Source organism: Leuresthes tenuis, unplaced genomic scaffold, assembly GCF_036924035.1.
Source record: "Leuresthes tenuis unplaced genomic scaffold, fLeuTen1.0.hap1 SCAF_11, whole genome shotgun sequence".
In the NCBI taxonomy this organism is placed as follows: Eukaryota; Metazoa; Chordata; class Actinopteri; order Atheriniformes; family Atherinopsidae; genus Leuresthes; species Leuresthes tenuis.
This window is the reverse complement of record NW_027325365.1, coordinates 22,803,111-22,873,559: the sequence shown is the minus strand read 5'-3', so window position 1 is coordinate 22,873,559 and position 70,449 is coordinate 22,803,111. Positions and strand designations below refer to the sequence as shown.

General features: G+C 41.7%; 6 protein-coding genes across 8 annotated transcripts; 4 read left to right on the top strand and 2 right to left on the bottom strand.

Annotated features, from left to right (window-relative positions):
* Positions 1–7,243: 7,243 nt before the first annotated feature.
* Positions 7,244–10,151, bottom strand: cysltr1 (cysteinyl leukotriene receptor 1). Its single transcript, XM_072396486.1, has 2 exons — positions 9,951–10,151; positions 7,244–9,316 (listed from the first exon to the last, which is right to left on the bottom strand). Exon 2 carries the CDS (start codon positions 9,302–9,304, stop codon positions 8,264–8,266), a length of 1,041 nt encoding a protein of 346 aa, XP_072252587.1. The 5' UTR covers positions 9,305–9,316; positions 9,951–10,151; the 3' UTR covers positions 7,244–8,263.
* Positions 10,152–17,287: 7,136 nt separating this feature from the next.
* LOC140318679 (uncharacterized) lies at positions 17,288–18,697 on the top strand. The gene is made up of 2 exons (XM_072396485.1): positions 17,288–17,356; positions 17,966–18,697. The coding sequence occupies exons 1-2, from the start codon at positions 17,322–17,324 to the stop codon at positions 18,690–18,692; spliced, it is 762 nt and encodes a 253-aa protein (XP_072252586.1). The 5' UTR covers positions 17,288–17,321; the 3' UTR covers positions 18,693–18,697.
* A 13,991-nt stretch (positions 18,698–32,688) lies between these two features.
* Positions 32,689–39,239, top strand: lpar4 (lysophosphatidic acid receptor 4). The gene is made up of 3 exons (XM_072396127.1): positions 32,689–32,933; positions 37,270–38,053; positions 38,184–39,239. The coding sequence occupies exons 2-3, from the start codon at positions 37,478–37,480 to the stop codon at positions 38,670–38,672; spliced, it is 1,065 nt and encodes a 354-aa protein (XP_072252228.1). The 5' UTR covers positions 32,689–32,933; positions 37,270–37,477; the 3' UTR covers positions 38,673–39,239.
* Positions 39,240–39,439: 200 nt separating this feature from the next.
* Positions 39,440–45,883, top strand: p2ry10 (P2Y receptor family member 10). Of its 2 annotated transcripts, XM_072396126.1 has the most exons (5): positions 39,440–41,442; positions 41,531–41,909; positions 43,806–44,085; positions 44,169–44,349; positions 44,553–45,883. In XM_072396126.1, exons 3-5 carry the CDS (start codon positions 43,907–43,909, stop codon positions 45,459–45,461), a joined length of 1,269 nt encoding a protein of 422 aa, XP_072252227.1. In that variant the 5' UTR covers positions 39,440–41,442; positions 41,531–41,909; positions 43,806–43,906; the 3' UTR covers positions 45,462–45,883. The 2 variants fall into 2 exon arrangements, with proteins under 2 accessions (XP_072252227.1, XP_072252226.1); XM_072396125.1 differs by lacking the exon at positions 39,440–41,442 and having other exon boundaries at positions 41,514–41,909.
* Positions 45,884–46,462: 579 nt separating this feature from the next.
* gpr174 (G protein-coupled receptor 174) lies at positions 46,463–52,429 on the top strand. 2 transcript variants are annotated; one of them, XM_072396122.1, is made up of 4 exons: positions 46,463–46,743; positions 47,003–47,183; positions 50,196–50,654; positions 51,497–52,429. In XM_072396122.1, exons 3-4 carry the CDS (start codon positions 50,439–50,441, stop codon positions 52,295–52,297), a joined length of 1,017 nt encoding a protein of 338 aa, XP_072252223.1. In that variant the 5' UTR covers positions 46,463–46,743; positions 47,003–47,183; positions 50,196–50,438; the 3' UTR covers positions 52,298–52,429. The 2 variants fall into 2 exon arrangements, with proteins under 2 accessions (XP_072252223.1, XP_072252224.1); XM_072396123.1 differs by lacking the exon at positions 47,003–47,183.
* A 286-nt stretch (positions 52,430–52,715) lies between these two features.
* Positions 52,716–60,721, bottom strand: LOC140318340 (integral membrane protein 2A-like). The gene is made up of 6 exons (XM_072396124.1): positions 60,475–60,721; positions 59,959–60,096; positions 56,707–56,886; positions 56,501–56,611; positions 55,267–55,411; positions 52,716–54,002 (listed from the first exon to the last, which is right to left on the bottom strand). The coding sequence occupies exons 1-6, from the start codon at positions 60,544–60,546 to the stop codon at positions 53,908–53,910; spliced, it is 741 nt and encodes a 246-aa protein (XP_072252225.1). The 5' UTR covers positions 60,547–60,721; the 3' UTR covers positions 52,716–53,907.
* Between the last annotated feature and the right edge of the window lie 9,728 nt (positions 60,722–70,449).

Sequence of the window (70,449 nt, the reverse complement as noted above, 5' to 3'; positions counted from 1 at the left end):
TATGTCTTAATGACGTGTGATGAACATTTCATACTGATGAAGCCATTAGTGTCACGTATCTCATGAGGGGGATATCGTACTTGTGCTGCAATGCAGTCTTCTCCTTTCCCCAAAGACGTCACTTCTAATTTCTACCAAAATGTTCTACGTTTGTCTTATCTTTCCGGTAAACATTTTTCAAGGAGCTCCTGGCTTGTACATGCGATTTTTAGCAGTCGGGAGGTGGCTTACTTCTTGCAGCCTCGTCATGTACACTTCTGTTTTTTTTTTTTTATGGTGGACTTGTGAGCATTACCAGGTGCTTATACTTCCTTTGTGACCATAAAAACTTTAACATATGCTGCTCTTGGACAATTTTGTTTCTGGTCTAACACTCCTTTGCTGGGTAACACTGCTCTTTTTCCTTCAGTTGAACACAGTGTGTCTGATTTCAGAGTCCAAATTCTTAAGGAATTTTCATAACCTCCTCTTGTCTGATAAGCATCAGCTTCCTTGAAGATACCCAGAACTCTCATTTTTCCTACTGCCATACACTTTGATCTCTGTTGTTTTTCCTTCCCACTGACTTCCATCTCATTGATTAAAAACACCTGAATCATTTAGTCTTCAAAGTACCTTTTTATTGTAAAGGTAAATGTACTTTTTCCATTCATGCAAGTTTTTCACTTTTTGATGACAAAATTTCTTTAATCGGGTTCTCCGATCAAACTTTAGGACAGGTCTTTAGATCGTATTTATGCAAAAATATAGAACATTCTGAAGGGTTCCCATATTTCCAAGCCCCACTGAACAGAAGGCTGTAATCCCAGCTACAGTTTATTTATTGATGGTTGTTTTCAAACGAATTAGAGGATTTAATGGTATAGTATGTCATGGATAAAGAATCCACCAAAACCCTTTTAAAAAACATTTAATGTCATTTCAGGGTACGATGACTGAGTGCGCCTGTTTGTTTCCCATGAAAAACATGTTTAAAGTAAGTGGTTACACTGGGCGGTGATGACATGCTTGCATCATAAATATGACATCCTGAATCAGTCATAAACGTCTATATTCATAAGAACCAACACAGAATGTATTTTCTCATGGCTACTCTCTTTATTCTTTCTGCAGGTGGACATTTCAGAGCCAAATCTCAGTTTCCATCCTCCCAAGAGCCAATGTTTGTTTGCAGTGGTCTTTTTGGTCTTTATGAGCTGTGACAGCCTGCTGAAACCCTTTGCTAACCAAATCAGCATGGGACAAAGCAAGCCTTCAAACAACCCAACACATTTTATTGAATGCATTTAACAATCTAGAAGACAGCACCATCGACTAAGTCTAATGTCCATGTCTGTCACCACAATGACCCAGTTTCCCTGCATGCCACTTGTTACAATGTGTTAGTGGATGGTCTATTAGCACCGTCCCCTCTCAAATTTCAGTGCTCACAAATCCTCTTTTTTTCACCTCACTGGTTTACAAAGAAGTTTTCCTCCTTAGTGTCTCAACCTGAAAGCTTTGCAGCGATAATTTCTTTAAACCCTAAACACAGAGCTTTCTGTTTGAATCATTGTTCCCCAACTCAAGTTTTGACCAAACATGCAGCAGTTACAGTTTTGGCATTGAGCTCTTCTCCTTCTGTGACCGCTTAAGAATCTTAAGAGGTAAACACCACAGCTTTGGACTCGTACTAAGATTAGATTGAACATTACGTGTGCATGGATGGCCAGTAATGAAGGAACTGTGTGAAACTTGATGAAAGAAGCAAATCTTTTCCACTTGAGAAACATCTGTAAGTCAGTGATGAATTTGGTCTTTGAAAAGAACAGTTGTGCTGAAACAAGCTGAACAAGGTTCAGGCTTTTTAGAGTTTTTCAGCTTGAGTTTTTGTTGCAAATTCCTATGAAGTTTCTAGCGAACTTCTAGCAGGACGTTCGGGAAGAGGAATGACTCTATGGATTCCCGCTATGAGCTGCTGCACAGTAACCATAGAAGGATATGAATTACCTGCTTTAATTAATTTGAAATATTGAACTAGATTAAGACAAAAATCACAAGGGGACTGAAAACAGCAGGACAATACAGAGAAGAAATCTGACCAGCAGACATGTGTAATGTGGAAATCTTAATTTTTGTAACATTTTCTAGTTTATTCCCCTGCTGAAGTGAGTAGATCCAAACCGGAAAATACTCTGAATTTCATACTGAACGAGGCACCCGATTTTTCTTTGTTCAGAGAAAAATAAATACCACAAGGCTTTATATGATTTGAGGAAGTGATGTGGTGATAACGTTTAAAAAGTTAAGCAAACTGAAGGCCCTTTCTCTCCATGTGCGTCACAGCGTGGACAAAAATACACCGACAGCCCAAAATACTTTCAATAGGATACACACTGACTGTCGTGGACACTGTTGCTGTTCACAAGCTTCCTGTTAGAGCAAAAACAAACTATAAGCAGGGGCTGGTGTCTCATCTGTAGGGTGAGTAAGTTCAAGAGAAGTGGGGGAACTTACGTTTTGTAGCACATGATGGGCTGTCTGAGAAGCATTATTGTTGTTTTTTTTGACTGACGGATCCCTGATCCCTGAGCCTGACATAACTTGACTTCAACAAATCTTAAGGATTCAGACTGCTGTTACTCTTATTTGGGACATCTGAAAAAAACATCCCTAAATGTAATGAATAATATATTATCAAAGAAAAGCCAAACTGAACATCCTTGGGCTGTATGGGTGGGAGACCCCTGGAAGAGGGAAGATTTGAAATGCAATCTGCAGTGCAGTCTTACTCTCCCCATCACAAGACGATGAGCATTGAACGACTCCCCATTAAAACATTCTACCAAATCGAAAAAGCAATGTAAATGAAATTACAACAATGCTCTACTTATTCAAGTCATAGCAAGGTGGGGGATGGTGGGGGACTCCATTTGACTCATTAAGCTTCTGAGCTCTATCTCATAAAACTTCTCACAATGCTGTGAGTGCATCTTAAGAACAAATATTGTTCTTTCCATGATGGAAAAGATCAATGCACGTATGGGCTGGTTGCTTTCCCACTTCCTGTGTTTAAGGCCCACCGTTGACAGACATCCACCAGAGGACACTCGTAAACTCTCAGCTTGTCTTTTAACCCTGCTCCCTGGAAGTATAGAAAATGGTGTCTGCATGTGACCTTTGACGTGGTGGTCATGTTCAAAGTGTACATATTTCATGTACACGTGCGTGCACAAACCTACATAAATACACACTATTCGTGCACTCATTAGACGCAGCATTGCTTTGCTCATGTTGTTTCATCTTTGTTGCATTTCATTTTCTGTGTATGCTTCAGAGAAAAGGTAATTCAAGGCTGCTGGCTGCTGACCCAACTGACCTCTAACTGCCTTACGTCCAGAGCTACCACCACTAAAAGCACAACTGACATATGATATAGCATCAGTTCCTCCCCCTCTGCTATTCAGTTTGGATTTATACTGTTTGCATTTATTCTCAAAGCCTCAGGCCTTTCATGGTTGTCTGACTCACTGACTGCTTACCACATCCACTCCTGACTGTGGTTCCTCCTTACTGTGCTTCCCCGCAGCACTTTTAATCATTTTTTTTTTATCTTTCTGCTCATACTTGTTAAGGTTTCACAGCTTGTTACTTTTATATTTCATTTATTCTTATCACATTAGCATGATTTGAAGCAGCAGTAGGGAGACTAGAGAGTAGATGTAGTTTGCAACTTGCTGGGAAAAATGGGGCATGATAAGGGAGACAGATATTCCACTTGGACAGTGGTGGGGTTAGGAGAAAAAAGGTGAAAAACTACTCCAAAAATATTCTCCACATATTACTGTGAACCTCTGTGAACAGTCTCAGTGTGCCAACATTACATCAGATGATACCTCACTTCCTGTGTTCAAGGCCCAGAAGCTTTTCATCTTTTTTTTTTTTAGAAACATCCACAAGTAACTAAGAAGAAGTAACTAAGCTTCATAAGGCTTCATGTGATAATCTTTGATGAGACCAAGAAAATTAGATAAGGAGAGTGAATTTTGGTTTTCATTGGGTGACCAGATATATGAGTCTGGATAAAAAAAATAGTGTAGCTATACATCTGAAACAGGAACCACATCAACTCGATAATTTGGTAATATGCTAGTGTTATATTTCGTGCTGCACCCAATGGCTTAACACCATGCCAGCCCATGCATATTGATGGTTTTAGCGAACCAATCTATAGTCTCCTCTCGTTTACTGAAACTTTGGCTGTTGAGGTGCCTTTTAAATCATATTATTATGATATCATTAAGAAATGATAGACTTTCAGCAAGAAGCTTTGGCTGCAGACTTTTGCTCTTTGTAAGGCATGACCGAACCTGCCAATTCATGTATGATTCAAAATGCTTACCATGGATCTCCTTGAAGAGACACAAGCCTTACAGTCTTTTTTTTTCAACCTGGTGTGTAGTGGAATAGTAAATTATTATATGAAGTTTTCCAAGGTCTAACGACACAGTTTTAATACCATAACCCAACAAACTGATTTAAATGATGAATGGACGCTTTTCTCGTCTAGCTAGCTTAAAGAGTGAAAGTTAAACTAAACACAACATGTACTCAGTCTAACCAAATGGAATGATTCACATCCTGGAATACAGGTTTTTGTTTTTGTCAGCTGTTCTGTTGATTTAGGTAGGCAAGTCAACTACAATTGAGTTGATCTCCTGTCAGATTCAGAACTTCTTGGACTTTGTTAAGTCTTAAGCTGTATTTTTGCATTTTACTCGCAAACAAGTTGCTTAGGCTAAGACATAAAAGCTACTTGCTTTGGGTTTGGAACACAGATTATTTCATTACACTTACTGAAATCTAAAATTCATACTGGATTAAAGTTCTCTCTCCCAAACTCCCACCCCATGTGCAAATTGCACTTATGATCATAATAACTCGATTTAGAAGAAGAACAGGATTTACTAATTTACCACAGAAGATGGAAACCAAGGGCTCTGCAGGAACAGGTCTAAGACATATGGAAAGAGGTGGGGCCAAGGACAAGAAGCAGGGAGTGAGGATAAAATAACAGGCAGTATTTATCCACTGAGGCAAAAAACAACACGCGTGGTAACATGTAGAGAGACCAGGTATGAAGCAAGAACAGAGGGTAAAGCCAGCGAAGGTGCACTAACTAAGACAAAACTATTTCACAAAGAGCATTTTCTTTACAGAAACACGTGTTTTCTGACTGTAACGTATGATATTGAAGCTCTGAAACTGACACTAACACCTAACAAACAAAAAGGAACTGAAAGACAGCCGGCAGCTCACTTTTAGGGTCCAGCTGAATAGTGTTTATTGCTTTGAAAAGTTCATAACTGAGAAAAACGACCCGAAAATATCAGAGTAGCAGCCATGATAAGGGCTGTTTGAGTTCGTCTTAGCACAGAAAGATGTGGACCATTCTTTACGCATGAAAGGAATGTATTAATGTATTATATTCAATACTTTCTATGCTAAAATGACGCATTAGTTATATCCCCCTCTGTGTAACAGCATGGTAAGATTGCATTGGATGAAGAATATAAAAGCACTTTTTGTGGAACGTTTATTGAAAACTTGTAGTTTCAATGTTGCAGAGCCACAGCTTAGACTGAGTGTGGTTGACTTCTCATTGCAGAGCTGTTGCCTTTTCCTAAGTCCTTATGAATTTCGCCTTCCACCTTTCGTCAAACCAATTATGTTTTCCAACCAGGTCAAGGAGAAAGGTCGAGGAAAAAAACAACAGGAGGCAACAGTTCTTTTTTTCTTATTATTCGACTGAACTCTCAGTACCGCTGCTGTGGGACACAAATTATAGTCTACAATTCCAGTTCCAACCAAATGGGACAATGGACAGTGTAAAATGTAAATAAAAACTGAAGCAACGATTTGCAAATCTCATAAACTGGTTTTTCATTAAGAATAGTGAGACATTTTACTGAATCATGAAATCTTGAATTTGATGGCAGCTAAAAAAAAAAGTATTCCTTCTTTTAACAGTCTTAAACAGTCTGCAAACATCTGGGTCCTGAGGAGACCAGTTACTGGACCTTTTGGGAGAAGAATGTTGTGCCATTCTTGTCTCATACAGTATCCTACCCTAACCCCATCAAATGTTCTCAACTAGGGAAATGTCTGGACTTCAGGCAGATATAGCCTCTACTATGAAGCCATGTTGGTGTAAGAGATGCAGTATGGCCAGTATGTGTCCATATCCACAAATAAATTTTTTTTAATCTCATGATTATTTCACAATTGACCAAAAAAATGAAAATAAATAAATAGATAAATAAAAAGCAGTCATGGGCTGGATAAATAGACAGAAGGACAAACTGCACTGATCCAAAATATTACAGAAAGGCTACATGCCTGCAGTAAAAGCAGGTCCCCCGGAGAGCTCCTCTGTTTCTGATCTCACATGGCGAGCATCAACACATGTTGCAAAACTGATTCCATTGCCCCCGAAGGGAAACAAGTTTTATTCTTAACCTTTCTCAGAAACTAATCAGTGCTTAGGCTAAATCACTTAAGGGGTCATAAATCGAGAGGACAGATTTCCTTTAGTGAAAAGGGGTGCGCTGTCGTCCACCCTCTTTAGAAATAGCAGCAGTTTAGCAGGGACTTTCCTTTTTTCCTGTATGGAGCATCTTTGCGAGGTACATTAATAATGCACGCAGAAGAATCCCTTCTCTCACAGAGTCCGGCTTTGCAGACTGAAACAAATATCTTTTTGTGCAAATGGAGGAGGGAGTTGATCATGTGCTTGATATTATCTGTTTATGAAGCGGTAATACAGTGGCCTTCTATGTTCCACTCAGCAGTGTGGTTCCTCAGTGTTGTTTTGCATTTCTAATTGACCTGGAGGCCGAGTGTACAGTATGCCTTGATACGGTGGCTTTATGGAAAGATGAGCACATGTCCTCCACTTTTCCCACTGCTTATTGCATTTGCTAATATGTTAAAAGACCATTCAAACTGTCTTATAACTTATACGTTTGGTACAAATCCAATTTGTAGAAATGCTCTGGAGACTGTAGAAATGAGCGAATGGTTTGTCCATGTTTAAAACATGATGATAATCACTATTAACTAAGAGAGGGCGATCAATTTGTGTGCTGGTGTGACCCCCAGTGTTCGAACTGTGCAATTCCTCATGCAGTTAGAGTGAATTGCAATGGATCTCCGATGAGAGCTGCAAAGGATCACAGTGAACTAACTCTTATTGGAGCTTTTTTTAATTGCAGTTTTCACATGTGCATAAAACAGTTTGCTAAAAGGAACACAGCAGCACATTTCAAGGTGTTCAAATGAGCAGTTGAGCATTTTGGGAGAACTGATCCTTGTCCTTAACATGAGGATGGATCAGAAATCATTGCTTAGTTCTTTCTAAGAAAGAAAAGAAAACCAGGGCTGAAAAAATACAAACTATAAGGATTAAACAAACAAGATACACCAAACTGACTACTGTTCTTGTTCAAGATACTTGCTACGTTTGACAAAGTCACACCAGTTGTGCCCTTGTTTTCCCAGCCATGCAAAGTTAAAGCTGATCCACTTCTTTAAAATTGACTGTGCAAACACGAAAGCTGTGTCAATAATTTGACCTGAGTCTCGGCATAAGCACAATTTGGCCAAAATGTCACACTGTTTATTTAAAGGTGCAACTTTTAAATTCCAATATTTGTCCCCAGTGCAAATTGTACAAATAAGGATGCAAAAATGCAAGAAAATGTAAAAAAAAAAAAAAGAGCACAAAACACATTCAAACAAATTCAAATATGTAAAAAAAAAACTGCGGTTGAAGAATAAGTAAATGAACAATAAATATACACAGCATTTGTAATTTTATACATATTTTACAGTAGTTCCCACAAGTCAAAGAAATGAAACAACACACAACAGTCATTAGTCAGACATAACAGATAACGAGATTCATCATAACGGTCTTCAAAATGCATCTATGCATTGATATGATGTACATATTTGTAATTACATCACAACTCGTGGACCATAATGATAAACTATTACGTTATACTAGTACTGCAGAACAACGTCACAGAAATATTGAAGAAGGATGCCATCTTTGGATAGATAAATATTGAATAAATGAAGAACATCCTCATAAAACGTTCCGAATGTTTAAATATCAATTACAAAGCGTGCTACTTCAGTTAAACTTGCTTATTTTTGCCTGATGATCAGTGAGAACCCGAGCTATCCTGAACTCGTTTGCCTGTTTTTTTGGGGTTTTTTTTTAGCTGGTCCCCAGCTGGTCTTTTTCCCCAACGTCTGAGGCTGTCATGGGCTTTGGCTTGACTTGTTGCAACCTGCTGCCCCTAACTGTATGGCGCAGGGAGGACATGCGGCTGCGGAAACCTTCTCCAGAGAAGAAATAAAGCAGCGGATCAAAGCAGGAATTGGCTGCTGCCAGGCACAGTGTAACCACGACAGATTTTTGCATTGAAACTCGCTCTGCACAGGTTGTGTCTTCCCGTGACAGGAAATCCAGGTGGAGGGTGCGCTGCACGTGGTACGGCATGAAGCTGATGAGGAAGGTTAGGAGCACGATGACGATCATTCGGATGGCTCTGGCAGCTGAGTTCTGCTGCCGGTGGCTAGCTTGGGTACGGGAAAGCAGGGTACGGACTATGCCGGCGTAGCAGATCAGGATGACCAGGAATGGCAGAATGAACCCTAACACCAGAGCCACATAGTTCAGCGCCTGTAGTTTTGGCAGACGCTGACCTGAATGTTTTGGCGGTTCAAGGCATTTAGTTTTGTTTGTTGACGCGTCAAAAAACTGTCCAGACATCAAGAAAGGAGAGGATGACAGACTGCTGAAAATCCATATGCCCACACACACAGCACGCGCACGGTTCACTGTCACCAGCTGCAGGTTCCTCACTGGGTAGACAATGGCCAAGAAACGTGTGATGGACATGGCAGTCATAAAGTAAATGCTGCAGTAGAGGTTTACATAGAGAAAGTAGGAGCTGATGCGACAGAGGAAGTCCCCTTGCTCCCAGCGGCCCTTTCTGACGTAGTAGAGAACTCGCAGTGGCAGCGTCATGACACACAGCAGATCAGACAGAGCCAGGTTCATCATGTAGACATGGAAGGGGGAGCTCTGGCGGTACGTTCTGATCAGCACTGCCAGGGCGAATATGTTCCCCACAAAACCCAGCACGGTTATTAGGGAGTAGGACGTGGAGTAAACCTGGTTACGGAAGTCGTCGATGGAGGGACAGTCGGTAGAGTTGCTCTCCATCCCTCCTGTCAAATTCATTTGGTCCATTTGTAGTTGAAGCTGACAAAAAAAACCCACAGCATGATGAAATGTGCTTAAGTAAACAGAAGTGCTACATAATGGCTGTAATGACTGTGGAAGATTGTTCCAATGATAGCTTGTTTTCTGCAGCTGAGAAGACTTTAGATCAAACACATAGAGCAGATAAACACACGTCAAAGATTTTCGCAGTGTAGATGAATAAGTAAAAGTAAAAAGTAAAGTAAGTAAAAGTATAAGTAAATATGTAGATGATGAATTAAGTTTTGATAAGGAAGCTGGAGGATATGGCAATACATGTTCAGTACAAATACAAAGGCAATTCAAGTAGATAAAATCCATTCAGAAAAAAATCTTCTTCTACTTTTCAGTAAACACGTTTATCTTGGCAGCGTTGATGCACTTTCTATTGAACCCTCACACATTCATTCTTGCATATTTCTCTGCCATTCAGTTTTTTATTTTTAAACTGACTCAAAGTTAGAGATGCAAATGCATGTTTGCTCTCCTAAAAGACTGAACTATCAGACGTATACAGTAGTTTCATACTTAAATGAAACTTTAAATTAAATATCTTCTTTCAGGTCTTAACCCGCAACAGAAGTAGAAACCCCCACAACTTTCTCTTTGAGAAAATATGACATGCTTTGCTTACCGTTGAATTCCTGTCAGAAGAAGGCAGTTATTTTATTGTACTTCTCTTCGGGCTGATACACTGAGCTGCAGCGGTGTTTCAGAGTGCGTATCCTCCTGTGTGGCTCTGTTTCATCTGCCAGATGTCACAACAGCAGTGAAATGACACTTCCTCTTCAGACCCGCAGCTGTTTGCAGGCTACGCTGAGTAGGGCTGGTTTTGAGTCTTAATGAGCACAGAACTTGGTGACATCACAGACAGCGCCAGCAACAGAAAAGAAAGGTAAATAAAAGAGGGTTAAGTGCATAAGATACAGTTGCACCAGCGATGAAAGTTGTTCTTTTGTATTTGGTAAGTTTACATTTCCACATTTCCACAAAGTCACCCTTGTGTGTCTCTGCTTCTCAGGAGCCATTTCGACTTTATAGCCCATGTTCTAATGTAATTCCCGTTTAATTGATTTTGCTTCCAAAGAAAAACTTTGCGGGACAAACTTCATCTCCGCCTTATGAACCATCTGATATTTTGTGTTTGTTTTTCTATTCTTGTCAAACCTGTTGGGCTCTAACTCTGTGTCTTCTTAATAATATGTGGTTTACTGCTGTTTACTACAGTTCTACGCTGCACCTTTTGCCAAGGTGTCTACAAAGAGTCTTCAGGGTTTTTTTGCAGGTATTCTATATGAGCAAGTCATGGCCAAGCTGAGAAAGCTGAAATGATGCAGGGATGATAAGATATAAGATATTTGAGGAAACCAAAAGAGACTCTCTTTCCCGCAGCGTTTCCTCTGAATGTTGCTACTGATTGGAGTGAACGGTTAGTTAATGGGGTGCGGATACTACAGTGGAAATGGGAAAACTCATTTTGAATGTGTTTTAACTGCACTTTGAGAGTTGCTGAAAGTCCATTTGTAGTTTCAGAGTAATCCAGTCTTAAGTCTACTGAGGCCATAATGCTTTTATTTTACACTTAAATCAATCACTGTTTATATTTTTCCACTCTGTAATCTAATTGTTTATTGATTGCTTTGTAAATGAAGTAATGTTGTTGGCAAGAGAAGCTCTCCCCAATCAGAGTACTTATGAGGAAAAAGTTGCCAAGGAAGCTGAATCAGAATTTGAAGAGTTGACCGCTTTGTTGAACATGTGAGCAGCAGCAAATTCAAACAGAGGTGCACAGTTAAAAGCCAACCGCATGAACCTTCTGTATCTGTGCATGATGAAAATCAAATGCTGACTGAGCTGAATGCTGATTCTTTAGTTGTTGTCGTTCCTTTGTGGTGCATATGTGGGGTTATCTGCAAAAGCGGGTAGGAAATGGAGATGCTTAGCACAGTAAGTGCATTGTCTTGACAAGTCTTTATCAGCAAATCAGGTTCCACAAGAAACTCAGGCTCTGCTGACAAAGTCTTGGCATGGCTTTCTGAGCTGGTCAGGGATCATGCCCATCTAACCATGATAGCTTCTGGATTGGTGGATGGTGGGTTCAATGAGAGGAGATGGAGGTTACAGATGTTAGATAATTAAACACTGATGGGCTTCAGCTGTTGCGTTGGATGGCTCTTTGAGAACTTTATTTAGCAAATCCTGGAAGCAAAACCACCACACAGGTCATTAGTTCATACCCTTACATACTGCCACCTGCAAAGTACAGCCCCTAAACGCAGCAGGAGTGAGATGCGATTCATTTGAGCGTTTCCACATCGGCGCAAACATCACTGTGAGCGTCTTTCTTTTAACAAGCTACAGAATCCTCATATAGAGGCAGGAGGCAGAGCTAGATGGTCGATTATGGGCAGTGCTTTTAAATTATTCACATGAAACCATATGAAAACAGCTTTTCCGCTCACAGTTCAAACTCTCAAGCACAGAAAAAGTGATTTCCCTGTTAACGTTGATGTCATCACATTGGAAGGTGTCTAATGTTGACATTGAAATTCAGCAACTGCTTCTCCTTATTAAGTAAGGAAACTAAAACATTTTTCACATGAAACTGCAGTGTTTGTGTTCTTTCATGAGAAAGTCTCTTGGGGGAGGGACCACTTTCTAAGTCACAAGCCACCATCCTGTGGAGGTGCATAGTTTCTATGGTTCTCGATCAAATAGACTAATTCAGACAATTCAAACAACCACAATGGTTACAACCAAAATGCTGCACTCAAGGCTTCAAAATGTCATATGCAGTTAATGGGCACAACTCTAGTTAGTTCTGTAAGTTCGAGATCAGCAGTTTCCAAACTTTTTAGATCATGCGCCATCTCAGAAAATCTTCAGCTCTCCAGGTACCACTATTAGGACTGATGTTAAAAAACAGCTTTGTGCCACTACTGGTACGTCTACTACAGATTGAGAGTCATGGTTCTGTTTTAGAAAGTTGCACATTGGCTTGAGGAATCCCTGTCACATTACACAGTCACTTGACCTATATTTAAACTACACATATTAAAAAGCCCAGCTGTGAGGTTTGACAAAAATATCTGAAATTGGAAACTGTACTATTTGGGATTTTAATACAACTAGTCTTGACTGTGGAGCTAGAAATCAATTTTTTTCTTTTGGAAGCCACAGGCAAACTCTGTGTTGCAGTTTAGGTATTAACACTTGTCCACTTTTGTTTACTGGAGAACGACTCCTTGCATATTTGACTTGAGCCCAACAGCTCCTCAGCTTCTGCAGCTGTCCTTTCATGGAAGTAGGAGCTATGCTCCTTTTTTATCCTCTGACTGAATCTACATTCATTATGGTGGTGTAATGAATTTACTCATCTATGCGTCTTCATGCAGTTAGGAAGCTGTGAAGCTCCCTTCACATTTGACCTCAGTTAAATGCAAAATACAATAGGCATTATATTTTTGGCGAGATTTGCGGAGCTGAAATGAAGAAGCACTCTTACTACTTGGGTAATCAGCTGCCATTCATGTCTGTTGTTAAAATGAAATAGAATTTCGCTTGAGTTCAAATGGTCTTTTTGGTTGATCTTCCAGTGCTATCGTTTCTCTGGAAACGAGGATGTTTATCTGGGTCATGCTGTCTCTGAAATGTACCACTCACCTCAGCAGTTTGATGGATGGTTACTTCGCTCAGCAAAACAGCCTTGACTTAAAGTTCTCTGTGGTTTCTCAGCTACTGCAGTTATACAGTTAAACTATTAGTTTTTGAACTGATATTGCCTTACTGGTGGTTCAATTTTTGATTCCTCAGGTTAGTGAAAAGTCACTACACAAGCTATCAACTTTGCGATCTATTTACAGTATTTTTCTAGACATTAAGACACAATATCTTCAGATGTTTGTACTGTTCATCATCATTTGACGTATATAAAAATGAGAAGAGGAAAAAAGCCCTTCACTTTCCTGTGAGTAATGAGGAAATGAGGATGACAGTTTATGCCAATACTTTATAAAATTGACACTAATTAATATTTACTCTTTACTGAATTTGTTCTAATCACAGGCAACTCTTTATGTCTCTTTAGGCTCGAGAGGGCGACTCAAACAAATATCACTCTCTGTCTGAAAGGCATATACACACGTTGCATCCGGTCTTAATGGGTTAAATGGAAGTAAAGCTGTCAACGCTGACTATAATCAGACTCATGACTCATTCTTATCAAGTTAATATCTCAGCAGTAGACTGAGGTCATCAGCGTCAGTTGAGAGTCTACTTAAACATGATTAGCAAATTGATTTAAATAATGAAGAAAACTTTTCACCAACTGTAAATGTTGTTGAAGCACAAAGTTGTTTGTGCCTTTTGTCTGACATGATCGTCAGCTCCATACATCCTCTATGTATATATATATATATATATATATATATACACATAAAAACATATATATATATAAAACAAGAAAATCATTTCATTAAAGTGTTCCGAGAAGAACACCAACAGATAGGTGGCTTAGGTTTTTTGCATTGTGCTTACATTAGGAGTATTAATGCATTTATTGCAGTCAGCTGGGAGGCTAACTGTGCTTTGTGTTAATGCATTTGTTTTTTACTTGGTAACCAAAAGTATCCATTTGTTGCTTCTACGACCGGTGTGAAACATCGAGTTACTCACATAGGCAACCATAATGTGCATCCCACATATTCTAACATATTCCACTCTATAGGCAGATCAATTTGTGCCAGAGAATTTGTGTCAAGCTATGCAACCATAGAAGCATCTCAGGAAGTGCTGTTTTCCTACTTCAGCTTCAGTGAAATAGGCCTTAATGGTTCAATCCAGCTTCTTTTGAAGTTTTAATCTGTGGAGAAAAACTTGACAATGAGGTGTACAGTTGTTGAAGAAAAGTATGCTACACCCCTGAATGCAATATTACTATCACTGCAAGTTGAGTTAGCACCATCACTGTGAACTGAACTTCTCCTTGTTGATATCTCCTCCAGTTCACTTCTGAACTAAATTTCAGAACTGCAATATGGCTACATGTACAAGCAGCCAAGTGTTCAGGTCAAAAAGTAAAGAAGACTACAACACCACTGCCACTGGACACAGTTCACAAGCTGAAGGGTCAAGATTTAGACAAAAAATATTGTGTTTCATTTGTAAATTAAGGTTTGCAGTAAGAAAAACAATGAAAGTTTCCACCTCTTGCTCTCAGTGCCAAACCCACAGACTGTGCTTACGTCCATATATTCTGTACTATCTATGTAAAAGAGCTGAGCGTTTGCAGGACATGCAGAATGAATTAAAATAAATTCAAATAATGTAAATAAAAAGACAAGAAAAGACACCTGATGAAACCATGTCAAAGACCGACCTGTGTTTGGGTCACGCACAGAAGATCGGCGGAATGTGAAGTGTGAATTAGTGGCAAATGCAAACAGCCCCTCAGCTATGAAATTGGAATAGGATAAACACTCTCATAAACACCAGCAAATTGAGAAAATATGGAATCGTGAACAAATCCAGTCTTTGTTTCCACTGTTAAACTTTTTCACAGGATCCTAAAGGCAGCAGTCTAAATCAATTTATCATTCCGTAATCTGATCAGGACATAATTTGTGAAAGTAAGCTGAAGAGTCTACCAACAAAGTGTTAGCTCAGAGAGCCTAAACTTACATACAGAAGTGGTTTCAGGTTCATTTACACAACATGATCACAAATAGAATTGTTTGTACTAACAGGCTGGTATCTATCTGGCACTGTAAAGTGTTTGCTGTGTTTATCATCATGGTTGAGTCAGTTAACATTTACTGAGGAGCAGTGAAGACGGTACAAAATAAAAAAATAAGTACAACCTTTGTTTTTTAGCTATAAGGTTTTATGTATCAGGTTGAAGTCTGTACTTTGACCGGGTCATTGAAACCGCAAGCTTCATCATTGCATCAGCGACTGCAAGGCGACCGGCTCCAGTGGCTGGAAAACAAGCCCAAATCATCAGCCCTCCACCACCGTGCTTGACAGGTGGACTGAGATGTTTGAGAAATAAATCAATCTTTATTGAAAGAGACAAACGGGAAGTGCTGCAGTAGCAGGGTAGCCAGGACAATGTAAAAAATACAAAAACATAAAAAAAACTTTTTATAAACTAAACTAGGAATGTGGCAAGTGCTGCAGCAAATCAGCAACAGTGAGGACCTGACGCTTGAACAGAGGAAAACCTGGTATATGAATACTGAGGGAGATAATCACAAGTAAGAGACACAGATTTGGCAATCAGTCACCGAGATGCTGGTGTGAAACAAGAGCAGACAGTGAATCAACACAGTACAGATTGACGCAAACATAACAAAATACGACAGGAAGTGGATAAACTAAGTTGCATATGAGAAATCCACAGCAAGATAAGAGTAACATAAACTCAAGATAACAGTGACACAACAATACAAAGAAGGAAACAAATCATAGTGCATAAATCCACAAAGAATGACATGCATGTTGCCTCGTTCCTTTTAGAGAGAAAAGGCTTTCTCCTGACAACTCTTCCAACCCCTTGACACCCCTCTTAACTGAGGCCTGTAGAGTTTGAGATGTTGTCAGTTTCTCTGAGCATTACATTACATGGTCTGACCTTAGAATGATCTTGCTGGGACGTTCACTTCTGGGACGAATGGTGACTGTCTTGAATGTTTTCATCTCGTGAATAACTCCAAATTGTTTGGAAATGACCTTATAACCCTTCTCAGATTGATGGGCAGCAAGAATAACTTCTATTAAATCATTGCTGATGTCTTTCCTCCTTGGCATTGTGTTAACTCACACCTGAATGCTCCGGACCAGAAAATGCCAAAACGTCTGCTTATATAGAGGTGCTCACGCTTGCTAATGATCAAGTGCATGTCACTCGTACTACTTCCCCTTAACTTCTATGCTGACAGTGAGGGTTTACTTAGTTTTCCACATACAGCTTCTACATTTTAGCTTTGTTCTTTCTTTTTGTAATAGCCAATGACACAATGTAACATGTCTTGTGTTTTTTTTTATTGTTTTGTGACACACAGTACCTTTATCATATTACCGTGGCGATTCTCATGAAACGTGAAGCCAGACATTCTTGACAACACACTCACATGACTCAGGTGTTATAAAGAGTTGTGCTTCTCAAGCGCATAAAAGTGGAACCACCTGTTTTCAGTCAGCCGTTAGGGAGGTGGTTGATCAAGGCTCTGAGCCATTGCTAACCAAGTTTCATGAATGAAACTGAAGTGTTGGTCATAACTTCAACACCCTTGTTTTATTCATAACATCAACAACAACAAAAACCCACATTGTGTTGTATGTGGGTTGAAATTGTAAAATGTGTCAGAAATGAGTGAAACCAACTGAGTGATGTAAATTACAACCAAGCGGTGAGCCAAGTGATTAATTAGTTTGGATGAGAGTCACACTGTTTGGCAATTATTTAAAAATGAGTTCTCATAGTGATCACATCCAGTTGTTCTGGTTACAATGTTTGTTTGAACCCGCCTACCCCACAGCAACGTTCAACACATGTGAGTTTGTCATAATTAAGTGAATCATAAATGTACTTCAGGCCAGAGGCCTGATCCACAGCGCCTCACTTTCCTGCTCGGTAAACTTTGTATATCATTTTCACATCAGTTTGTGGTAAAGGTTCTTTGATGCATATCTAAATACATCTTGTCCATTTCAACAACTCCTACCCTGGCAGTAACTCTTCAAAAGAGAACGCCTTTTTTGGCGCTTAGTTTTCGGGAAAAGCTAGAGTGGTGTGTGTGATGCAAGAAAACCCCTCAGGCCCATAACCTCCATGAGTCACATGCAGTCTGGCTCTTCTCCAGAAATACAATGGCTTGTGTAGACAGAGCTATTGGAGCTGAAGCAATCACTGGTGATGACGGTAAGGGAGAACAGACTCACATACCTCACACCTATGGCAGCAAGGCTTGGAAGGGGCTAACATGCTAAATAGGTGAACGGGACTATGAACTTCAAACTCAGCTTGCTGTCTTTACACAGGTTAGTCTCAAACTGCTTCAAGATTGTTTAATGATCATGTGAGACTTCAGATCTTCTTTAGGTACTAGGAAGACAGGAGGTTTAGTATAGTATTAGAGGCTAAAATAGACAGTCAGAGGGTTAAAAGGATCAGTTTTAATGAAATACCAACAGGGTTACAGCCAGTCTTTCCATAATCTTCATCTATAAAGAACTGGATCTGTTAAACGTTATACATTTGTCACACTCTCTGAATCGCGGCCATTCATAAACTAAACTATTTATTTTCGTCAGTGATTTAAATGTCATAATGTCCAATATGTTGTACAGGAGACTCTGCGTTGCCCTTTATATTTTGATAAAAAGCTTGTCACGGCAAGCTTATCTGGAGCTTTCAGAAGCTTGTTAAAGTTCAACTTCAGTCCTGTTAACTGTTAAATGATTGCCTCTTTACAACAGCTCGCTTGTAAAACTGGACAATTTCCGGATGGCCTCTGCCTGCACCTATAACTGTGTGTCATAGACATAAAAGGGAGAAAAGTGCAAAGAGACTTGTCTGGAAGACTCAAACACGAATGTGAAACAATATTTAGAAATGCAATGCCAGTGTCATTGTGCTAATCTCTGCAGATCGCATCAAGTTTTAAGGTCTGTCTGGGAGATGATCTCCCAATGCTGGCCTGGCTCCATCACCAAAGGAGTGTCCCCTACCTCCAGAGAGTGGCTGCGCAGCTTCTTACTGCTGAAGGTGGTGACTGTGATGCTGTTCCCCCACGGAGCTGTCCTCCCTCTGTTGGTGGGCTGTATGTTCAGCCTGTGGGCCATACTGCTGTTGCACTCCCCTCACATCTCCACCAAACCCTCCACGGTGTTCCTGGCACAGTTGGCCCTCACAGACGGTCTCGTGTTGCTGCAGTGGGCCATTCGGCTGGGAGCTACTCTGACCTGGGGCACGGAGACGAAGACGGGCTGTGAGGAGGGGGAATTTTGTTGGAGGGACACTGTGAGTGCAGTGTGTCAGCAGCTGCTTGACGCTCACCACCTGGCATCTTTGCTCCTGCTAGGTCTGCTGGGACTGGAGGCCATGCTGGTGTCACGCTGGCCTCTGCAGACTCGGAGATTCAGGACTTCTCACTGGGCACAGCTCACCTGCCGCCTGGTCTGGATACTTGTGCTTCTAGAATTTGTGACGTTGCTACACTTTAAACTTTTGCAGGACTTCAGAAAACACACTTACCTCTCAACTCTCCCTACTCTCTCAGTCTGCCTGAGGACGATGTTTTGGCTGATAGACTCCTGGCTGCATTATGCTGTCTTTATCAATAAACCCCAGAGAAAAAAGAGCTCATTTCATTGAAAGCCTGTCTGCAGGCTGCATTTAGTGGACATTCAAGTGAACTAAGATGCATAAAATGTATTCAATAATAAGGACTAAAATATTTTATTTAAGTATTAAGGCCACTTTTTCTTGGGACTGAACCTATAACTTTAGCCCACATTTCCTGTAAAGTTTTTTGTATTCTTCCAAGCAAAATCTTATGAGATCAGCAAAGTTGGATATGGAGCCTCGGTGATGAGTCATTTTCAGGTCTCTCTAGAGCAGAGCTGTCACTTTCTCCAAAATCAAGTTTGAAGGAGTTTTAAATAAACACTTGATCCAGTCTATCAGCTCTTGTTTGAGGAAACATTCCTCCGGCGTGATGTTTGGCTGCTATAGTGGTAACAATGAGGTGATGCTCCTTGCCTGGTTTCCTCCACACATGCCACTGGGAATCATGGTCAGCGTGTTCAGTCTTTGTTTCATCACATCGGGAGATTTTGCTTATCGGGTTCTGAGAGTGGTTCAGGTTTCTTTGTTAGATCAAATTGACAGCAAAATCTTGTGTTCAGAAGTGTGCAAAGGACATTCTTGACATTCAAAAACTGTTTTGGTATGTTCCAGTTGGCTTTCCAGCCACCCCACAGACGCTGCTTTTGTTAAAGGAGTAAATGACATCCGCTTTGATGTAGAAATAAGAAACATTTCTGTCTTAGTTTTATTTAATATGAACACGACATGTTGCTCCACAGACTGGAAAACTCTGAGACTTTCTGCCAAAGCGCTGAACTAGGTTGAATCCTTTTTAAAAGACAGATGCTTCTCTACATCTATAAGTATTTGCACATCTGAGCAGACAAAAGTGACTTAGGCCTTCTATTCAGCATCTACATGCTCCAACTCTTTCAGATTTTGCAAAGCAACAAATTATGTTACCATAGTTAATTAATTAAAACTCCTAACAAATTTTCATTGCCACATTTTAATGGCGGCTATTAAGTGCCTGGAACAAATAAACAACAAAATGTTCCAGAACAAGTGAAAATGTGTCAATATCTTTGGAGAAAATGAAGAAAGTGCTCAAATATGTGCTCTGAACCTCAAACTAAGCCAGAAATCTGGGTGTCATTATGGAGTCAGACCTGAATTTTACCAGCACCATTGAGCCAGTAATGAAGTCAGTCTGCTGTAACCTCAAGAATATCTCAACACTTGAAGGACTGAAGTCTCAGAGTGATTTAGAAAAGATGCTCCCTGCATTTATCTTTAGGAAACTTGATCACTGTAACTGTGATCTTCTCACTCGTCTTCCTAAAAGATCAACATCGCTAAGACAGCGGCAGCTGATCCAGAATATCGCTGCTTAAGTCCTCTCTAAGACCGTGGGAAGTGAATCATATCTCTCATTGTTCTGAGGGCTCTACACTGGTTTAGTACATGTTTACACATGGAGAAGCTGCTATTTCTTTTTATGCACCTTGTATGTGGGACAAACTCCTTGAGAACTACAGGTCAGCTGCAGCTCTTGCTTCTTTAAATCAAAATCTAAGACTCTCCCATTTGTCACTACATTTGATTGAATAAATCAAATGGAAGGGTTTTGATTAATAGCTTCAACTGTACTGTACCTTTTCACTTGACGTTATTGTATCAACTTATCTAATTGCATATATCATTGATACATTTGGTTTTAATGCTTTTTATTTTCTATGTAAAGTACTCTGAATCACTGAGAATTGTGCTTTATAGATAAAATGTCCTTGCTTTGCCTGGCCTTGTACTGAGGTTGTCCTTATTTTATTTCAAATCTGAAATAGATTCTCCTTCTGAAGATGCACCTTTAGTTTGAAATGATGTAAGATACAAACATGCAATAGCAAAAAATGTGGCAGTAAACTATTTTCAGTGTAATGAATCTGTTACAATAAGCCAGTTAAGATTATGAAATCTAGTGCTATTTTCAGGTTACATTTGAGAGGCTCATGAAGTAAGCCGATGTAATGTTTTACCAGAGAAAAATAATAATATTCTTCCAAACGATAAACGTCTTCTTATCCTCTGATCTCGCTTCTATTTGTTCTGTTACACAGCACAGGAAATTATGTTGATAAATGCAAGGTTTTATAGGCGGAGTCACACTTCTGATCTTCTTGCAAGCCTTTTTTATACAGTTCACCCATCCGGCACGGTTTGTATCTCTCCATTTCTCCCTCTGGTCCACTCACGCTTCCACTTCATCCCTGCTCCTACCCATTTGTCTTCACATCTGCTCACTCCTTCTTCCCTCTTTCTACTCTCCTCTTTTTCAGACACCACATAGAGATCAACCCAGATGAACTCAATCAGTGGAGTTTTGCATCTGTTCGCACCCTTGCCACCATTGCTTATTTGTGTAAGGAGCCTCTACAAAATACTACATATTAGCTCAGTGGCTCCCCATTTTCCGGAGGAAAATGCATTTTCTACATGTAGGAGTCTAAAGTCGGTCATACTGATAAGAAAAATGCCTTTACCATATCTTCTAGGCATTTTAGGTGTCATCCTCTGAGACTCAGTGAAGCCTCTCATATCAGCAGCTATAATCATACTGCAATTACACAAATATGTCACTGACGATAAGAAAGGTCAGATATGTACATCCTGTAAGCAAACTGCTTACATTTTCAAAGTATTGAAGGATTCTGTTGCACAAGCCTTCATACACTACAGGCACAGCAGAGAAAATCTGCTCTGAAACTGATAAATGACATCAAACTAACAAACATAAACTAGTTGTTGACACTTGGCTCAAGATTTAGGTGGACAGTGACTTCATTTTGCTTATTTGTAAATCAACATTTATATTCTTGCAGTGTTAGTTGCGTCCACTAGAAGGAGGCACTTAACTACTGTGCCTTTTTACATTCATAACTGTAAAGAGCTCTCGATGAAGTACAAAAGGCCAAGAGGTACTCTGAGAGTTGAGAAACTTCTACATACTTGGTGCTGATGAGTAAGACTGCTTCAATGTGTCTACATCTGTGTGTAGCTGCAGCTTCAAGTGCTCCTGAAACAAATCAATTGAGGCTGGAAAGCCAGGAACAACAGACTGAGGAGGAATGGCCCTTTCCTACCCATGATGCTCTCTGTTTGGCAGTGGTAGCCCCACAAAGTATGGCACTGTGGCTGTCACCCACAAGGAAGCAATGTCAGGGGTTGGACTTTTGCAAGAAATTGATGGCTCAATTGTGCGCAGCAGACTTTATTTATATGATATTATAATTTATGTGAGGATAACTTGGAAATGTGTGAGAATAACAATAGGTTTATCTTACTCATCACACCTACCATGAATGAAACATTGCAGATTGTACTTTGGTCCCAAATGAACATATTGTACAGAAGTTCCTTTTGCTTTGACATGCAGATCAACAGCACCCCCTGTGGGCTGTGTAAGTTTGTCAGAGGCTGAATGTACACAGTTCACTACTGTCACATCTGTCTTGACATGACGTGTTTACTTCCTTTATGTACATCTCACATACACAAAGCATCCTGCTTCATAGCCAAGATAATCAGGCATGATTACAAAAGAAGTTTGCATGCAGTGTAAAATGTAGATTAGTACAGAAATTATTTCTATACCACGTCAACCCTATGTTTATGGTGAATAATCGAAAGACAGCTAATTAAAAGTTCAATTTATATTAAAGAAATATAGAAAATGAAATGCTAATTTTGGCTGATGCCTATAAAATGTTTCATAAAGGCATTGCATTGTTTCATGCAGTGCCGATGTAACTAACTGACAGCCAATAATTTGACTGTGTATCATAAAAAAAAGCATCTAATCTTTCAAATCTTTCAGAAGTAAATACTGGGAGACCTTCACCTCATAAGTAGTGGAGAAGCATCAGATATAGACAAAATTCTGTCTATTTAACTTGGACTGCGATGGAATAAAAATTCTAAACACACAGAGAAAAATGGACCCCAGATACAGTATTTCAAAAGAAAGACAACATAAATATATCTTGAATTATTCTCAGTTATTATCATTGTATGCAATGATGATGTATTAATGATGTTTTCACTCTGCATTCCTGAACAAGAACAATGGCTTCATTCTCTGGCAGCCTGACAGAGGGTGACATCATTAAGATCCTAAAACCGAAGCAGCTGATTTGATTATCTGCATCTTCTTTTTGTGTTGTGGAAAGGTCAACCTCACACCATTCTGTTCTTTAATAAAGCAACGTATGAGAGAAACTCTGTAGTGTACAAATGCTAGCTATAAGGAATGCCCAGATTTAACCATGTTGCTGTGGTGTCACTAGTGTTTTTCTTTTAACTATTTTGTGTCAGTATAGTGTGACACAATATCCTGTATATAAGTATATATAAACATACCTGTATGTGTATTCGTATTCATATCACTGGTAAGACTTAGTGTTTCGTACTCTTTTCTGCCGACCTGTGTGTTGCCTTCCACTTGTCTATACTGTTGATTAATTCAAATACATTCTGTATCAACAATACACTTTATATGAAACATAATTATTTCCATGAGTGCACTTATGTATTTTCTATCTTTGCTAACATCTGGCTTCTGATTACAGAGCTTAACTCCTCTGTAGCAATATCTTAGATTTCAGTATTCAAAGGTGAAAGGCTTATGTCACTACGACTGAACAACGCACTTCATTATATTCATATGTGCTTCACAAAAAAACTAAACAAAGCAAAAATAAATGGAAGCGCTTCATAAACTGTACAGCAAACAGCAGCCTCCAGTCTTTATTTTGTGGGTCACCCCCCATTTAAGGTGGAGTTCCCTGTTCTGTTGATATTTTGACTCAACAGGCAAACAAATGCAGCCCCTCCCTTCAGTGCCTCTTACCAGGATACCGCTCTCCAAATTCATGGATGCACATTGCCAAGGCAACAACACCAGCAGCTGGGCTATCTGACCTAAAGGAGAAGTGTTCCTGCCTTCCGTTGTGAGGAAGAGGATGTCTCTTCCTCACAGCTGAAGCAAAACCTGCATTATCATGTAAAACTTCTTAAAAGCTACGAAGCCCAAAATCACAGAATCTAAAGCACAACGGAAAAAAACTGAACAAGTCAGATGTTTTTATTGTTTCCACAAAATAATGTGATCAAAAAGACTGTAGAGGACTGTAATCTTTATTGTCCGAAAGGGGCGATTGTGTTGCACTGCTAGAAGTAGATAAAGTAATCTCCACTGCACGCAAAAATAAGTCATTATGTCACTTAAAGACTGATATTAACAGCTAACAATGGAGGCAGCATTACCTAAAATAACTTCAGTCTAAACTGTGATCTCAAATTGAAGAGACAGATATCAAGCCAAGGAGCCAACAATAACACAATAAGTGTCCCAAACTGGGAGGTGAAGCAAATGCAGTGTAAAAGGATGCAATGACAGTACTGTGTTGTGTGTCTTTCAGTCCAACTTTCAGCCACCAGGTTCAGCTTTGCCTCTGTTGCCAACATTGGGAAGGCTGACGACTACAGATTGTGAACTACAGGTTGTGAATGTTTCCTTGAGTTTGACATGGAAAATTTTGATACTGACAGCATTTTTTACTCTTGGCAGTGACTGGGCAGTCATGTTTGAGCCATTTCTTTTGTTGGAGGACAAAAGCCGAGCTGTGGTTGACTGGTTGTGGGCAATGTAGCCTCAAAACGCCCAGGAGAAGTAAGCACTGATAATTACAACCCCCAATTTGTTGTCTTTGTATCAATTAGAGTAAAATGACATCTTCAAGTGGCTTTAGAATTGCAGAACAATTTATAAGGAAGTTAGACTGAAAGGTCTTAGACAAGAGGTTTAGTTTATGAGCAGCTGTCAATTTGGGCTCTCTTTAGTAAGTACATGCAGAAGAAAAAACTGAACGACCCAATAAATTAAAATTTAGTTTTATTGACAATGATGAGTGTATAAAAAAGAGAGACTTTGTTCCTTGTGTCATCTGGGACATCAAGGGTTTTTGCTGAATTTAAAATTATTGGCTACAGCTTTGCTAACAAACATTTCTTGTCTCCTGGATTACGCCAATAAAGCAGATTAGAATTAAGCTAAATTTAATGATCTGCTAGAGTTATGCCAATGTACTCCTCAAGAAGACCATGTTTGGAAAAAGAAGTGATGAAATCTTTGACAGCCTACTTTATGTGCAGCCTGAGACAAGGTAAATCAACCCATTATATAGTATTACAGAGACTAACAGCTCTGTCTGCACAGGCTGAGGTCAGGCTGGTCAGCCAGTCAGCCTCACCTCTCAGTGTGGAGGACGAGTACTCGCCCATGGCTGCCCATGCTGCACCTATCAGTGCTGTGGGGTAAACAGCTTCAGTGTGATCTCAGACTGCAGCTGCAGAGCCATTTGCCTTCCGTCTGTGGCCTCAGCCAAAGCCTGCAGCATTAATCTGGGCTCTGCTCCGCTGTGGACGAACTGGTCACTAATCAGGTGAGGGCTGTAGGTGCCTCACAGGAGCTAAGGTCAGCTCCAGACGTACAAACCCAGAACACCCATCTGCGCTCATGTTAATATCAGTCCATAAAACTTGAAAAGCTTAAGACTCCTGTGATGTAGTGCCTTGCTGCCTTTGTCGGGCCCTGTTGTCAGGGCAGAGGTATGTATGGCACGGCGGGGCTGCCCCTAAACCCACTGGAGCCCTTGAATGAGAGGATGGATGGAGACGAGGGGAGGAAAGCAAGGGAAATACACTCATCATCGTATTAAAGGAGAGCAGGACAGAAGAGAAGAAGAGAGGAGATGGAGGGAGGGTGGAGGAGCGGGGCTGTAGTAATGGGGTCTTTGTTCTGGTTGGTGTGACTCACAAAGCCCTAGCCAGGGCAGCCCCACTTAGTTACCGTAACCAAACACATAGAAAGAAGAGGGAGGAGGAGGAGGAGGGAGGTTTCTGCTCTCCACTTCAACCTTAAATATTTTTTGGTCAATCCAATTGTAAAATGTCAGCAGACACTTTGATGGTCTGCCTTGGAGTTGATTAGATTAGTCTCCTTGTAGTTGGTCGGTTTGACTGCCAATATTTCTCAGACATTGGTCATCACAGGACACTTTGTAAGACTTAGTTTTGAAGGGGTTACACAAAGTCACAGTGAGTTAAGCTCATAAGTGATGTGGGCCTCACCCGGTGGAGGAAGCATGAATTTCATAAAGGTTTCCTCTTGTGGGCAGAAAGGATGAAAGCAGATCAGCACAGATAAAACCAGACTGGATCAAAAAAAAAATTTGAGGACTGATGTTTTTTCTAATCATTCTTCCAAAGACCTATTAGCACATTGATCAGAAGAAGTAAATCTAGTGAATAATACCATAAGTACTTGTGGGAAACACTTATTGACTGAAGGGAAAGAGTGGACATTTGTAAATGGAAATCTAATGGAGCCAGATATGTTTTGAAGCCAGTCATCTTGCACTAAAAGGCACTTTGTGATGACTTGACAATAAGTTACTTCATCCATACAGTCTAAGGGTGGGACTCACTTTTGTAACCACGAAAATCATGGATTATCTTGTCCAAGTTTGATGTTAGCAACATGTCATATGAGACATGTATGTGCCCGTCAAAATTAATTATGATTACAATCAAGGATCCCAAAAAGTTACGAGAGTAGGAAAAGTATCAGGACTGCAGCCAATCCAAAAATGGTGGGATTGGGGCAATTTAGCGCTAACAATAACAACAAAAGAAGCAATTTTGTTTTAAATAGGTGACTTCAACAGGTGATTGCAATCAGGATTTGGTGAAAAATCAGTGATCGTGGAAGATTGATCAAAGATTGGCAGAGGATCTCCAGTTTGTTGTCAAATGCATGAGAAAATCATTTTATATGCTTTCAAAAATATGTTCCTCAGGAGAATGTTCTGCTTGCAGGCCAAAACGATTTGTAATTATTTTCAAAGAATACGTGACCTCTACCGGTGGTGGGAGCAGCTGCATGTGAGTGTAAAAATGGCATCCATGAGGATAATAGTAAAGTGGCAAAACTAATTTTAGACCTAACCATGACAGTTCTCTAACCCTCACTGAGGGAAACCCCAAAAACTGCTTTAGTAAGTGTGTTTGTAAGTAAGTGTGTGTTTGTAAGTAAGTGTGTGTTTAGTAAGTAAGTGTTTGGTTATAAAGTGAATGAAAGTCAGAAGTGGAATAAATAAAGAAAAAAAAACAAAACAGCTGTCTTGTGTTGACCTTTAACACACTTCAACACATTCCTCGCTTAAGAATGATGCAACAAACTGGAAATGCTTATGAGTCGAATTTCCCTCCTGCCAGATGTAAGGGTGGTACCACACGGGAAGCCATTATGGGTTGTATTTAAAGGTATGAGCAAATGGTAGTAGAGGACTTGTCTCAAAGAAAGATTCAAAGGGATTTACATGTTTCTCCCTCTGCAGTGCATGAATATCATTAAACAATTCAAGGAGTCTGGGGGATGTTCAGTGCGTAAAGGGCAAAGGCACAAGTCTGAGCTGGACCCCTCTGATCTTTGATCCCTCAGATGATACAACATGAAGAACTATCATTCATAATATAACTACACGAGAAATCAATTACTGGCGCAAATGTTGTCAAGCACTATGATAGAGAGTTAGATTCAGAAAAGCCACTTCAAAATTTTACAATGCAAAAAAAAGACCTCTGTTGATCTTGTACAGAGGTGGTGTCAACTTCTTTGGGCTTTGAGGTATCTGAGATGGACCATCACACAGTGGAAATGTGACCTGTGGACGCCATGTGCTCTGAGTAACAGGTCTAAAGGCAAGGCTCTGTGATGGTATGGCATTATATCAGTGCTCTTGGTAACACTTATATGCACTTCCGTGATGACAGTGGTAACAAAGAAAAGTACATAAAAGTTTAAGAGCCATATATGCTGCCTTCAAGACAACATATCTTCCAGTGAGGTCCATGCATTTTTCAACAAGACAGTGCCACATCATCTAGTATCCAGTACGGATACTAAACTGACCTATTTGCTCTCCTGACCTGTCTACAGTAGAGAATGTGTTTGGAATTTTGACGACCCTGCGCTGTCGCACTCCTTAAGAAATGTTGGCAGCAAGAATAGCAGAAAATAACACCTAAAGTGCTTCAGCGCTCAGTTTTGAATCTTCAATTTCGGATGGTCTTTGAGCGTTCTTCAGGAATGGTAACATTAGAACAAGAAAAAGGTTTACTGTCCCAACCTTTTGTTTTGGATGTGTTGATGGGCCTGAAATGCAAAATTGGATATGATTTATTAAATGTATCTGAGGAGACAAAACATGGAATATTTTCTGGGCAAAATGTCTGCAATGAGATAAAAGTTGAGTAAATTTAGGAATCACTGCTTTTTCTCTCTGGCTCTGTTTTAATTCTTTAAATATTATGATATTTTATCTGATTTGGTGCTGTAGTCTGGTCACCTTATTTAATTCAGTACCATCATTGGTTATGTTGATTTGTCCTATACTTTGAATTTTGGGCAAATACTTGCAGAATTAAGGACACTCCAACTACTCGTGTCAATATTCAAATCAAGCCAACAGCAGCAGCTCTGGAGATTTTGTGTCTTTCTTTGAATCTTCTTGAGAATTTCTACAGAACTTTTTCAGTGAAAACACAGATTTCTGAAACATTTATCCATGCTGGTTTGGATGCTGTGCTGCTGGAAGAACTTCTGGTAACTCTGGTAATTTTGTACATCTGTTATGATGCATGACCATGACAACAGGAAGATTTTTAACCTGTTGGAGCAGCTATCTGAGCTTTCCAAAGCCCAAGTAAGGCTTGGATTAAGACCCCAAATTAAGATGAGTTGAAGAGAAGATGTCTAGGATGCAGAGCAGGGACAAAATGAAGAAAAAGGAGGATGAAGTTCAAACCATTTCTTCCCTTGATCATCATGGGAAATGTGAGTTCACAGGAAGGGAAAATGGACAAGCTTGGAGCCCTGATGAGGACACAGCAGGAAGATCAGGAAGAAACATGACTGCAGGAACAACTTTAACGCCTCTCTGCTCAGCTTTAAGACTATATGGACAGACAGAGAGGTAACAGTGAAGTAGGAGGATTACAGAGCTGTTAACAACAGATGATGGTCACTGAGAAGGAGCATCTTTGCACCCCAGATGTTGATCTGTTGATCTGTTTGCTATTCCTGACCATGTTATCAACAGGCAGAGTTCACCTGTGATACCTGGCGATCGCATGACATCATTAGCTGAATTGTTGCCAAGCTACAAAAACAACACCAATTGATAATGACCTCCGATTCAACCACACCCTCCTCTTTGCTACACTTCAACTTTCAACATGTTTGTCAGCTGATATTTCATTTTGTTATCTACCTATAACATTAGCATATCTTTGATTAACAATAATTAATACTGCAGTAAATATAATTTCCCTTTCGGATTGATAAAGTTTTATTGACTTGGATTACATTTAATTGAATACCGCACAGCTTTAAGAAGAGACTCATTGTTGGTTTTGGATGGATTCAGGAGTCCATCAGTACCCATGAAGCCACAACAAGTTAAGCTGACTTGATGGATTAAAAATAACAGAAATCAAGTTATGAAATGTGTTTTCATCACACTGTGTGACTCATACTTCTATAAACATGAATTCTTCAACACCAACAATTAAGAGGGTTAAAGCCATCTGCTGGTGTGTGTAGCATTGTGTGTGTGTGCATACAGTACAAGTGTCTGACTTATGCAGTAAGCAGGATGTCCTGTCCTCCCTGCTGCTATTGTGAAGTGGTCAGCCTGCCAGACGCTACCCTCAAAGAGCACTTCCTTTCTGTCAAGTGCCTCTCTCTCTTTATGTGTGTGTCACTCTCACACACAGACACACAGCCTAAAGACCTACTCACAGCCCAATGCCAGCCTGAACACAATGGGAACCTGTCCAAAACCACCCCTGTCACCTGGTTAAAAATAACTCTATTGGTAGCCTCAGACATTTTGATTGTGTTATAACAATGGTGTGGCAGCACTTTGATCAGCCAAAAAAGCGCTTTGCTGTTATTCTGAGGGATTACGCACCACAGATAACAGCTCTATTATCTTATGTAAAAGTGGAGTCCACTCTGAAGGTGCCATTTCTATTTTGAGCTTTCATTATGCTTTCTTTCTTATAACCTTTTCATTGGAGGTCAGTTAGAATGTCTGAAGTGAGTCAGTTGTTTGGATTATGATGGACACTGGCTTACAGGCAGCTCAGTATGTCTTTGATGTACACAAACACTTTGTGGAGCTCTTGATAAAATTGCATTTGCATAAGTCTGTGAGTTTACACAAGAAATGGCTTACTGTATGTGGTAGAGAATTAATTAATTAATTTGTGTCATTACAAAAAAACTAAATAATCTAACGAATATATTTGAAATATTGTCTTTTTTGCCTTCTACGTGGCTTTTGTTTTAGATAGATGTTTCAGTATCTATTTTGAATGCAACCCCAAGTCTGAAAAAAAAATAATTGATCGGCATTGTTTTCTATGTTTTATCGTGAATAAAATATTGCTTTATTAAATCAGACATTTTTAGCTCATCTTGAATTTGATGGCAGCAAAGGCTCTCAAAAAAAAAACGGGGACAGGGCCAGAGAAAATCATGTTCACTTATGGCCTCTTCTATGCATGATATGCTTTAACCTGTATTCGTGGATGGCACAGTGAACTGTGTCCTGAGCCCATGCAGGGATTTCCATGACAGAATCATGTCTGTTTTTAATGCACTTGCTGCCTGAAGATCATCAGCATTTTCTCCAGTCTCCAGATTTTCGGGATCTGTACCGTAGATGATGAATTATCTAAAGTCTTTCTCATTATTCTAAAATTGCTCCACAATTTAATGACAGATTTTTTTGCAGATTGCTGAACTTCTGCCCATCTTTAGTTCAAAGAGACACTGCCCCCATAAGGTGCTCTTTTTTTTTTACCTAATCATGTTACTGACCCCTTGCCAGTTGACATACTCAGTTCCTCTTGCTGTTCTTTTTAGTATCACTTGGTTTTTGTTTTGTTGCTCCTGTGGCAACATTTTTAAGACATGTTGCTGTTTTAAATTCAAAATGAAGTATTGTAGTAAATTTCTCACTTTCAACATTTAATATATTTTCTATGCTCTATTCTGGTATTCACATGGCATCCTAAGATTTTCTGATTTGGGGTAATATAATCTGGCTGCGACTTTCTTGCTTAATTAACTATTTGTTGTGTTTTGACTCAATAACCCATTAGTGATGCAACATCTGAGCAGGACTGCGCTGCTGTTAGAGGATGTCTCAGATATTAATGGGTGAAAGAATATGAAAGTTATCAGAGAACAGTGTGATGACCCTCTTGCTTTTGCAAGGCCTGCTTTGAGTGACTGTCTATTGTTCTCGCAGATCCCTGGTAGGTAGGGGGGAGCACCTCACTGTTCCCCAAGAGTATTTAAAACCTGCTTCTCACAAGCCTGCGCTGAGTCCTGACTTCTAGCATTATGCTTTTTGCTGGTTTGGCTCTAGAATCATACAGCTATTACTCTGGAGTCTGTAAAAAAGGTACCAACTATGACTCTGACACACTGATAATACTGACTAACACACCTCATGACCTTAAGTAAGCTCTTATTTTAATCTCTTATTTTCAGTCACAAATCTGTGGTTTTCCATTAAAAATGTCTCTCTCAAATTTATGGGTTGGATTTGTCATGGCCTTTGTGCCTGGTCACAGTGGAAACAATGCATTATATTGTTGTGTACTTCCACTGACAGGGATGGGAAAAAAGACTGAATTCAATCAGTTCCCTTGACTTTTTGCACAGCATGCTGGGATGTAAACTGAATTTAGTCGGCTGCTGTTCTTTTCTCAAATAAAAGTTCTTAAATCAAAGTAAAAATATGTTGTTAAAATTACTCTATTTACAAAAGTATTACTATTGTATTAAGATTGCATTCTTTGATTTGATTAGATTTGCAAGCAGACTTTTAATGCACCAGAATGAAAATGCTAAGTATCATCTGTCCAGAAGACCTGCAACAGATGGTCTGGAGCTCTGATGTCAACATCATGGCGTCAGTGTGGAAATACATGAAGTGACAGAAGTTTCTGAAACAGACTACAGTAGGCTGCTGTGGAAAAGTCCTGAGACACCATTAGTCAGACATAACTTTTTCCCCTCATTTTGTGGTGGCAAAGCAGGAAAAAGATCCAGTGATTGACTGAAATATGTGCAAATGTAAATACAGTATATAGAGCAATTCTAACTAACTTTGCAGTTTTTCAATTGGTATGATCGCCTTTATTCTTCTACACAGTCTGAGCCCTCTTAGACAAGCTTTATGTAATTTCTTTAAGTAGTCTTCAGGAATAGTTCTCCAGGCTTCTTGAAGGACATCCCAAAGCTGTTCTTTGGATGTTGGCTGCCTTTTGTTCCGTTTTCTGTCAGATGATCCCACACTGCTTCAATAATGTTGAGGTCCGGGCTCTGGGGAAGATTCATCCCTCTATAATCATGCCGGGATATCTAATAAGATTTTATGTTTAAGTTTGTGGCTATTAGCTCCTTGGAAATCCCTCTGTTGGTGCGAAATTGCTATTTTTGAACTCAAACTGTGTAATCTTTATATTTTTCATAAATGTGACCAACAAAATGACACATATTATGAGGCTTTGAAACCGGCTGCCAATAACCAAGGGCCTAAAGATACAATTTAGGATTTTCTCTTAGCAAATGTGTCTTTTTCTGTGTAAGCACAACACTGGTTCATCCCTTGAGTTAGGAGTCCTTTTCTATGCTTGACCACTTTACAAGAAAGTCTGGCAGCTTGGAAGCAAATTGTAAAATAGTGGCTACAAGATTTTTGCGCAGTATTATGTCCACAGAACAACTGTTCTGTATATAACCCCCTCCTCCTCCTCCTCCCCCCGACTGCCCAGCCGAGGTGCTATTGTCTCGTTTCCTGTGACCGCGCGAGCGCTCTCCGCACGTGCTCGCGCGCCAAGCACAGGCGCTGTGGCTGTGGACCATGATGCAGTCGGACGGACGCTGCGACTCGTTAGAGTTTAAGAGTTAACGAGAGAACTCACACCCGCGGGATTTGTTAACGGTTTATAAGCGGTTCCGCGCGCTTCTCGCCTCAGTTTAGCTCGCCGGCAGCGAAACATTCGAGTGAAAGTAGTGTGGAGTTTCTCCTTTGACAGCTGCACCGCTGCATGGCTGATAAACATCAGTGACCGGGAGGTGAGCTGTCACCATCCGCTCCGCTGCCTGTGAGTGTGACGGCTTTGTCTTCAGACAATAACAGTTTGTCTTCTTCGCTGGTAAAAACGCGTTTTGTTTCCACTTGCAGGGAATGTTTGGCTGGCTGCTTTCCTCACTTAAGAACACGCGAGCGACTGATGGATGGATTTGGCACAACTGTCTGTATGCATGCATCTTTTGTTAACTGTGTTATGACTGAAAATGTTTTATTGATGGTTATTTAACTGCTTTCTTATTTAACTGATTCGTTTGATGCTTTTAATGCCATAAAATACTTTTTTTTGTTTGTTAGCATTTTCCCAGATGTGTAATCTTTGACTGCTGAGTTCTGTCTGAGCAACAGTCCAAATAATTCAAATGAACAACCACGGACAAATACAAATAATTGCGTCACCATTTATACTCTAATATTAGTTAAGAAGAGATTATTAAGAAGTCCGCGGTGGACTTAGCCTTCGTGCATTGGTGGTATTCGTGGTGTGGGATGTTCCTACAGTTTGAACAGTGACTCTATAAGCTGAAAGCATGAAGATGTCCTCTCTAACCGAACACTCTGGCCTCCCTGCTGTCTCTCCCCTAGCATGTGAGAGAAAAGAACAGCTGGGTGAGAGCTGAGCCTGAACTGGATCACTTCATATCAGCGGGTCCAGGGGCCTCTTTCTGTCACTGCAGCTGCGGGGGGAACCCCTGTAACTGTGCAGCTGTCCACGACACCAACATAAAATCCACACATGCACACACTGAGAACTGAAGCCCTTTGGCAGGACTTCTATTAAACCACAAGACACCTAACTTTGCTCCACATCCACTGCTCCACAGTACAGCGTTCTGTACTCTGAGCTCCCTGCAGAAACATCAGCGGCAGAATACGAGGCTGGTGCTGTCGAGAGGTCCTGGGTCTGAGCCACAGTACACAGAACCCTGTGTGCGCACTGGCACATGTAAATGTTTTCCTGTGTGGGGACAAATTCAAATGTGTGTTTGGTCCAGTTGGGTACAGTCGGGGCATTGTGAGGGCTGGTCCGGGCTTTCTGGGAGGCGTGTGAAAATGCAGTAAAGATGTCACCCTGCAGCTGGCACGGAGCGGGGCTGATGGACTGCGAGCTTACGCTCACAGCGTTGCCTTTGTGTGTGTGTGTTGGAGTGTGTGCTGAGAGTGAATCTAATCCAGACACCCGCTGGGTATCTGCAGACCATGCCAGAGAAGCAGACCACCTCACTTCTGGTTTAAGTCCAGTTTAGCTCATTAAATCGCTGCTGCAGTTTAGAATCGCTCTCCCTTTATGGAGGACTGGAGAAATCAACACACCAACAGTATTCACCTTGACATTTCTCTTAAGATGCATCATTTGTTCAGTTTTGGTGGCAAGACATCAGCAGAGTGTGTTTTCCTCACACACCTCTGTCCCGAGCTGCAGCAGACATTGTCCAGCTGTTTCTGCATGCTGTGTGGCACTATTATGCTGAAAAAGATGTGTCAAAGCGGGGAACTTTCCCCTTGGAGAGGAATACAGATGCTCAGTGGATCCGTTTGACACTGTTATTTTACCTGGGGGGGCGTGTGTTTGTGATTCAGCTTTTGCTTTTTGGCAAAAACTAGTTTGTGTTTTTACTGCAGATGCAGCAACGAAATGAGTGGCTCTTAAACTGAAACTGAAGTTGGTCGGAGTTACTTTATGCCCCCGAAATTTGCATTCAGTGTTTGTTCACATAAAAATTCTGAATATTTCTTTCAAATAAGTTAATAAGTGTGTTTAAAGTACCTGTGTCCCGGTTATGAGTTGCTGCCTTCAGACACCTGGATAATGTCTTATCCTGGTACTAAAAACCAAAGCTCCTGAAACTTGGATACTGTGTCTTATCAACACCTGGAACATTCTCAGTTTGGCCATGTGATAGTAAAAAAAACAAGATGCCTCTATACACACATGATCAGAGGGGCGTTTTTCGAAGTGACATGAGTGGCATTGCAGAGTTTGTTGAGCCTGAAGTCAGAGTCTTTTAACCCGGCTAGATCGCCACGGTAACTCATCACATAACCTGTTCTGAACCATGTTCGGACTTCGGAGCAATGTGTGCATTTTGTCATGTATTGATTGCATGAAGCAGATCCTTTTATCCAAAGCAACCTACAGGTGAGGAACACACTGGGGGCTGCTGCAGGGTTTTCATGCACCATGTCCACAAATATTCAACAAGCAGACAGGAGAAAAAAGAAAATATTAAAGTATTTCATCTATGCTGATACCTGACATTAGAACCTAATTGAAGGCACTCGACATCTTTTCAGGATTTCATCTGTTAAACAGTTGACAGCCTTCACTGAAGATCAGCTGAGAGAATAAGCTTCATATGCACCCTGTTTGGCTGCACATATTCTGCCAGAGAAGCAGTTACAGCGAAACAAAGCTGTGCGTCACACAAAGTCTGTTTTATACCGCTGATATTGGCTCTAAGAGAGATGAGGAAACTGGTTTGTTATGGTGCAGTGTCGGCGCTAAGTGCACTTCTTGAGTTTGAAGTTAAATGTTTAAGAGCTTGATGTGCTGCTAGACATAAACTCCTTGGAAAAACTAACAATTTTTCTCGTGGCACTCCTCTGGTCTTGATTGCAGGAACATTGTTTCTTTTTGCTTTGCACGCCTCTCCGTGCACAGAACCTGCTCTTCTTATAGAGAAAGTGTCAGATGATTGGTGCATTTTGAGCAGATGAAGAGTCAAATGACGCCCGAAGCACCGCTTCTTATGTTAGCGCACACAGAACCTGAAGAAGAAAGCCTTGGTTAACAATCATAGGTTGTGATAGTTGCCGCGTTTGATTTGGATTTCAGGTTTTGTGGAGTCAGCTAACAGAGAAAGCCTTGCTGTGTTGAACTTGCTTTGTAGTATTCCCCTCAGGAACCTTCGTACTTCAATGACCATGTAAACCGGGGCACAAACCAGCAGGTTTCTTATGCTCTATGTAAACACTGCGGCCTGAGTGTGACAGAAACCAGGAAGTCTCGAAATAGAGATACTGACATGGGTGTACCCACACTCCAGGACTCGTTTCAAACGTGAGAAAAGTGCACATTTTATGAACTGACTCACCGGTGATCATTATTCTATCAGAAAAAATGTGCAGTTCACAATGGACGCAATAACTGTTTGGGCAGCACGATACAAAAATGAAGTGCATGGTGAATATCGTGTATTCGTAACGCGCAGGACACTGGCACAGAGATAAGACGCTCTACAATATCAACACATTCCTCAGAGTCTCGTTCTCTGACATCACACGTTCAAACATTGCCTCGACTAAACAGCCAGAAAATACAATGTCTGCCACAATGTTGCGTCACTATGATTGTTAATGTAATAAAACAAAGCCATTGTATCTGTGCAGAAGTGCTCAGCACGGCGTTTCCTTCATACTGAGCCGGTGCCCAGTGGCAGATTCTTTTCTGTGCATCCATGGCTGAAACTTGATTTCACGTTGACCTCTTTTAACCCTGAATCAAAAAGGTCTTCTCCCTTTTACAGTCAGTCGACAGCTCTGGCAGCAGCCCCAGTGCTGCGCGCCAAGGGAATAGTTGAGCTGAGAGATTATATGTGAACAATCGCTTAGAAATACGTGCACAGAAATGAGCTTGGGACCTGCCCGATGACCTCTGGCATACGCTCCAGCCCCCCCGACCCGACCGATGAGCTCGAATGCTATTGTTGTTTTAGGTGAAGTTTAGATTTAAAAAAAAAAAAGGAAACGTGCATCTTGTTATATGCTTTGTTGTGCATTATATTCCTAAGAAAAAAAAATAAAACAGATGTTTCTCTGAACCGCCTTTAGCTCTGATTCCGGCACGCATTCGCTGTGGCATCGTTTCTATAAGCTTCTGCACTGTCACAACATTTATTTCCGTCCAGAGCTGCATTGATTTTTTTGCCAAGATCTTGTAGTGATGATTGGAGAGTCGGACCTCTGCACAAAGTCTTCTCCAGCACACCGCAAAGGTTCTCAGTGGCGTTAACCCGGACCAGTCAAGAGTTACTCAAGTAGATCCGTGACACATTTGCCTAAACAGATCATTTTTGGAGGTTGCTTTTGAATCCTTCTTTCTTGGCCCTCATGGTTGTTTCCACAGAATTGTACAGTTTTGCTGTTTAAAATACACGTGTGAGTAACACGCAATAAATTCTGCCTGCTGTATGATTTAGTTTTCACATTTATCGCACTCGGTCTGTGCTCTGTTTTACAGTTGATAACACCAGGCTTTGTCTTTTTGGAGACCTGAAAGGGTTTGTTTCTTGGCCGGCAATTTTTATAGCGCGGAAGTGACTGAGTGCTTTTTCCTTTTCTCTCCACAGGAGGAGTGGCCAGCTGTGCAGCCGTGCATCCTGACTGTGCCTGTCTTCATTTGTGTGTCTGAGGGTCCACGATGACTTAGAGGGGGCTTGACTGGAGGGCCCCCGGCTGATCCCTCAGATCCCCAGAAATCCTCTCTGACTCCCCATTTCCTGACGGCTTTTATGTAACCTTTTTTGAGGAGACCCCCTCCCTGTCTGAGCTGCCACCATGGCCAGCCTGGTGATCAACGAAACTGGAATGGAGGACTGTGGAATCGACGACTCCTTCAAGTACGACTTGTACTCTGCGGTTTACAGCGTGGTCTTTATCTTAGGTCTGATAACCAACTGTGCAGCCCTCTTTGTATTCTGCTTCCGGATGAAGATGCGTAACGAGACCACAATGTTTATGACTAATTTAGCATTTTCTGATTTAGTGTTTGTTTTTACGCTGCCGTTCAAAGTCTTCTACAATGTGAACCGCAACTGGCCTTTTGGAGATGGATTGTGTAAGATTTCAGGAACGGCCTTCATCACCAACATCTATGGCAGCATGCTCTTCCTCACCTGCATCAGTGTGGACCGCTTCCTGGCGATAGTTTACCCCTTCCGCTCACGCTCCATCCGCACGCGCCGGAATGCGGCGCTGATGTGTGTGGCCGTGTGGCTCACCATCGTGGGCGGAGGGATATCGGTGACCTTCTTTTCCACCATCAACAGCAAACACAGGGCCACCACGTGCTTCGAGGGCTTCTCCAAGAGCACCTGGAAGACCTACCTGTCCAAAATCACCATCTTCATTGAGGTAAACGGGTATGCGCCGATAGTCGTACATTGATATGTGCTCTTTTTGTGTATTTGTTTATTAAGATTCACAAATACAGAACAATACGATTTTATTGTTATGTCATGGTTTTGTTATTATTTCCCCCCAGATTGTGGGTTTCCTCTTCCCCCTTTTGGCCAACTTGGTATGTTCCTCGCTGGTTCTGCGGACACTCCGTCGCCCGGGGACTGTCGGTCATGGCTGTGACAGCAAGAGGCGCGTTCTGCGGATGATTGTGGTCCATCTAGGCATCTTCATCATCTGCTTTGTCCCTTATAACTCTATCCTCTTTGTGTATGCCTTGGTGCGAACCCAGGCCCTGGCTAATTGCACTGTGGAACGCTTTGCCCGGACACTTTACCCCATCACCCTGTGCCTTGCCAGTCTCAACTGCTGCCTGGATCCCGTAGTCTACTACTTCACCTCTGAGAGCTTTCAGAGGAGCCTGACCATGGGAGGCAGAGGGACCGTCTCTCGTCCTGAGAGTATCCCCCGCAGCGACACTGAGAACCTGGACAAGGCAAACACTCACCCCACAGACACACATACTCCAGCCAGCAATGGAAAAGATACAGTGATTACTGACACTCAGCTCTGACTCAGTACGAAGGAGACAATGGAAAGAAAGACAGGGTGGGTTTGACAGGATCCCTCAACTTGAATATTGAAGCAGTCAGCTGTGTGATCCTGGAAGTGGCAAACAAATAGCTCACCAGATTAGTTAAAACCTGGGGTAAGTCCTGAAATATGGCCTGGGCTTTACGGATTAATCTACCACTGGAGAACAGAGGAATGTATCTGGGTTTATTATGAGAGAGCACTGTAGGGACCACAGACTCAGTCACACTAGAACTACTGTAATCCAGAGACACAAAGGGACTCAAAGAGAGCCTCCAGCACATCATCACTCAGGCGTACCATACAGACACTTACAAATGCACTGGATTGTGCATAAAATGGAGATTCCTGTCCACCCTATTGACACACAAGTCCATACGTTTTGATATTCTAAAGTTTAAGCTTTCACAGTTACATTATGTAATGTAAGATCTTCATGTAATGACACTCTTTGGTATGTTGAGATCTGCTGTTACTACTGTGAAGTGTTGACAGTGTTGTGCTGATCTGCTGAGTTTGAGGACACTAAATGTCTGTTTTGAATTTCTTTTCTGGCTGCATTTGTTATTTCTCTCGTGCGTCCTTGTGCCCATTCTCTCGGTCGAGCCTCCTGTCAGCTGCCCTTTGTCAGCAGGACTGTAAATTTGACTCGTGGAGGAGTTCCTCCACTCCGGCTCTTCATTTTCACCAAGCGAGCGCTTGAAGTTCACTGATGGCGCAGAAATGAATCAACTGATTTATTCGAGGACCTTGTCCTGTGTGCTGTGTCACAGGCCAAATGCTTATTATGACTTTAGCAATGGTCCATTGTTTGCCTCTGAATGAGGGCTCTCTGTCTTAATCTGGCCTTAGACTGCAGATCTGCTCAAAGTCTCTTACACGCAACAAATATGCTCACATTCCAAAGTACGGATGAACACTCTTGACTGTTTACCCAAAATCACCTTCTTACACAACACGAAGCACAAAGCTGTGCCATGACTAAGCAGATCCAGACAGAATTGCTGATTTTGCTTATATGAATTTGTGGAATCCTTCTTTCTGAAATGCTCTTAGTTTTAAAGCCTTTCATCACACAGGTTCAGTGGGGTGCAAGACCTTTTCACAACAGGGTACAGTCAGTCTTTTGCATCGTGTTCAGAGGCACAGCTTACAGATATGACGCCGCATCCACTTTCATTTAACTGCTCTATAAAAGTTAAATGGTGTGCAGCCAGTTGTTAGACTTAATGGTACAAATGGGTCTTGAATAAATGAGATGAAGTGTAAAGTTTCCTTGACAACTTCACTGTCAAGCTTGATAACTGCTTGGAGGGCTTTTAGTCGCTTTTTAGTCACGAGTGAGTGGAATAACAAACAGTGAAGAAGAAAGAAAGGAGACTGACAGGCACAGCGCTACAGGTTCTACCTAGACTAGATCCAGGATTTTTTCTTGCTTGCTGTGGTGCTGTTAGTTGCTCATTTGCGTAACCGCAATGCCACCAATCCTTTAGGATAGCTCATTTTGTTTTTCTTTTGTAGGACACACTGTTCCAGCTTCCTGCCATAAACAGGCCTCTAGCAGTAGTACTGAGAGGCAGCAGCAGACTCAACCTTGTGTTCCAGGAGAAATGACCTATTTTCTGTCCTGAGCACAGTTAGAGTGAGCTGTTTTTTCCTCCTATAGTAGAGAATCCAGGGATGCAGATTCATGGCCATAGTTGGTAATGCTATAGACCTCCGTACCTACTGCAGTGATATGTATAGAGAGAGAGAGGAGAAGAGAAAATAGATCTTGTAACCCCACCAGCCCTCGTTGGCTGTGTGAATGATGTGACAATATGTATTCAGCAACAAAGACACAGAGATAACGGTCAATGGATTTTAAGGTCAAGGGGAGCAGGGAGAAAGCGCTGGAGTGGATGGAGGGCCAGGAAATAAGAGGAGTGGGAGTGTTGGAAATATGCAAGAGCTCCCCTTTAACCCCTGAGTGGTTCATGTCAAGAATGTTGCTGCTGTTTTGCAAGGGAAAGCAGTCAGCTGCTTACTGTCCGAATGCTTCTGTTAAAGGGCCAGAATGTCTGGGATGTAGAAGAAGAAAAAAAAAGTTTAAATCAGATCAGAAAACTGTAGTAGACAACATCCTGTGCTGACATCTAGTGGCCACAAGTTGGAACAAAGATATTTTGTTAAAAACCCCAGACTGACTCATGCATATTCTGCATTTTAGTCGACAGGTTTCCTGTTGTGGCAGGCTATTGACCTGCACGTGTTGAGATGAAACTAAAGCTTTTACATTTAAGAAGAACCCAGGGAACCATCGGAAAATCTCACTCTCTGGGTGTGACTTCACACAAACCTCGATCTGTTAAACTAACAGGACGGAGAGAACTTCTCTCGTGATGCTGAGCTGTGGTTTTGCATTTGTTTTTGGCACGTGAAGACCTTAGATGACTCACATTTGAAACCACAATCGCAAGTGTTATGAGACAACTCTCTCCTGTCTAAAAGCGCTTCACCCAGAAGATTAACAACCAAGTGCCTACACCTTGCAAAATGAATGCTTTAGTAAACAACTAAGGAAAAAAGGAAGTTCAGTTTCTGTTAGAGGAAGCAGATTAGTGCCTGTACTGCAGAATATAAATTGCCTCAACGTTCACACAGCTTTACAGTACAGCAGAGGAATTGTCTACGGTCGAACAGAGGGAAAGAGAAAAGGTGAAAAGTGTCCTGTCCACTCACAGATCATCTGCTGTAAAAAAGATTCAGAGGTAAGAGGAACCTTTCTTTATGTTTCTTTAAATTGTTTTTTTTTTTTTTTACCCTCACTCTAGCGTACAGTTCTGTGTCGGTCTACAGGTTAGGCTGAGAAAAATACCCGGGCAGTCTGAGAAGGCAGCGTTTCCTCCTCCCCTTCTCACCACCATGCCTCAGAACCAAGCACCAGTCTAATATGAGAACAGCCCACAACTGACGCCATCCCCTCATGCAACTGCACAGTCAAACCACATCTGTGGCTGGGTAATGCTGACTTCCCATGTACACACTGATAGGCTTTTCTTTGTCACAAGTGCGCCAAAAGAGATTGATGCTGACTTTGCTACTGCACCGCTCACGGAAGACGTCCGTTTGTGAAGCTGCTGTTGTGCGTGGTCTCTGGGCTGCTGTCTCTACCTGAAGTTCTGAGCGCCCTTCTCCGTGCATGAGATGATTTCAAAAGAAGACGCAGTAACACAAGGTAATGACACATGTGTTCATGTGTATAGAAATATCTATGAGGAAGTCATGCTGCTTGTGACTTGTGGTTCATGTCAGGCATCTCTGTTTGGTTGTTTTTAAAGCTCTCAACACTCATTACACATATATACACAGCACATATTACACGTTTATGTCTAAAGTTAAATAGGATGCAAATTGTAAAAAGGAGTTTTGGTCTTTGGTTCTGGTGGCAAGCTGGCTAACTCCTGCAGTTCTAAACGTTGTCATTTATTTGCTTTTTTCGGAGCTTTGCGAGCATATTCACACGTGTTTTTGTGTAGCACATGCAAATGACTTTGCTAATTGTTTTTTGTATCTTCTCCCAGCGTTTCACTTCCCCAAATTTAAGTCTAAGACTTTCGCAACTCATAACTGTTCAGGTAACGTGAAGCAGCCTTGTTGGCTTACTGTGGTGTACCACGAGCCTCCGTGACCAATAAGATCAAGGATCAAAACAGGTCAAATTTCATTAAGCAAAGACTTTTTTCATAAAGAAAATTTAAAAAAAAAAGGCAAACTGTCACTGTTCGTCTCTTCCTCTTGTGAGGCCGGTATAGGAAGGGTGTGGACCTATCTTGATGGCAGAAGGAAGGGTGATGCTGCGATGATAAGCAGAAAAAAATGTCCTGACTTTCTCTCATCTACTTCCTGCTGCAGCTTTTTCAGATCATCGTCTGATCAGTCACACTTTTTATTGCTTTTTTAACACCGTCTTTAATGTGACAACAAGTTCACATCATATTCGAAAAATACAACCTTTAGATAATTAAAAAAAACTAAGTTATGTCTCCACACTGCATTCATTGTTCGGGATCCACTTTGTAATGAGGCATTAATTAAGTGTGTTGTAATTAATTACTCTAATGTTATTTGAGAGATGATACATTTAGCTTCAAGTCATCGCTGCCAAGTTTTAGGTGACAGGGCTGTGAAAAAGGCTGCCGTTGAGCTTGCAACAGCATGACAATCTGTTTTTTTCTATCTCTATTGCCCACCAGGGAGACCAATCCTATGGACAGTTGGGGCCCCAGACCTTGATTTGGCTAGTGTGTAAATCAACTGTTTTCATAAATCTGGCAAAAGTTGAGGAAGTCAGAGGAGAAATTAAAGAGCTACAAATTGTTAATTGCAAAGGCAGTAAAGTTGGAGGTGTCTTGACTGTATAAACCGGATCCTGCTTGTTTCATAGTGCTGATGAAATGATCGGGTTTTGTTTTGGAGGCTCAGAGAAGCAGAAAATGTTGTCTACAATTAGATTGAGTGGAAGTTTACAATAAGTTCATGGAAAAAAAAGCACTTAAATTCTCATTGTTTATGCAACATTTGTTGGAATTTGCAATTAAATTAATCCAACTGTACCCATAACTATAGACTTTGGAGCTTATCTGGAACAGCAGACATAATGGCATAATTTTTAAAATAAAGAGCCCCAAAACAATCAGAATGCTCTTCTTGCATGAACGTGAATGAAGAATTTCATCCAGGTGCAATGGCGTTGTTAAACGGTTCTTAACGGGGCTTTGGGGCGCTCTCTCTGACGAAAGTGTCATTCTTTAGGAGGATAAGCACCTGCCGAGACACGAGACTGAAAGTTCACTCACGCATTGCCAAGTTTAATTTTAAATATGAAATTTCAGTTTCAGCTTTTAGCTCCGCAAACAAGAATTCTTTTATTAAGTGAAACGTCACATAATTCCACGAGAAGTGGGCTGATTTCGTCTGTAGAGGAAAACGCTTTTGATACAAACACCCCCTGCCAGAGTGTCTCTAATAACAGCTTATGATGAGTCCATTAAACACTTTTAATCATTACTGTTAAAGGACTGGAAAACTGTGACTACTCTGACTCGGTTTACTTCTGCTATTTCTCTTTTAGGTGTTATTGGTGTCTGACTACAATCTAAAAAAAAAAAATGAAGGACTGAAAAAAAGAAAAAAAAAGGCACCATCATCAGTGTCAGCGTGATACAAAACAAAATGACTCACAGCACGAATGAATCGGGGTCCTCGGCCAACTCCTCTATATCATGTGACGACAGTTTAACCGCCTGGAATCAAAGCATGGACAAGATGTACACCTACTTCTACCTACTGCTCTTCATCCCCGGGCTTCTGCTCAACACCGTTGCTCTCTGGGTCCTCTGCAGACATATTAGGTCTACATTCATTCAGTCGAACAGATAAATGCCATTTCGATACATTTGTGCTGCGGCTGACTCCTCTGTGTTCTGCTCAACAGCAAGAAGACTAAGGCGGTGATCTTCATGATAAACCTGGCTTTGGCAGACTTGGCCCACATCCTCTCACTGCCCCTCAGGATTTACTATTACTTCACACACACCTGGCCCTTTGGGCGAGGCATTTGCTTGTTCTGCTTCTACCTCAAATACTTAAACATGTACGCCGCCATAATGTTCCTGGTAAGTGGGCAATTTTAGCGGAAACAGTCCTGGAAAGTTCTGAAACTCTTATTAGAGGAAGAAGGACATTCAATTCAATTCAATTCAATTCAAATGATAACTTTTAAATAACTTCCATTTTAAAATAAGTCAGGTGACAACATCATTTTTTTTTCTTTTTAATTAAAAGCCACTCATAAGTCGTGATGTAACTGCTCTTTCAGATGTGTATCAGCGTGCAGAGGTGTGTCTTCCTGCTCGACCCATTTGCTGCCCGTCGGTGGAGACGCCGTTATGACCTTCTGATCAGTGGGATTGTGTGGGTGGTGGTAGGACTCGCCTGCTCACCTTTCATTCTGATGCGGAGCAGCAGCAACAGTGCACTGACAGCCACTAACATCTCCCACTCAATATACATCACTTTTACCCAACAACCCATAGGCACCAAGCCTTTCATGGGGCCATTGGATACAACTCTCAGAACGCAGATGGCGAACTCTAGTACAGCATCTGTCAATGAGAGCTGTTTTAAAGACCTGCCCATGCGTAAAGTGCGCTTCTCTCTGGCGGTCACCATGATGACTCTGGCTGAGCTCTTTGGGTTCCTGATCCCTCTGATCTGCATTAGTTACAGCTCGTTCCGCATTGCCTGGTCCCTGAAGCACAGCCAGGGCCAGGATCAGCAGAACTCGATGTCGCTCGGCTCCTCGACTCGCAGCAGGCTCCAGTCGGTCACCTCCAACGGCCAGCCGGATAAATACAACGAAAGTCATGCAAACAGCGAGAAGCAGCGAGCTCTGCGGATGGTGTTGAGCTGCTCTTCTCTCTTTCTGTTCTGCTTTGCCCCGTACCACATCAACTTCCTACTCTTCCTGATGGTGTCACAGAACTATGTGTCCCACTGTGCGACCAGGCTGGCAGTGAAACAGTTCCACCCGGTGTCTCTTTGCATGGCGAGCCTGAGCTGCTGCCTCAATCCTCTTCTTTATTACTTTCTAACAGCAGAATTCCGAAGACACCTCGGCAAGCGCACCTCCTCCTTCTCATCCTCGCTCCTCTCCTCACCAATCAGCTCCCCGACTGACTGTCCTGCACGGAGCAAATTACTGAGGATGGGGAGTAGTTGCTCATAGAGGGAGTAGTCTTATTCAGAGGGAAAGCTGATTTTGTTTTGGGAAACAACAGGGACAAACATGGCAGGCAGATGAGTATCCATAAAGGATTCTGTTGGACTTGAAAACAGACTCAGGTTCGAGTCAAACAAGATTATTTCAAATTTTAATTCTTTCGAAATGCAAAATTGACCCAAAAGCATTACCCTGAATGTGCGAAGCTTGGCTATTCTAAGGAGTATATCACTTTAGAAAGTAGAAAATAATGCGTGCCTGTGTGTATGTGAACAATATCTCATAACAGTTGCCCGATGTTGGGAGAGGTTTCTTTTTATGTCTGTGTGTCTCCTGCGTTGATGCAACTTTGAATAAGCTATGTGATAAAAGCTGTATGCCAACGCCAATGTGATTTACTGTAAATAAAAACTGCGCTTTATGTCTGATCTGCGTTTCTGATGCTCGTCTCTAGTGTGTGTTTGAGGTTGCTTCATGATGGAGTTACCTCTGGCTGACGTGCAGCTAATGATAGCAGGTGCCAGCTTGTTTTTGCTCTACTTCCTGCCACAATGCAAAGAGGTGAAGACAGTTGGAAGAAGTTGCCGCAGTGCAGAAAACCAGTAACTGCCACGCTTTGAGTTTGTGATAAAACTGAAAGATCATTCCCCCAACAGCCACCCACCTCCTCTCGCATCCGCTACACCCAAGACTGAGACACCTCTGTCTATACACAAGGCAGAGGAGTTCAGCCCGGATTAGGAAACTACCAGAAAACGCCCACGTCTTGTCCCCCTGCTGTGAAACTCGATAATTAAATTTGAGCTCTTATTTAGTTACTGAAAATAACACATTGAGACATATCTGAAACAAAAAGCAGTTTGATTTCTTGTTCCTCATTTTGATACATTTCAATCTTTTGATCTGGCATTGTAGATAGACAATGACCGTGTGGAACCAGCGACCACGAGCATAATAGCAGAAGTATTAGTGTTAAAAAGTCATACAAGCCACACCTCCTCTGCTCACAGGAAGCTCTGTGTGTGTGTGCCAAAGTCCCCAGTGCAGCTGAGAGACGGACAGAGAAAGGAAAAAGGCAACAAATCTAAAGAGACAATAAGGCAACAAAACAGGAAACTGCTCGTGTGAAGAAAAAGGTATAAGTCAGATGAAGAGACGAGGGGACCGGAAACAGCGTGTCAGATAACCTGCGCTTTCTTAGATGAGGAGAGCATGAGAAAGGAGTGTTGGCTGATGTTTCACTCCTCTGCTTTTTGATGCTGAGACGGTGTGAAGCTTAAAGACAGAGGTGAGAGTTATTATCAATGTTCTATTAGCTAATACAAATAAAGAAATCGATTGTGTGAACAGCAAAATTCTCAAAGTGTGGAGTCATTCCTCATGGGGGATCTCGTATGTTACTCCAATGTGAGGAATGTCTGTTATGTTGAGGGTGTGTGTGTGTGTGTACGCACGTGTGGGCAACTGTCAGGGCGCCTGTATTCCTTTCTGTGTCCATGTGAAGTGTAATTCATGATGATTGTGGTATGTTTCGTGTGTTGGAACAGCACACACGTGGAGGGACCGGGGCGCTCACCGCCAGCATTTTGGGTGCTGTTACGTGAGACCAGATGTCATGTCTGAGTGGAAAAGCTGTAACACCCCAACAACCCACAGAGAGATGATTCACAGCAGATGAAATAACGTTTCCAGTGGCAAGATCTGAGGACCAAAACTGTTGAAATATAGGTAGGAAAATGAACTTTTACTTAACTTTCATCATGATCCAAGCTTGAGCTCCTTATTTCAACTTTATTAATTCAAAATAGTTTTACTTTCACATACATACAAACATGGTGTCATCGCTTCAAGATGGTGGTTTTGATACGTAGTCACAGTACATACACACATAAATATGTATATATATATTTATAGATATAGACTTATCTAGTCTAGTCACATATATATATATATAAATATGTCTATATCTATATAGATGTATATATCTATATATATCCCTCCACTAACTCTATCGGCAAGAAGGAAATGAAAGCTCAACAATAAGTTCTTGTTACAGTAATTGGCTCTTTGAGATCACATGAACAGTTTCTGGCAGAAGAACATGGTGTGTGCAAAAGTGAGTGTGAAATGTGGAGAATCAGTGAAACAGAGGTCATTGGCCAGAGGAGTAAAATTGAGGTCTGAGGAATGAAAGTCTGCTGGGAGCTCTTTCTGGGAGTTGTGAAGTATGAAAGGCTATCAAAAGAGCAGAGGAGGAGTCCAAACTAAACAAACTCACGTCTGTCTTTCCAACTGTCCGCTGCTTGTTCATGTCTTTGATGGGAAACTGTGTTTGAGTGCAAGTCAGAGTCAGCTATTGACAATTACAATTGAATAGTTCTACATTTTTTTCCTATAACTTGGCTTAAGACTGATAAACCTGCATAAACAGCATGTTTTTAAAAGATTGCGCTTCCCAGCCTTTTTGGGATTGAATTTACTGTCTTGTTCAGACTCCTTGTCACGTTGTAACAGTCAAACCTGAGAAAGTACCTTTCTCTCTATGCAGCGCTTTATTCCTGCCTGTACAAATCACTTCAAGCCCTTTCCTTTTAGGGATTAAAGAGTAGCTGTAATCTAGGCTTCCAAATAATAACAATAATAGTAATCATTTTATTTCTAGAACACTTATTGTAATCAGATTAGAAAGTGCTCTTCAAAAAACACAGACACTAAAATCAGGAGCAACCTATTGAAACATAAAAGGAAAAAATAAATATTCTAGAACAGTGAGTTTTAAGAGGCCATTTTAAAAGAGGACACTAAGCATCATTCGGAAGGTAGATCCAAAGCCAGAAAGGCCTGAACAACAATCACCTTAACTGATATGTTGTGATGTTAGAAACGAAAGGGCTCTACTGGATGATCCAGGCGCAGAGCTGGTCTTTGACTGGTGTAAAATACTTAACTGGAAACTTGACAGAATTCTGTCTATTTTGCTTGCTGATTCTAGAATAAAGTGCACTGTAATCATCCACTCTGGACAAGATATAGTTAGATAACGCAAGGGAAGATTTTGCTTAAATGATGATTAATATAAAAGGGCTCAAAATGGATCCTCGAGGGGCCCCTCAAGAGAGGCAGTAAAACACGACACTGTGGCCCACTGTGTCAAACTTTTGGTAGTTCACAAAGGTGATCAGTTGCAAAGAAACAGTTTCATCTTAGATAAAAGTGGGAGCTTGGAGATGAGTCTAAAATTTGGCAAAACACGTAGATTCAGAGTAGGACTGCAGCGCATTTAAAGTAGCGGAGGAAAACACCAGTGGAAAGAGATGAGTTAATAAAGGCCACAATGTCTGGTTCAACCATAAAAACCTACTTTAAAAAACAGGTTGTAATGCCATCTGAATGACTGGTGGATGATCTTCAAAATGCAATTGTGCATTCTGAGGTCGTTGGAGAGATTGTCATGAAAGCTTGACGGGTTGATAGATATCTACCCTCCGTTAAACTGCTCCAGAATCTCTGCTGCATGGTTGGTAAAATGAGTCAACAACGTCTCCCAATTCTCAGGCAGCTGCCTGGGGAGATCATTTAGATGCATTAAAGCTTGGCAAAAGGGAGGAACAGAGTGAGTGGCCCCTATAGCGCCGATTGAAGGGCTGGATGACATCTACTCCTTGATCTCTAAAAAAAGCTACATTTTCCTCTGCTAATTGGAGAGTTAGGGACAAGGAGAGGAATTGAGATTGGGCCATGGGCCCGTATGTTAAATAAAGACATGAACAATAACTACTGATCCCATTAACTTTCAGTTTTTTCTTTGCCATACTAAAAAGAACCTTCCAATTGCACATTAGGTAATGCTCATCTGAATAGTTAAAGTCAAAAGATTTAAAAGTGTTTACTGGCTCTCTTTATAAGCAGCAGATCTGACTTTGTAGTTTTACCCACGTAATAAAACAAAAGCACCAGATCCTTTGAAAAACTGAGATCAGAACACTTTAATGTTGTGTAATCGATGACACGTAGGATCTGTTTAGATCGCATGAGATGATACAAGGGAGACAACTGGTTAAAAAAACATTTTTAGCTCACGCTGAACGTTGAATGTTGCAAGTTGCTCTCCCACTCACGTGAACAGTTGCAGATGATCTGTACAGTTTTTTTCTTTTCTTCTGAATTACTTCCATTTTGTGCTGTCGGTTATGTGAAAAAACCCATTGCGTACAGTGTGGTGTTCCACATATCTACAAGTAGATATATGCATGACTTTGAACAACTTTTTCGTCTGCTGCTTGGTGCAGAGGCATTTATTGTGGGCTGCCCTGCAGGTGAAGATGCTCAGCAGTGAACAGTACGTAGGAGAGTGAAACATCAACACGTTTACTGTAAAGGCTAACGCAAACAGCTGTGAACATGCAATTTATGTTATGTGCTGCTCAGAAACATCTGACGCCTTCACTGGCAGGTTTGAGGGTGCTTACGGGACTAATTGGTGTACAAAGAAGGTGTGAGATCAGCGCTTTCTTCAGACCTGATGTTTACACATGCAACATGCAAAACGTGTGGCCACCTATGGCCTATTTCCCAACATGCAAACATCAATACCTCCATCTATCCCAGTGTGCACAGGGCCAGTTTATTATAGTCATAACATTTTTGCCGACCTCGCAGCCAGCATTTTGACATACAACTTCTTCTTTCTGGACACCAAATATCTCTGAATAACACTACTCTGCTTCTCTGCTCCAACAGTGCCATGTTCTTGCAAGAAGACCTGAAGCAGTGACACTTTTTCAGCGTGGGACACAAATTTCACCACATAAACCTCACTCTCCTGTCTGGAATGCTACGCCGAAGCAGCAGTACAGGTCACGGCATGAACTCACCGTAAGGGACAGCATGGAAACTCCATCTCAACAGTCATCAAGCTACAAACAGCTCTCCTGATACAAGCTTCCAGCAGGTTTGCAAGACAGCTCACCCCGACAGCTGACCATGAATGCCTCTCGGCTTAATGTGAACCAAAGCTGCCAGGACTTGGGCAGTCTGAAGGCGTACCAGCACCACATTTATGCTGTGGTGTACAGTGTGATCTTGGTACCGGGCCTGCTGGGCAATGTGCTGGCGCTCTGGGTGTTCAGGATCTACATCAGAGATACCAAGAAGGCTGTGATGTTCATGATGAACTTGGCTGTGGCTGACCTGCTGCAGGTAAAAATCCACCCCAAGTCTTTTTCATTAAATTCTTCATTGTTTTATCACATCATCCGCCTGTCTTTCAGTTATCCATTTAACTGGTAACATCTTGATCTAACTGTCAGAACATCGACGTATGACGAGTGCCGCTTCATTGTGTCAAACACAATAATGCAGTTGTGTGAAAAAGGAGACTGAAAATATACACATAAACGTCAAGAGCAATGCAGTCTCAGATAACTAGAACCCCTTTTTAAGGTAAAAATCCCCCAAAACAGGAGCTGAAATGACTCCTCAGAGACCCCATCTTAATCGTTGCAAAAAGTGTTAACAAGCTGTTTCTCTTTTGGACATTTTGAGACAACAATATAAGAAGTAGCCTTGCTTAGAATATTGAATGTTTCATCCCAAACCTGAAAGTCCTTTGGAATTCAAAAGTAAAACCCCAAAAATATTTTCTCTCACTGAAATTTGATTTCCAAACTTTGCGTGCCACGGTAGAATAAAGTGGAATTTAGCATTTTGATTCTTTACATATTTGCTATATTATGATTTTTTAGATATTGTTCTTATGAATTCCACAGAAGGGTCTCAAATTAGTGCTTGGCCAAAGAAATGTAAAAAAAGGAGGGAAATTCTGCAGACATTCAAAACTATAAGGACTGACACTCAACGAAATAAGACAAGTAAATAATAGAGCAGCTGAATTACATCAGCTGAAGCTAGGATGAGACCTTGGCTCTCTAAGTTACTTAACAAAGTTGCTATTCACTACAGACTGCTGATGAAAAACTGATTAATTTGCTAATTTAGAGAAAGTCTGTTTGTCATCCGTAAACCCCTTTGACTCTCTTCAGGTGCTCTCCCTGCCTCTGCGGATCTACTATTACCTGAACGACACCTGGCCCTTTGGTCTTCCTCTCTGCATGATCTGCTTCTATCTCAAGTATGTCAACATGTATGCCTCCATCTACTTCCTGGTGTGCATCAGCGTGCGGCGCTGTCAGCTCATTATGTGCCCGCTGAGGTACAACTCCTCCAAACGAAAAGGAGACTCATTGATATGTGGGCTCGGCTGGCTGCTGGTCTGTCTTTGCTGTCTGCCTTTCCCTTTGCTGAGGAACCCCAGTTATGAATCGAGCATGGGTTCAAACGTTTCCATGCAGTGTTTCTCTGAGCTTCCTCTGAGGACTGTCAGCACCCCGGTGGTCTGGGCCCTGCTGATCACAGCCGAACTCTTAGGCTTCATCATCCCCCTCATCTCAGTGCTGGCCTGTGCATGTTTGACTGCTGGGAGCCTTCGGAAGGCAACAGCAAGGGCTATTCCCGACAAAGGGGAGAGGCAGAGGGCACTGAGGATGGTGCTAAGCTGTGCTGTTGTCTTCTTAGTGTGCTTTGCACCTTACCACATCACTATGCCCCTGGACTTCCTGGCTAAAGCCAACGCACTGAGTGACTGCTCCCTTAGGGACCTTGTTCTACGAAGTCACCCTGTGATGCTCTGCCTGGCCAGCCTGAACTGCAGCCTGGACCCACTCATGTACTATTTCACAACTGATGAATTCTGGAGGCGACTGAGCAAGCCAGAGATCCCAGAGAGCATGATTTTCAGCAGGCGCCTGTCCTGCATGACTGGAGAGGACTTGGACGATGACTAGATAAGTCTATCGTGACTGTTTGGTGAAGACGTGAACAGCCTGTTCTCAACCACTAAACCCTGAGATGAGGTCGATGCATTCGCAGTGAAAACAGAGTAATTAAGTGTGTGAAAGTGTGGTGTGGAGATTCAAATGTGATTTTTTTGTCTTATTTATTTTCCTATAAAAGAAATAAATTTAAAAAATGTACCACTTTTTTCTCAAAATTTGTTTTGCTGACAAAGAGAGAAGTTTATTTTAGGAGGGCTTACAGTTGGCAGTGCCAGCGTCTCTAATAAGCGTCAGGAAGTGCCGGGCGGAACGAAACCACTAAACTTGTAACATACTCTCTTGATGCAATCTCAGGGCGAGATACCATCTTATCAATGAAACAGCTGCTTTCCACTGGGGCCGTAATAATACCAACTTGGCAAAGCTGTCAGTAGGTAAAGAAAAGCAACTTTATTCAACAACAAAGTGAAGTTCAGTTCAGTAGTTGCACACAACATCTTTCTAGTCCTCAGGCATTCAATTAAAAAGCAAGAGATATCAAGCTTTACAATCTTATTTACTATTGATTGTCTTCCTGTGTAGACACCATGTGAGAAACCACTGAAAATTACTTTTTTGGCTTGTAAAAACCGGTCTTTTTAAACAAATCTAAATCAGTAAGGTGTACTTGTCACAACTTTAAACAAACCTCAAAGTCATGTGGTAGTCATTACAGCTGTCTCGGCGAAGGTTAGCTCATGAAATATTAGTACAAATTCATAAATATGAACTAAAACTAGTGTTTTCTTGGTAAATTTAGTGAAAACTTCCCTTCAGCTCGCTCCGTCCTCCAACTCATCCTTTTAAAGATTACAGACACAAATGTTTCAACACAAACGCAGAAACTGCTCATATAGGTTGCTGGTGTGTTTACCATCGGTTACACTAAGTCATAACACAGCAGGACAGTGGAGGCTTCCGGGAAAAACGGGGCACTCTTGGAAATATGTACAAAAAGTAGTGACTGATAGCCTGGTTTTGTGCCTCCCTTATTATCCATAAAAGTCAATGGCAAGCATCTTCTATGTGTACTGTAACAGTACTGTACCAGACATTTCCATGCTTACTTGTGCTTTATCGTACACTAAACATATATATCTTGCCAAAGCTGCTCTATAAGAGTGATGACAGTAAACGCTGATACAAGACAAGGCTCACATGAATGACTTTTCAGTATCACTAGAAGAATTAGTAGAATGACTAACAGCTCTGCTCTGGGAATGACTCAATGCTGTAATACAGTAACATCAACGAGATCCGTTTGCAGGAAGCTACAGCAACAGAAACAGTATTCAACACAAATGAAACTTACTGTGTTTTAAGCCAACATTACAAAACTACCTAGAGAATATGTGAGCAAGAGAGCTATAACCTATTCAGGTTCAGGGCAATACAGAAGAGGGGGGGGGGGGGGGGGTCTAGGCTTTGACGCTGTGACTTAAATTCACTGAGCACGAGCTAAAAAGCAAGGGAGGAAAAAACTGGAAATTTATACAAAAGTAACTTTCTGCTAAAAGCTGTTCCCGTCTTCATCCTCTCACTCCCTCGTACTCTCTCTGAACTCCGCCACCACTCTCCCATCAGGCCTTGCAGATCCGGGTCTCCGTCACAAACTTGTTCTCAAAGTGATGGATGGTGAAGCAGTCGTCTGCAGAGCGCTTCTGGATGCCCCCGCCTGACAAATACAGAGACACAAACCGCATTCCTGAACATTCTGTGTTAGATTTGTTCCTCAGACTGAACTTTAAAGCGACGCCAGAGAAGTTGGTGCATTCCTTTTTACTAGTCTTTGTCGTTAATTTTTAACTGCAATCGTGAATTTCCTACATTCTTTGACGACCCCACGAGTCAGTCTGTGAATCACAGGGTGACATATGGGGCTCTAATGTTACTTGCTGCTGTTTGAGTTTTGACATTCACCAAAACTGAACCAATGGAGGATATGCAGCAAATGCTAGTAAGCTAGCTGTCCCTTGTGAAAAAAAAAGTCTTATCTGACATAAGCAAGTCTAACTATCGAGCTAGTTAGAGTAAAATACAAACTTAACACAAAACGGCAGTTGCTTTATCATATGCGACCAACACGGATGTCAGTGTTTTACGAGGTATAGAAATACATTTTTAAAAAACCAAGCATTGTTCATCTCATTGCAAAATATGTTATAATGTCAGACGTTCGTTTTAAATGTGACCGACTTCAAAATACTAAAGTATGTGAAAGTAACGCCTGTGGCCCCAAAGGCCTCATCTGGCTCTGAACACTGCACGCCGTTGCTGATTTATCTGCAGCAGCCTGGGAAATTTGGGAAGGACTTTGGTTAAATAGCCTCGGTTAACAGTTATCAAATGAATTGCTTAGCCAAGTCTACGTGGATGTGACTTAACGTTAGTCTAATTGCTGTTTTAAAATAGCCTACTTTTACAATTTCAGTGACACCTGATAAAATTCCAGGTTGCCACTGTCAAAAAACTGAAAAATGCACTGAAATTGTGCTGAAAAGGTTATGCATGAGAAGTTCAGGCTACGCAGCCAGTTATTAACATGTCTGCTAACCCTAACCCCTCACATTGGATTAAAATAGCCCTCTTCAGTGACCATGCTGCGAGCTATTTTGATCCTGCAGTGTATAATTATATTACATATACTGATAATACAGTACATGCTTTCACTCCATAACATACAGCAATGCAGTCTCATCTAGACCAAATGGCATGTGTCTAATGATAGAACGTTCATTTCAGTCATTCAGACTTGACTTGGACTCGAACACACAGACTTGGAAAAAGTGACTTGTGAACATGTCTGATATATATATATATATAACATGATATATATACAAATATATATATGTATATATATCAAAAGAGACAGAGCTGGACGTGGACATAATAGGTCTCAATTAACAAATCTAAACTTGTATGTGACCAGCACATCATACCTGGCAGGCTGGAACGACGCTGCATTCTGTAGGTTTCTTTTCCATTACACAGTCGGTGAATATAGAAGCCCAGAGGCTTGACGTCATCGATACGCTCGGTCACCACCAGGTCCTCGCGCACCAGGTGGCTGCGGTATGAGTCAGACTGGAGTAAAGTGGGGGGGGGGCAAACTGTGAGGCTGCCACTGTACATCTTTACAACACTTTTAGATCACCAAGTGTAAAAACTTTAACCGCACCACATCAAATGCTGCACAGCGCGTCACGGTGAATAAACAAGGGAAAATATATTGTTTAAACTAATTCAACTCGCCTACGTACAGCCTTGGATGTTTTGCTCCACACCTTCTAAATAACCAAAAGTTGTACAGTTACCTGAATATGCACAAAAGACAAAAGATCAAAAGAGAAAATGCAATCACTTTTAGATTGGTTAAAAAAAAAAAAAAAGGCTTTTTTAAGGACTTGTTATCTTGACAATCCCATGATCTGTTGGAAATGGTTCTCCAACAGTACAGAACAGCTGCTCATGACGTAATGTTGGAAATATTTAGCATATTCCCAGCAGGTTTGGAGTGTGGACGAATATTGTGCATTACACGGCTGGCAGATTTCTGAGTATTAAAAGCACTGCAATATAAAGAAAACAGGAACCTACCAACAGAAGGAAAAGGAAGAGCAAGAATAGATAAATGATAAAATACTGTCGTCTTATGCACTTTTTATATAAAGTGTTAAATTTACTTTATCATTTCTACTTAGTAAAATGGTCAAACTGCTCAAACGATGAATAAACAAAGTGATGCATGTTGAATAGAATTATTTTGAGTAGTTTGCAGCTTTAGCCTCGTGGTTATGTTGTGTATCGACAAAACTAAGAAAAAATAGAAAAAACTAAATTGATTTGCTCACGATAAAAGCGGAGGCTATCTCTGAAATCAGAAAGCTCTTCCAGGAGGTGCTGCGTCTTTTTGCTCTCCTCTTACTTTTTCGTGTGTATATATAGTTTTTTTACGTCTTTTTCCCCAGTGTAACGTCACCAAAGTGCAATCCTCTGTTAAGCTGTGCATCTTCAGCACCTCAAGCCTTTTTTAGATTTGTATATAGTTCCATTTTTACATTGTTTAATGTTAATTACTGTATATATAAGTACTCATTCTGTGCAGTGACAACAAAGTTTTCTATTCTATTCCAGCCAGATCGTGTTAGTACACCGTGAGCGAACCGTACCCACCATCAGCTGTGAGAAGAGGTCAATGAGGTCCTGAGGGGGGAGCACTACCGAGGTGTTCAGTGGAATCACAAAGCAGGTCCTCAGAGTCAGGTCCAGATACGCCGTCAGCTTCTGCTCACAAACAGATGGAGTCATCAGGAAAGAATTCAAACCCCACCCTCAGAGGAGCAGAGACCTACAGCAACCGTACGCTCGACTGTTCTCACCCTGTTGAAGTCGTGGAGGATGTAAGCGGGGTCTCCAGGTCTGAAGCGGGGAGGGGGGACACTGATGACGGCCATGCTGTCAGATATCTCCACCTCCTCCTCCACCCGTGGCAGGTAGTATGGCTGGCTCTCCACTCCGGTTGACATGTCGCTGAACTGCATCGCGCCATGATACATCCGCTGGTGGAGTCAGATAAGTGAGAGCACATAAAGCATTCTGGTGCACAGAAAGAGCCCCTAGTAATATCTGAATTTCTGGCCCCACGTCATACTGCACCGTAGGGCCATACACTCGCGCCTGAGTTGCTCTCATGTACATCTATGCAACGAGTGGTTACTCTGCTGTGTTTACCTGCCGACTGCACCAGCTTAAGAAACATTATTCTGCAGCAGCTGCGGCGCCTGAGGCTGCCAGGGGGAGCCAAAGCACAAGCTGGGTTTGCGTACAGTGACGGCATGAGTGTTCTTCGACCCAATCAGACCTGATGCAACATATGAGTGGGTCTACGTGCATGTTTAGAGACCATTTAAGCTGTTAATGGATTTTCAGCCATTATACATGATGCAGACAGTTTGTGTCTCTGAAGAAGTGTTATTAAGCTAATACAGAGCCCCTTAAGGGAAGAAAATCGACTAAATACTGTCGTTGCACGCTGCTTTAATATTCATTTGTTGTGTGAACCATATATATTTATGTAGATATATCTTTTGTGTGCAACAAGAAAATGTCTTTGTACAATTTAACAGCTTAAATGTGAAGACACAACATGCATTCAAGTACAAAAACAGCAGAAAGTGAAAATGAAACAGTAAAAATGCAACTGTATGCAATTAAATGACATGTTCAGAAGGTTGTTTCCCCTTTAAAGTCACTGTTTTAAGCCTTTAACGGCATACACGCGTTGTTCCTTGAGAAAGTGTTCATGTCTTCCTCTATTGCCACACGACCTGCAATTACAACAGAGTTTTGTGCAGTTTGTGTCATTTGATTAACACAAAACACTGATGGTGCAAAACGAACAAGAAAGTGAACAGGATGCTGGGTGGGTTCTGCTTGGTGTACAGCGATCTCGGTTCTTTGTTGGATTGCGGTCAGGTCTTTGACTAGGTTATTGAAACACGTGTCTCCTTGAACCACTAAAGTGAAGTGTTGCTTTTGGTTACAGTCAAACTGAAAGTTAAACCTTTCAGACTCCATTCTCTTGAAGACCGACACATTTCTTTCTCAAGAATTTGCCTATTTTTAGCACCGTTCATCATCATCATCACCCAGCGCGCTGCCGCCACCATCATGCTTCACTGTGGGGAAAGTGTTCTCTATGTTTCACGTGTTTGGGGAGTCTCGAAAACGTTGTTTAATGAACCCCAAGCATGCGTTCTTGTTCCTTTATTCTTTAAGCAATGGCTTTCATCTGGTCACTCTTCCACAAAGCCCAGCGGTGTGGAAAGTACCGCTCAAATAGATCTGACGTTTCCGTGTGTGCTGCAAAGCTTTGCAGCTCCTTCACGGTTAACTTTGGCCTCTTTGTTAGATCTCCGATTACTGCCCTTCTGGCCTGGTCTGCAAGTTTTAGTGGTTTGCTCATTCTAAGCAGGTTTGCTTTGGTGCCATATTATTTCCATCTTCTTTGTACTTGTATTTACTTTGTTCCCGACCTCTTCAGATAACCTTTTGGTCTTCATAACGCTGCTTGCTTTGTGGTGTAGCTCTGTATTTTTTGTATTAATTCAGTTTTCATCACTTCAGACTACTGGAGAATTTGGACGATCAGCTATAAAATAATGACCACAAGCCTTATAATCAGTAGGTGCTCCTTAAAAAAGAAGTGGGACCAGACAGGATGTTGACAAAGAACATTTGAGGGTTTCTTGGGAGTGTCTGGTACTTGGATGTTAGCAACAGACTATTTAAGCCTTGTGGGGCTTAAAGTTGTGTTGTGGGGTCTCTGTGGATTGGGCTTACTTCCCACAGATTCATCAGACTGGTATCTTGAGAGTTTAGGGGCCAGGTGAACTCGCTTTGTCGTGTCTTTTTAAGCCCTTTCCGAGCAGTTTCTGCGGCACCCACTGCTGTCCTGGTGGTGGAGGCTGCTGCTGTAGGGAAGTTGGTGTTGCCATGTATGGGGCCGACTGGTCTGTGAAAATGTTTAGGTGGGTGGAAAGTGTCAAAGTAACATCCATGTGAACGCCAAGCTGCAGGCATTTTCCCAGGAAGAATATTGCTCAGTAACAAGAAGAGCAGTGTTACTCAATTTACCTGCATTTTAATGTCAGGCTGCAATGACAACGAATGGGGAAAATGCCAAAGAGTGTGAAGGCTACTACACGACACTGCGACTTTACACCTTTTTCCTATTTTAGTAAAGACATTTTTAAGAATGACCCCCCCACTCCCACTCCCACTTTCCTCAAGTACCATTATCTCAGCTTGACAATGTCACCACAAACAGTGATTAAGGAGTTGCTTATATTAGAGAAATTTAGTTTCCAGTGACAGACCCACTGATGACCAAACAGGTTACCTCATGTTTGTTGTGCATTCAACCCAAGCTGTCTAAATCTGTGCTTTGGAGGCTGGTTGGTACACCGCAGGACAGAAATGCTTCGCCATTGCGTTGCCGCGAATAACGTGCAACAAGAGCAGGATTCAGATAGGCGACGTCGCACTTTTGAGAGTGTGTGTGTGCAAGAGTTAGAACCCCCCACCCCCCGGGAAAGACTACTCCCATCAGCCATAATAATTCTTCCCAAACTCACACTGCACCCCTCCCCCTCTCCAAACACGTGTCTCTGGTCAAGTTTGGATAAGTTTCACTGAAGAAATGCCACACAACCCTTTCATCTGACACTACGGGTGGCAGGGATTGTTTTCTCCAATTCTGGATATGTTCTATCATTCCATGATATATTTAGCCAGCGAAGAGAGTGGTGCTGGTACAGAGGGCTGAATCAAACTGCTGTGAGGTGTGGATGAAAGATTTTTATTAGTTTGGCAGCAGAAAGAAATGTAGAACGCAGGCGGAGGGGGAAAATGCTATCTTACGCAACAAAAGCTGCAGCTAGAAAGAGACCTGGCCATGCTAAATATTCCACTCAGATGAAATAGATAAAAGCAGATTAAAATCTGATACGTCATCGATGATTGTCCATCTCTCTGTATTGCACTATACTGAAATGCAGATTCAAAAACTATAATTATTTAATGTAATATGTTAATATAGGTGATGCCAGCATTAGCATCCACACACAAACCTTAGGGGTGAAATATCGGTAGAGGCATGCTCCCCCCACGATGAGCCCACTGAGGATGAAGGCGATGCCGAGCAGGGTGAGCAGACAGCGACCTGTGGAGCCCTCGGTGCCCGCTGGAGCAGAGGCCAGTTCAGGATCCTAAACGCACAAATACACCAAGATACACACAACGATGAAAACACTGTCCAATGCACTTAATATCGATATAAAAGTGCGAGCAGCTTTCATTCAGCAATCTTATAATCAGGTTGAATCTTTGTCCTCTGCGGGACAGCTGTGCAGAAGATGGGCGGTCCCGCCGTGTCCTGCACCAGGTGCAATATGACTGCTGCGTGCAAATAGCAAATACACACCGCATCCCTACAGACACAACACTGCAAGGTGGAAAATAATTCTTCACGACCCTGCGATTGTGCACATGCATGTCTGCGCACTGCTCGCGGCCGGTGCAGGCCTGCGACCAGGCTACGAGCGGACAGCGGGGCTCGGACAGCGCGCAGAAGCCCGTTAGCTCACCTTGACGGCAGCTGGCACCTCTTTGCCCAGCGCTTTCTGCGCCAGGGCCGAGTTAAAAGCAATTTTCACCATGCTGGTCTGGAAACGTCAGCTCGGGTTTGTTGAGCAGACAGAGAAAGGGGCGCGTTGTCGGCGCCGGAGAGCAGGCTCAGCGTAGATCCTCCGCAGCTCAGACCTGTGACGCACTTTGCAACCTCGGCTTTAACTAACGCTTCCGGTGGCTGTGGGGATTGATGACAACAACACGACACGCAAGATAATCTATTTCAAGCTCGTGCGTCTTATGATGTATAGCCATATGATGTCCGTCTTAATGTAGAACGTTTGGTAGTGATTTAACAATGAGGAATAAAGGCATTTATTGCCTCTTTTTTCTTCCCTTCCTCAGTTTATTTATACCCGCGTTGGTGCCATCTAGTGGCCATAAATTGAAACCAAAAGTTTCCCAGCTCTCGGTGGGGGGGGGGTAAAAATGAACCTAACACCACAAGACATTTACACTCCGAGTTAAATTACATTACCAACATTTAATGCAGCGCATGACAAAAAAATTCTCAATGCTGCATTGGCAATGTTTTGAACATAATATTTTGAGTGCATAATGTCGCTTATTCATCTCTGTGGACATTAAACTCTGTAAACTGACTCTGCAAATATATTCCCTCCTGCATGCTGTGTCTGCCTGCCTGCCAGTGTGTCTGCCCACTCACACTGACACATACAGGCAGCCTTCACTGCGCTGTGTGGAAACACAGACCGGTGCCAAGGCTACACGGTGCGTCTGACACATATCCTCAGTCTTCTCTCTGTCTCCAGCCTGTGGTGGTCCTCTGCTTCCTCTGCTTTCACTCTCCTTAGCTTGGGTTGTATGTATGAGTAAATAAACACTTAACTGCTGCACCAGCGCTCTAATTCCATGCAACCCAGTGGCACCTCTCCAGCTCCCTGCGCTGCAACTGTACCATATGCATCAGGCCTAAGCATACACACACACACACTGCAAGCCTACGATATTTCCTCTGCTAAACAGAAAGATTGGACCGGTAATCACCACTGAAAGGTACATAAACAGAGCAGCTGATTTTCTGTATTTCTGTACCCAACTCCCCCTCTGTGTGCCTCCCTCAACACTGACTCTGCCTGAAAATCCTAAGTGGTCCTGAAAGCTTGTTTATGGGCTCGTCTTACGCTGTGTTTGATCTGAGAGCTCGCCCACACATGCATGCGTGGACACACGCACACACACGCTTCAAAAGAGATGGGGAGCTAGCATTAGCAGTAATAGCCGAAATGATAAACAAAAGACTTAGATTTAATCCTGGGGGCTTCTCAGCATCACACACAACAGAGGAAGAGGAGGGGAAAAAAAGTTGAGAGGAAAGGAAGGGGGTGAGGGGGCGACCGCTCTCTTGTTCCAAAAGGAGGAAAATAATGATTCGGGTGGGGAGTGAGGCATGAAGCAGGTGGGGGGGGGGGGGGGGTGGGGGGGGGGGGGGGGGGGGGGGTCAAAATGGAATGATTTGAGGAGAGAGTGAAGTGATGACTGGGAAATAAAACAGAGGGAGTTACTGGGAGAGACAGAGCAATCTGCTGCATCTGATGCTTGAATGAGTTTTCCAAGGAGCTGATTAATGGCAGATTAGACCCGCCATCCATCCAGTGTACGTCTCAAACTTTATAACATGCCTGCCAGGTAGAATTTCTATTCCTTTCTAACTGAAAAGAGAAAAAAAATATATCTGAGTGGACATCATGTTTTTGTGCAGAGGCACACAGAGGCAGTGGGCGTCACAACGGCGGATGGCAGGCGAGTATGGGGCCTGAATGCCAATGTTTCTTTGTGGTCTGCAGCAAACGTCCAATAAATGCAATAAAAACACAGGCCTACTCACATGCACATGTATACACAATTGCGCAGTCTTCGCCTGCAATGTCAGCAAACTGTGAAAGCCTGCAGAGGAATAGCTGGCCTCATAAAGTGTCAGAAGAAGAAGCTTTCATCCATGACATCACCCACTCACAAGCCAGCAAATATGAACACATACAGACACGCACCTCACAGATTTGTCATCAGTTTCAATAGAAGACATGTGAAACCGCCGTTGACAAATGACTCTGTCTCTTTCGCCACTCCCGAACCATACATACAGCGCAAACACATACACGTGCACACATAGTACACACACACACACAAACACGCACAGCCCAAACTGCTTTGGTAACAGCTGGCCCCAGGGTTGCGTTTAACCAGAAAGTTAGACACTGCTCTATGCTTCATAACGTCACTGACAGGTCTTCATGTGGATCCACCATAATCACCATGTGCCCTGAGTGGGAGAACATTTTGTGGTCAAACAGAGAGACAGAGAGCAGAGAGAGATGGAGAAACGGAGCAGATCTCTTGGGCAGACCTGTCCAAGGCAGCAGTGATGCTGCTTCAAAGCCCCTTTCAGGTCCCCCACCTTCTAAGTCAGCGTTCATCACTCTCTTATGATCCTTGCCCCACCACACACACTTTTAGCAATCACACATGGCTTTGAGACAAGGGTGACAAATGAGTCTTTCCTGTGAGTATCAGCTTCCACAGCTTTACCTTCACTCTCTCATAGCACTGCCTGTCTTGTGCTCTTCATCTTCTCAGCTTGGCTCACCTCAGGGAAATATAGTAATTTCATGCTGATGGAGCTCTGTAGGACTGCTGGTTTAGGGAAATAGAGATCAGGCTTACGTTACAACAGCTTTTCAGAAGGCCGGGTGGGCAAGTAAGTTTTTTTAAGCACTGGTCGACATTTCAGGCTACTTAAAGACAAGTGGAGAGAAAATGTAGAAAATACACAATGATTGTGTTTACTTTAAAACATTTGGATTATTGAATGTATCTATGGCAGGAACTTCTTTTTCATGGAGTTATAAAAAGATTTATCCAGAATGACCTAATCAATAATATGATATTATGACTTTGCTTAGCAAAAGCACAATATTTCGGGCACATTATAAATGTCAACTGTGTGATTTGTAAGCTTTTTCGCATGTTTAATAAATGCTGTGAAAAGAAAGGATAGCGTTATGGTAAAAGTTCATGACAGTGCCATTCTTTAAGAGTTAAATAAAAACAAGTAACAAGTATTTAACAAGCTACATATCCGGCCTGTTATTCACACACTATCTCATGAGACTTAACAGGATTTTAATTTCAGTGAAGTCTAACAAGAATTATGACTTTGTCTAATGTTCAGGTTGCTGTTCTGGAGATGTAGGCAAATTATAACATGTCAGGAGAGTTAGTAACTAATTTTTGATAATGAACATACATTTTCAGAACATGTGCTGTTTTGCTGTAACAAATCAGCTGGGTAGGTTTCAGGGTGATATTTGTTGGCCAGAAATGTATTTAATTTGACATTGTTCCCCTGTAGTTTCAACCCGTAACTCTTTCATCCAGTGGCTTGTAAGCTAGCGCTAGCAAGAAATACTTGTAGCAGCATAAATGCTAAAAAAGCTAATTATGTCACGTATACAGGTAGCCACTGACAAGCAACATGACATTTTAGCAGAGTATCAGTGATTTGTTGTTTAAGGTATAATTTAGTTTCATTTAGATATAGATTCATGAGAAAACATGCTTTTTTTCTAAAATCATGTAGCCTATTTGTGCAATTTACAAGAGCTAAATATTAAATTATTCCAACCCAGCCTACTTTAGCAACCCATTAAGCCAAAACACTATTAGCATAGCTTTATGTATTTGTCAGAAATGCAGTTTTTATTCATATATATATATATATTCTATATTATACTCCCTACTGTATTAAAGGTTAGTTACACTGGACTCTTTACCATTTTATCTCACAGGGTTTGTCATTAGAAGATAAGCATTGTAAGTTTAGTCAGACTTCCACTTGACAGTTACTGGCTTGAGATAATTAGCTTTTTCCCTTGAAATATGTGTAGTGATGTCTTCTTTTATAAGTGATATTGAATAAACACTACGTTTAGCTCTGATAATATTGAAAATGCATTAAGCTGGCGAAATTAGAATGATTTTTTTCTTGATTTCTAAACTAATAACTGTGTTTCCATCGTGTTTGTCTGATTGAAGTAGCAAAGAGAAGGTGACGAGGAAGAAAAATTACAAGAAGTTGATGGGATGATAGCTCATGAGTTAAAGGGAGGACAGAAGCAATGACTGGAATTGTGTGTACAACTCACGGTGAGTAACTGGCACAAGGAGGAAGAAATAGGTAGAGGAATCAAAAAGGATGAAATGGCAGAGAAGAATGAAGGGATGGAAACAGACGAATGTCTGTTATGTTTCTGAGGGTTGAACTCCAGGGAAATTACCTCATCAAGATATAGGTCCAGAGCACTACAGCCATGTTGACTTTGCACCGATGGAGTGAGCACGCACATACACTCACTCTCTGTTGAACTGTGGCCAATAGCATCATGGCCTGGCCGAATCACTTCCAGACTTAGTGACGTCACCTCTATCAGATTCACAGGAGTCACATAAAGCACACATACACACAGAGCACCTTTCCACCAGAGGGTAACACACTGATCTGTATTTTTTCTTCAATTATGACACAGAGGCCGATTCAAGGCTTTTAGTCCAGCTCCCTCTGTGAACTCAGAAATAAGCTCTCCTCACATCAAACTGTGGGTACAGCACAGAACTGACAGACTTAAACTCTTGTGGCTGAAAGCCATGAGGCAATAGTCCCTGCTGGACTCTAAAATGCCCCTAATAAGGTTTTAGTAGCCTGCAGAGGTTAGGGAAAAGGCCGTTGGAAGGCCATCTACTGTTGTTGTGCCAATAACCACCAAGCATTGCAACAGACTGATTTGTGGTTGAGACTGTGGCCATTCTGGGAAGCTCCCAAGTATCGGTCTGCTCTGTATGAATCCAGCAGATAGTATCCAGAGAATTAGCACAGCTCATATGTTCACGTATCAGTTAAAAACTAGTCACTTCTTTTCATCAATCAATCACTTACTTCTGAATAAACTCTAAAGCCTTAATTCAGACTACTGATAAAAAGAATAACAACCACTGGTTTGTGTATGTGTTTATGCGTGCTTGGACTAAGTTTCAACTTATGACCTCCTCTGCACCACCCTTGCTTCTCACCATGTCAAAGTTCACCATGCTACAAGGAAGATAAATGTGATATGATATACTGTGGATGAAAGTGATAGCGTGAGTGTGTGTGTGTGTGTGTGTGTGTGTGTGTGAGAGTGCATTGTCTGATTGTCTGGAAGGACTTTCCAGCTTTTCAGAAGTCTAAGCCCCAGTCAGGATGTAGTTATGGAGCGCTAATTTGAGAGCTGTCTGATTGCGGGCTTTCTGTGGGCCCCTACCAAACACACACACACACACAGACACAGACACACACTTTTTTTTATCAGTCATTAATCTATCAGGTGTCATTAACAGGGGAGGATGGGCTGATTGGAACCAGAAGGAGACAGGATGATGTCACACAAACACACTTCACTGCCAGAGCTCTCGTGTGTCTCCACATTTCCCTTTCATCCTCATCATCACCACACACACACTCAGACCCTTACATGTGACTGACATGTAGACAGATAAAAGTACAGAAGTTGGCCCACAAAGGAACCTCTTATATCTGCTCCTAAGCTCTCCCCCAACATCTGAGCCATGGCGAATTAAAAAAACAACAAAAAACGGATCAGACTGAAGAGAAAACTGAAAAAGCTCCCGCTAAAACAATGATGGGAAAGTCATTTTGAGTGAAGACAAATGTGTGTCTGTGGTGAATGAGGTAGTGTTGAGAGGCGCAGAAGGATTGTTTCTCTTGCTCCGGCCTTTTGCTGTTTCTAGCCCTCCTCCTAAAACACGACCAGAATACATTTTCAACACACTCGCTACACTGCTCCCTTTGGAGGAAAAGCTATTGTTTAGCAGTGACAGTAATCCCTTAATGAGGTGCTGCGTTTCCAGGCTGAGAATGGATCTCTTTATTAACACTGACGGAGGATCATTATCTATAAATACAGGCGGGAGCCACTAATAAATCATTTCTCATGGTCCTGATAGAGCACTAACCACAAGGCATTAAGGCATCGTGAAAGCAAACCATACGTTGGCAGGCCTGCTCTGCGTGTGTGTGCTAATGTGTGTGTGTGTGTGTGTGTGTTACACTATGCTTTGGCAGGCAGAATGATGGAGCTAGAACTGAGCTTTTGATTGAAATAACATGTTGTCTTTTGAGCTCCCATTTCAGCAGCGTTTAAATTATAGTTTCTCTGCGGGGCTGCAGAGAGTCTCTTGGGATGGGAATAAAATCAGAAAGAGTTATTTTTTTCTTTTTTCTATACATTTGAGGACATTCTGTATATGTCTGAGGGGAGTGGCGTCTTTTCAATTTTGGCCTCACAATTGCTGTAGCAGGATTAATTGGCTTCCCCAGCATTAACATCTGTGTCAAAACCTGGCCTGTGAATTTCCATGTGTGCAGGTGCCACGCCACTGTGTATCACTGGTGATGGTATTCAGTGAAGCTGCATGGGGGCCTGTGCAAGTTCCAGCAGTTACTCTTAACCCATTTAGTTTATATGTAAAGCCTTACCTATCTTCTCTTGTAAGTAAGAAATGAGATTTTATGCCTTCCTCAAAAATGTCCCGCATTCGTGTTCTTTACTTGCTTATTTACTGACTCCAAAATATTGAAATATTCTGACTGATAATGATCCACCAGCTCTTATGCTCTTATGTCTCAGACAATTTCTGTATTATTATCATTATTATTGTTGTTCTCATTTAACTGGATATGCACTGTGGCTGAAACATGGAATATGTCTTCTCGAGTTGCAGTGTCAATACATGGACAGGTATTTTTCAATAGCTTTATACATTTTTGTACTTTCATTCATCAAGGCAAATGCAATTTGACGACCAAAGACTGAAAGCAAACTTTTTGGAGAACTCCCTCCAGAAGGAAGATATTCAAAAAGTCAGTTTAGGCGTTGACATGCTGGCTTTTAGCTTGTGACATCAGAGCATGTGCTGTCATTTCCACTTTTTACTCGAGGGAGCTCCTCCTCTACCTTAGATGGCACTATACATATAATTGGCAACACACAGAGTTTTAGCATTTGCACGTTTTTTCTTTTTTCATCTCAATACTAAATACTGTCGTTACACGCTGCTTTAAAATTAATTTGTTGTGTGAACCATATATATATCTTTTGTATGCAACAAGAAAATATCTTTGTACAATTTGACAGCTTAAATGTGAATCATTTCATGCAAACACATGAAATGATTCCTGTACGTAGACACATTTCGTTGCTGTTTATAAGTGTTACTGCACACTAAAGGAAATAAAAAACAAATTAAATGTATCATTTTGTCACATAATGACTGTTGCTTTACATCAAGCAGGTGAAAAAGTCAGCATTTGGAGGATGGCATCACACACATGACTATGAAGTGGAGGAACCAACACTGAGTTCTGTGCTGACCTCTAGTCTTTTCAAGCAACTAGGCATTAAAATGTCATTTTTTTTTGCATTTAGTTGCCTTTTCCATGCACTTTCTCTCACCCTAACACCACAAACCGCTCACATTTTATACCGTCAGCAAATCTCACAAAAAGGGCAAAACCATCAAATTCACCTTTGCTTTACTGTTTGTTCTTTGTGCTACGGAAAAAAACAATATCAGTAATATAAATTATACTTTGGTTCTAATCTCCACTTATAGATACATCATAATCAGCCTAAAAATGGATATAAGTAGAAACAGTCTGATCTGTAGAAGGTCATGGAGTTTGTCAAAAAGACACTATTTCCAAGTGGAAATATCGTCTTCTTCTTAAAGCACACTGCCTGAACTATTCGTGTCCAGTGCTGTTCTTTAGCCGAGGCAAACATTTTAATCTTTGTGACTTTTGGCTCGAAAACTCGAAAAATCTTGCTAGATTAATAGTATTTCCCCTCTTCTCAGTTTTTGCTCCATCTATCCCGTCCACCCCGACTAACACGAGCCAGACCAGACCAGCCAAACCTTGACAGTTTAACCCTCCTCAGAGGTCACTCCTATACTTACACCAGCCGGTCGAGCACAGCCTCTTGCTTCACCTCAGGACGGCCCTGTATAACCAATCACGCCCCAGCGCAGGCTAATTCTACAGAGATGTGGGAATGAAAAGTCCGATTAGGGCCTGCTGGAAGTATTCAGCACACAGTCCCCACCACGCCCGTCCCATCATCCCAGCCGGCGGCCCCTTCTAACTAGCCCCTCTCCCCCAGCCCTGCACTGCTCTGAGCTGTGATTGGCATGTGAATTGCAGTGTGTGGTGATGATAATAAGAGTGCTAACCGGGGCCAGGCCTGCGCCTTCCAGCCAGCAGCCAATCCCAGCTGGCACAGCCTGAAAGACAACCGCTGCCACCATCTGAAGAGGCAAATAAAAATGACAAGCTAACTGTTAAAGAACTGCTGATTTTTCACATGTTGTTTTAAAAGCTTTTGTGACTCTGCCAGTTTTTTTTTCCCCAGCCCTTTCTCTCTTTTCTTCTAAAAATTTTCATTCTTCATACCCTCAACCACATCCAGATATATGAAACCCCTCATTTATCAGGGAAAAAACTAAAAATAATACCCCTCTGCTGTGGTGCAGCCTCGATAAAAAGTATTTATCCTCGGACTGATGGGGCTCAGAGGGATGAGAACAGATAGATGTATGTGACTGGGAGATTCCTCAACAACCTTCCACTGCATACAAACAAAAAGGATGGATTTTGCCATAGTAATGACTACTTTACCTCAACATGCACGTTAACAACACAAAAAACGGAACACTCAACACATTTCAGCCTCGGCTTAAGTCTGCTAACAACCTAGAAGTGTGTTTAAGTTGGAGCTTCCCTCACTTTTATGCAGCGTTTTATCCAAACAGTCCAAAATCGTGCGCTAGTTACACATTATGGTATTAGGAAATTGTGCTAACACCCCACGGATTAGTTTTCCAAAGCTTGACATCCTTCTGAGTAAAATGATTCTCATTCCCAAATCTCAGCTCCCCAAAGCCCCCTGGATCCTGATGCCCTGTTCAATCAGGGTCCTGCTTGGCAGAGCTGCCTGTCTGAGGCGCCCACGGTGTAGAAAACACTCTCGGCTGAGATCCCCACATGCAGAGTCTGACTCTCATTATCAATTACGGCTGTTTTTGTTTCTTTTGACCGCACGCATTAACCACACTGTTACTGGCAGTCAGAGAGACGGACAGGGAGAGAAAAGGCAATTTTCATCAAAAAGAATTAGCTATCCAAACAAGTGAGATAGATGTGCCATGGAGTCAGATTCACAGTTGGCCTGATGAAAGCATTGTGGACAGATGAAGATCTATATGTGTTTAACGGGAAGAGGACGAGTACCAAGGGGATAACTGAAGACTTAGATGGAGAATGAGAGAAAAGAGGGAGAAGGAGGGAGGGAGGGAGGGAGAAGGAGAAAATAATTCACAACACACTTGTGGTGAAAGGAGGAGGCTGCATCTTGGCAGAGTTGATACTCTCCTGTTCTGTTTTCTTCTCACCCTCATCCCTTGTTTCCCACCCGACCAAACTGATGCGGAAGGATCCAGTGAAGGCTGGATGCCGTGGCACATGAGCCATTAAATCTTCCTACTCTGTGGGCAGGGGGAGGGTGATAGCACCAGGACTCATGGCCAGGATCTCTGAATGTTGCCAGTGCAGGAGTGCAGAGGAGCTGCAGGGGGGTGGGGGTGGGTGTGTGTGTGTGTGTGTGTGTGTGTGGGAAGCACAGATGTACCTCCTGCATGACCCTATCCACTGCAAGAAAGAATGATTATTTCTTAATGATTTTTATTGGTGCTGATTAATACAGAAATTTGCCGCAACAGCGGAATAGGGCAGCAAATATTCAATCCATTTTCAGGCTGAGACTGATCTCCTCCCTGAAACACGTGCATGAGTCGTATGT

Bases quoted from the DNA above. Each gene is read 5' to 3' on its own strand.
- lpar4 (XM_072396127.1), top strand. From the start codon at position 37,478: ATGGCCAGCCTGGTGATCAACGAAACTGGAATGGAGGACTGTGGAATC. The intron at 38,054-38,183 runs GTAAACGGGTAT...ATTTCCCCCCAG, and splicing joins AAATCACCATCTTCATTGAG to ATTGTGGGTTTCCTCTTCCC.
- LOC140318679 (XM_072396485.1), top strand. From the start codon at position 17,322: ATGAACTTCAAACTCAGCTTGCTGTCTTTACACAG. The intron at 17,357-17,965 runs GTTAGTCTCAAA...TAATCTCTGCAG, and splicing joins AGCTTGCTGTCTTTACACAG to ATCGCATCAAGTTTTAAGGT.
- gpr174 (XM_072396123.1), top strand. From the start codon at position 50,439: ATGAATGCCTCTCGGCTTAATGTGAACCAAAGCTGCCAGGACTTGGGC. The intron at 50,655-51,496 runs GTAAAAATCCAC...GACTCTCTTCAG, and splicing joins CTGTGGCTGACCTGCTGCAG to GTGCTCTCCCTGCCTCTGCG.
- LOC140318340 (XM_072396124.1), bottom strand. From the start codon at position 60,546: ATGGTGAAAATTGCTTTTAACTCGGCCCTGGCGCAGAAAGCGCTGGGC. The intron at 60,097-60,474 runs GTGAGCTAACGG...TTGTGCGTTTAG, and splicing joins AGGTGCCAGCTGCCGTCAAG to GATCCTGAACTGGCCTCTGC. The intron at 56,612-56,706 runs GTGAGAACAGTC...GTTTGTGAGCAG, and splicing joins TCCTCCACGACTTCAACAGG to AAGCTGACGGCGTATCTGGA.
- cysltr1 (XM_072396486.1), bottom strand. From the start codon at position 9,304: ATGGACCAAATGAATTTGACAGGAGGGATGGAGAGCAACTCTACCGAC.
- p2ry10 (XM_072396126.1), top strand. From the start codon at position 43,907: ATGACTCACAGCACGAATGAATCGGGGTCCTCGGCCAACTCCTCTATA. The intron at 44,086-44,168 runs GTCTACATTCAT...TCTGCTCAACAG, and splicing joins GTCCTCTGCAGACATATTAG to CAAGAAGACTAAGGCGGTGA. The intron at 44,350-44,552 runs GTAAGTGGGCAA...CTGCTCTTTCAG, and splicing joins ACGCCGCCATAATGTTCCTG to ATGTGTATCAGCGTGCAGAG.